Raw genomic sequence first — 71072 nt, forward strand, 5'->3', positions numbered from 1 at the left:
TCCTTTTAGTTGTCTACTAGGCTCTCTCGGAAAAAGTCTAGGATGTGTCGGTCATACCAAACTAGTGTACGAGGAAATTAGTGATATGTCCTTTGTAACTTGAGAGAAGAAAAGTCACTTGAAGAAAAAAAAAATTTAAAAAATTAAAAAAGTTTTAGCCCGACAATGATTAATAGATAATTAGAAGAGGGAGAAATCAAATCTAAAATTAATAAGATGGAAGCACTTAAAACTTAATCCTTTTACCAGCCGTTCAACACCATCACAAAAGATTTGCAATGTCTCCCTGCAATTATAGAAGTTATCATCGAAACGTGAATTCACACCCAACAATCACACCATCAATCTTTGTTTGCATATATGCCTTGCAAGTTGTACATATGATATGACGTTACTTTCAATTATTAAACTAGTGTACGGGGGAATTATTGACTTGCAGCAACTACTGCCCAATTATTGATTTGAATATGCTATAATATTACGGAGTATTTATTTTTTTATATTTTATTGTAATATATATTCGAGGTTGTAAGTGCCAAAAAAAACTGAAAGACATACTAACAAAGAGAATTATGTTATTGCTTAGGTGCAAGGCCTCTAGGGCTAAATAATCCCAATGGTGGGCTTGGTGGTCTTGACACGTGTTTGATCCCTGTTGGTTAATGGCTTGCACACGTTTTTTTTTTTTTTTTTTTTCCCTCCACAAAGGCCTTTTTAAGTCAGCGTAGATGAAAGCTTCAATGGTGGTTGTTGAAATCGTGTAGTCATGCAATGCTAGAAAATATAAAAAAAATTCATAATACCTACCGCTAAAAACTTATTATTAGCTCATATAACCTTGTCAGACCACATTAATTTCTTATATTAAAAGGAGATTTTATAAATTAAAAAAGCTTCAAGTACTTAAGTGCATTCACCTGACTCTTAGAATATGTTTGGTAAAGTGAAAAAAAAAAAAAAAAATGATAAATTTAGTTAGAAAGAAAAAGAAAAAGAAAATGAGAAGATAGTGTTCATTCTTTATTCATGTTTGGTTGACTAATAAAGAAAAAGAAAACAAATGATAATAATCATATTTGAAAAAAAAAAATACTATTTTAATGAATTTACAACCATACCCCTTCTCATGTAATTTGTCATTTACAAAAATAAGGGCAAATTTAATATTAACAAAGATTGATTAAAAATATTAAAATTTTCATTTTTTTTCCTTTCATTTCCTTCCATTTTTGGGAGAATAACAAAAACTACTATTTACGTCTTCTTCCATCCCTCTAAATCCTCTTTTTTTTCTTTCCTTTTGATCCAACATTTCCAACTAAACACACTTTTTATTGTCTTCCGTTACTTTTCTTTTATTTTTCTTTCATTTCCATTCTACCAAACTGGCCTTAAGTCTTGGAAACATTCTCCACAAAAATAAAGTTTTTTAAAGTTTAATCTTTAGAGCATGTCCAGCAGTCTGTTAAAATACTCTTTTGTGTAAAATATACACTGTCACGTGTGATATGTAATTTTTTTTTTTTTACACCGTTACATCATCATATTTCCTTTTTCCTCCTTCTTTCTTATTCTATTAACAAATCAACTATATATGAAGTAAGTTTATAAAAATTATGTGGGATCCAAACATGACACTGTTGGTTGTTATTAGGGTATATATTTTTACATAAAATGTATAAAATTACCGTTAAAACTAAAAATAAATAATCCAAATTTTTTGTGTAAATCTATTATGACATATCAGATTTATAGAAAAAAAAAATTATATATATATATATAATTAAAATTTTCATAACATAGAAAAATTAGAAAAAGTAGTTATTCAATGAAAAAATTAAAAAAAAAAACTACTTTTTTTTTAATTTTTTTCATTATGAATTATGAATGGAAAAAAAAAAAAAAAATTTAATATTCAATGAAAATTTGCTTTTTTTAAAATTAAAAAAAGTAGTTTAAAATAAATATTTAGCTATTTTTTTTTTTTTTTTTCATGTTTTGGTCCCTTTCCATGATAGCTACGTACTTCTCAACAAATTAAATTTTGAATAATATATGTCTTTCAGTTCTTCATTATGAATTATGATACTATGTAACTAAACAAAATTGTTGAAGATTTACTAAAGAAATTAATAGAGAAAAATATTCTAGTGTTGATACTCTTTCTTATTGTTGAAGATTTACTCTTATATTATTTACTCTTATATTTGTTAGTGAAGGAATTAGTAGAGGAAAATCCTCTATAATTGATGTTTCCTTTTATTGAAGATACTGAAGGATTTTTGTGTAGAAAAATCTTTCAGTATTGATGTTGTTTCCTATATATATCTTTTCCATTCTCATTATTTCGAGTCTCCACTATTGTATTGAGCATGAAAAGAGAAATTATTATAATAAAAGATATGTAACTTTTAGGACTTTGTTTGTTGTGAATGTAAACCACGTATACTCTTGCTTTGTGTTCTTCATACTTTATTTTTCAATTCAATTTTAACAAAAAAAAGAACAAAAGAAAACATGTTGGTACTTGGTACGCCACTTTCCATGACCATGAGAGTGGCTTTTGCAGTTCATCAGTGAAAAAAAAAAAAAAAAAAAAAAGTAACGGATCATACTGTCCTTATTCTTCGTTCAACAATGCTATTTACACCTGTTTTTTAAATATGGATGGGTACTTGAAATAAATTATATATTTTTTAATCTTAATTAAACAAATCGATTAAAATATAATTATTCTTTCTCATTTCATATACTTAAAAAGCTTTAAACCACTTTAAAATGACTTCACCTTTTTAAATCTCACATTTTTTTAATTCAAATATGGAGCATGATCACACTGTCTCCAACAACCATATAAAAATGATAATAATAATAGTAAAAATAAATAAATAAATATCTGAGTGGCAGGCATGGTTGGCTTGGCTCCACATCCTTGAATATATGACATCAGGAGCATGACGGTATGGTTAAATACGTAATAATCCATGAAATTAGTGCACTACTCTGTGAGTGTGTGTGTAAAATGATGAGTGTTGTGACTTATTATTAGATGACGCTCACTCTATTTTCCACTGAATCTATGAAATTGTCAAGCTGCCCTGGCAATAAAAAATGGAGCAAAAGTGCCCATGCTGCTTTGTCACATACCACTGCGTGAAAAGCATTTTGTGCTTCACGAGCATTCTTCAATAATTCTTTACCAAATAATGGAGACTTGAATATATACTCAGACTCCGACAAGACGATGTAAGAGACTCACTTTATATATATATATATATATAGCCCATGCCATGTAAAAGGAAATTAAATCCAGACCCACTCAAATACTCAAATCATTCTTCACAAATTTGTTTTTTTGTTTTTTAAATACTGCTGATATATAATCAAAGAGATACTCTTGTCGAGTATAGAAAGGCAAGTACATAGAGAAATTATATAGAATTTTTTACATATACATATATACATATATATATTTATTAATTGAATTAAGTGCATTAAACTCTCCTCAACTTTCTTGGCTTTCTCAATAAACTCTCTGAATTAAGTAAAAAAACATTTAACCCCCTAAATTATTTCAATGGTTGCAAAACGTTAGTGGGCCGTTTGAAATCTAACATCCAAAGAAGACACATGACTCACGTGACTGATAAAAATCTATAAAGACAAAAAGAACCTTATCAAATACACCCATATATACCAGTGGAATAATATATACAAATATATATATATATATATATTACATCCCCTTTCTCTTCAAACAACCTTCACCAGCTGTCCATGGCCGCCACCTCCACCGTCCGCCCATGGCCACCACCGACACCGCCACTGTTCTCTCTGCCACAGAATATTCTTCCCTCACAACCACCTCCACTGTCCACGGCCGCCACCACAACTGCTCTCTCTCCAATCCACCTCCCCCTTTTTTTTTTTTTTTTCCCTCTCTTTGGCCTCCAACTCCGGCAATAACAAGAACTTCAATACCGGTGAGAAGTGGGTCTGTTCTGCAGCGGTAGTGACAGAGGTGCTCGGCGACGGCGAGCTTACCAGAGAACACAATGACTGTTCGCGATGGCGGCGCTGAACCACGGGCAGACGGCAGTGAGTTGAACTGAAACGGCGTCGGCAAGCAAAGATGAACCCACGGGACGGCGAATATTGTTCTTAAAGATGGTCGTGGATCAGAACGGTGGCGGTAACGGCGGTAGGAGTCGTGAAGCTTCAATGAATTACGGCAATGGTGGCGATGAACTTGGAAGATGCCGGTGAGCTTACCGATGAGCAATGGAACTGAACTGGATATGGAGATTTGAGATCGAGTCACCTGAATATGGAGATTTGAAAGCAAACGAGAGGATTTGCTGACACTGAAAATTAGGGATTCGAATTTGGGGGTTCTCTGTGCAACGATATGATGAATATATATATATATATATATATATATATATCCAAACTCAAGACCAAGTCCTCGCCTGCAATTTATTGGGTTCGTTCTCAGCACATGATGCTCTCAATGGAAAGAGACCGTCAATGGAGAGAGACCCAGCACCAAATCCGATCAACCCCAGTATACAAACTGTTTAAATTGGAACCCATTTTGATGTTATAACTTCACAATTTCCTCTCATCTCCTTCAATTTCTTGTTGCCCCAATAAATGTTACTGACGAGATGGACACAGAGAGGAGGGTGGTGGTGGCTGCCGATAGAGAAGAAATACAATTATATATATATATATATATATGTATATAATTCTCCACTAATTGAGTTGTCATTCTCTTATTGGTGGAGAGTTGTTTTTGTCCACCTTAATAAAATAATTCTGAGTTAGAGATTACCATTGTTACATCAGATATATATATATATATATTCAACACCAGGGTTAAATGGTAATTTTATTTTCTGTTAACGACTCTCGGCTAAGTGCAACAAAATGATAATTTAGAAAATTTTACTTATTTTAGGAGATTTCTTACAATCGGGTTATAGTTGAGTTGAGGGTGATTTAATACACTTAACCTTTATTAATTTTATTGCTGGCCATATCTCTTTAAAGCAAATTAAAGTACCATTATTGCGTTCAATTCCACATCATTTTTGATGTGACTAATATATAAAAGGAAATTTCTATTTCATAAAAATTTTGTGGTTTAGAATCATTTCATAATGATAAATATTTGATAATTAGGATTGTGTATATTTAATAATGGTTTCGGGTTTCATTACAATACCACCAGAGAAATTAACTCTATATATATATATATATATTTATTTATTTTTATTGTTTTAAAAAGGTCTTTTAATGGAAGACTATATTATTATCATTTGCTGCAGACGTAATTAAGTTGAATGATAAAACGATCCTTTGGTGCAATCTAAAAATTTATGTGAGGTGGGGCAATAGTAGGGCTTTTATGTAATTTTAGACTGACAACATTAAAATTTTATAAAGTATATAATTAAAAAACATAAAAATAGAATGATTTTATGACAAATTTGTGATGGTTACAGAAGTGTTGTAAGTGGGTTATTTTATGGTATGCATGTCCAACAAGTTTGTTATGACATTTATGTGTAGCATGCGCTTACTTGTCAATTTTGTTTACTGGTATTAAAAAGACGCTCATGATAGATGCTTTTATGTTGTTGCATACGACGTTCTGGGGCAAGGGTTTGTCATGGCATGACTCATTAGACTCGTAAATATGTTAATGAACAAATATTTATAAATAAAATTGCTAAGACTTGTGTATATAAATATTTTTATTAAGTTTGTTTGGATTTATTAACAAATTTCACCTTAAATCTTTATCTCAAATGAGTTAAATTTAACAAGCTAAACTAATCAAATGAGTCAAGTTATAACTTAGCATGAATTAAAACACTTTCGTCTAAACTAAAGTCGCTTGACAACCTCAAATCAGTGGCGTAGTCACAAAGGGACACTAAATTTTTAATTTTTTAAAATTTTATATAAAAAAATTTTTATATTGGTATAATTGTCCCCTCTAAAATTTGACAATGCACGTATATGTACCATATATATATATATAATCAAAAACCTCTAAAAATTGACAGTGCACGTATATATACTATATACATATGTATATATAACCAAAAACTAATTCACGGTTATCTATCAATTATTACTTTTCCAAAAAATATGATATTTTTTTCACTTTTCTAAAATATTATATTCTTTTTCACTTTCCAAAAAAAAAAAAAAAAAAAAAACTCATCAAGATATTCTATTACACTTTTGACTTTATGACAAACAAATAGATTGTTTCTATTACATCATCATCATCACTCTACAAACATTTTTCACAATCCAAATAAAGCAAGCGGAGTTACCAAACAGAGACTCAAGGTAGCAGACAGGTAATATGATATATATTTTTTATCATCTAAATTTTACAATTATTATTTGATATTATAATTTTAGTTAGGAAAATTATTAGTTATTACTATCAAAATTATTTTAGGACTGGTTATTCTTTCAAAATTTAGTTTATGTAATTGTGTTATTAATTATTATTCTGCAAATAAAACTTAGAATAATTTTTTTTTTTTTTTTTTTTGCAGCCCAAATCAATGAAATCACATATTCAACTCTATCAAATTTTTTAATGGATTGAATTATCTGCTTATAACTTATAATAGATTTGGTTATCATGGTTTTTTATTTTTATTTTTTCTACATATGTGATATATTAGGACAATTAGGTAACTGTGTTATTTTCTTTTTCATATCTTATTCTTGATTCATTGAATATGATTTTTTTTTACTATATTTAATTCAATGAATTAAATTTTGAAATAACAATGAATAATGTGAAAAATCATTGTGAATGTACTGAATAGAATTATTTTAAATTTTACATATATTGTTTTAGTAAAAATTATATATATATATAATTGTTATTAAATATATATATTTTAATTTTTAATTGGTAAAAATTGTTATTATATATATATATAATTGTTATTATATATATATATTTTAATTTTTAATTGGTAAAAATTATATATATAATTGTTATTAAATATTGCCCTCGCTGAGGAAAATTTCTGACTACGCCACTGCCTCAAATTCAAATAGACCAAGTCATGGTCGAATTGCTCGCTCAACTTAGCTTGTCACAAAATTATGTACAGTATTTAATGACACATTTAAAATAAAATTTTCATTTACATAATAGTATATTGTTATTATTATTATTATTAATTTATTGTAAGGATACATTAGTTAATTCATCATTCAATTTGTTAAAAAGTCCTTATTTGCACAAATTGAAAAATGTAAGGTAGTTTATTGAACAATAGGATAACTGCGCATTTTGTATATTAAAAAAAAAAGGTTTTTGCACTTAGCCCTAAAATAAAATAAAATATCCTTAGTGGACTGGGCTGGCCTTTCTCATTTATCATTCGAGAAGTTCAACTCATCTGATAAAAAAAAAATATTTGGGCTTTGCATTCAGGGCCTCAGGTCTAATGGCCATGCTCTTTCTGATGATGCTCCAATTTTTTTTTTTTCGGAAAGTTCAATTTACTGAAATTTGAATTTTCTTGACCTTTCCCAATCCATTTTGCAACGGTCATTTTCCTTGGTTTAAGATCTTACCCAAAACACAGAGCAAAATCCCTATTAAGAAGCAGAAACCCTAGAAAGTTACAGAAAAAAAGGTCTAAGGTTTTAGAAAAAAGCAATTCTAAAAAAGTTTAATTCGAAGAGAACCAAACAATGGGGATTTCGGAGCAAGAACAAGTTTCTGATCATTGTCACGATGTGGAAGAAGATGAATCTAACACTGAGGATTGTGATTCAGATGATTCCCAAGAAGACCCCACCTTCGACGTTCTTGAGGAGACTCGATCTAGCTTTTCAAGGCTCTCAATCAAGAAGAAATCCAAATCTCGGTCAGAATCTATCAGAATTTTATATATATGTTTACCTATATATATATATATATATAATTTTGATTTATTACACTAATGGGTATCTTCGTATATGCAGTATTGTCAAGGAAATGGATGATGATGCTGAGGGAGACCTAGATGTTGTAGAAATGGTTGTGCCAGAGCTTGATGAAGCCGACCAGAAAAGTTTTGAGGTTATTCACAAAATCATACAAGGTTTGTCAAAAATATTTATTTTCTTCATTTTTAAAGGTTTCTATATATATATATATATATATATATATATATATTTATATTTTCTACATATAAATAAAAATATCGTCTTGATGTTATGTGTTCCAATGGTGGCAGTTGGGCAAGTAGATAAACTAAAAGTGGATCAGTGTAAGGTTTATTTGAGGAAATACGGGTTAAGGTTGACTGGCAACAAAGATACACTCATTGGGCGCATCAAGGAGCATTTAGAGTAATTTTAGTTTCTGTCACTCTTGACAATTTTGCAGAAATTTATGGTTTTTTTTTTTTTTTTTCAAATCTATAATGAATACTCCAAAATATATTACTAATTTCAATTTTGCTGATTTCAGTATTCTCAATGGTGGGGGAGAGAAGAAGTACCCAATATCTAGCTTTGTATTCAACTGTAAGGGTATGCATTTTACTCTTCAAAGCTGATACACTAAATGATACATTCATATAGTTTATTGATGTATACACATATTACTTGCTGATGTAAACTTAAGTTATATTCACTTAAAAAAAAAAAAACTTAAGTTATACTCCGTATATCCTTAACAGTGGTTAGACAATCCTAATATCTTTTAAGAATTATTCTCAATGGCTTGTTCCTTGTTCAAGATTTAGCACAGTAGATATAACCACATGTGTTTTAGTGCAATTTTTGAGTTTTGCGGCATTCAATGTAAAAGCACACTAGTTCTAGCAATCTGCTTCACATTACTGTGCGGCCTAGTTCTAGCAATTTGCTTCACATTGCTGTGCAAATAATCAGATTTACCATTCAATGAGATTATTTTTAGTTATTTTTCACATCCTTTTAACATCTTAGAGATTTTGGGTAGAAAAAAAAAAAAAAAAATCTTCCAATTAACTTTAATTTTCTTTTCTGACTAATATTGGATTTTGTTCAGGTGATGCATGCATGGGAGATGTTGTTATGTTTGAGCAAAATGTTTGCGAAATGTAAGCTTTTTAAAGTCTCAGATACTTGGATTACTTTAATGCAAACTAGTCACTGTTAACTTGGCAGCAAAAGATGATGAAGATAATCATCATTGGAAATTGCTGTAGAATTCTTCATTGAATGTTAATACTATTATATATGCAGAATGTTGACATGTTGCATAGGCCATTGGTATGTAGTGTTCAATCCCTAATTTCTAGCATTTCTAAATTGTCTTATCATCAGAAATTCTGTAGTGCCACTAAAGAATTTCTGATGCCACATTCATTAAATTTCTACTAGCGAGTGCCCTGTATCATGTACTAGTTTCAGTAGTTTGTACCAAAATTCTGGTAGAGATCTGAATGTAAAAAATTCTAAGTCTCTAGTTGTCCTTTGAGAGCAAGTCATTAATAGAATGAATAATGTCCCAATGAAAGGAAGATTATATCAAAATTTTCAGAAAATTCTACTAGCAAGTGCCCTGCATCATACACTAGTTTGTACCAAAATTCTGGAATGAATACTTTTATAGAGATGATTGTCGAAAATTCTGTCTCTAGTTGTCCTTTGAGACTAAGTTCCTAATGGAATGAATATTATGTATCATGCACGAGGCTGGTAGTTTTAAAATAGGGGAGACAATTAAGTGTCGATTTGTGCTCGTAAAGCAATTGTCGCAATTATGTATCTTTGCAACTTCTCACCATTTTCTAGATGAGCAAGTGTAGCTCATTCATACCTGTTGAAACTTGAATGGGGAACTTATGAGGGCTCAAGTTCAACGAGAGCACTTTTTATTCTGGGATACCCTCAAGTACTTGGTTTCCTATCACCGAAACTGTTCTGACTAACAATCTTCTAAACTTCAACAGGTAATTGTTATACTAAAAGAAATTTGTTATATATTTGGGTCCCTCCACACTCGAACTCATAGCTATATTGATTGTCCGTGTAAACAACCATGTAATAACTACTATGTGTTAGCAAATAGGACCATTGGAATACTTACAGTGGTGCTTCTCCATGTTTGGGACACATTGTTATTACAATATCCAACTTTTACTGACCTGGATTTTGACTTGGTCTCTATTATTACAGTTTTTCCCATTTTGGTTTCCCAGGTTCAACATTGCTTCTAGGAGTGCTGGTGGTCCTCCATGTGGAATGAGAACTGTAGCAGGCCGCATTGTGAAAGAAAGCTATGGTGCTGCAAAGCAACAGCATACATTTACGGTAAGAGCTATAACACATCCAACTTAGATTAAAAAAAAGTCCAAGACAAAGTGTAAACTTGCCAAAGTGTTTAATTTGCATTTAATCATATAAAGGAAATAGTTAAAAGTGTAAACTTGCCAGATTTATACTCTGCCAGATTATAATGCCAGATTTATACATTACTCTGAGCTTAGAAGTCGTCTAACCTTTTTTTTTTTGGTAAGTAAAAGCCATCTAACTTGGTTTGGGGCAGGTCAATGACAATGCATAGACACACCAAACTGTCGCTTATATTATATATCGCAATAATGCTAATAACACCTGTTGCAATAACAGAGAATATTTGGTTGTATGTAGAAGTTGCATTACTCAGTTTGGTTACCATTAATCAATTACATACATTCACGTTATTTTATTGAAATAATAAATTTTTATCAAAGAATTCTCTCCATTGACACCATTATTTAGCTCTGCTGCTATACTCTTTAACTATAAATTTTTTGGTTCAGTTGTAAGCCCTTTTTAACAGAAAATATTGCAAAAACTTTAGTGAAGTGTTAATTACTACTCCGTTCAGATTGAAGTATTATGGAGCAAAGGGGAAAAACCACTCTCTCCACTTCATCCCCTCCTAATTAAGGGCAGAAACCTTTACAAGCTAAAGACAATGAGACAGGTTCATCCCAATTCAAAATTTTCTGTTCTTTTAGTCAATAATTTATCATTTGATGTTGTGTGAGTGATCCTTATTGTCGTCAACGCAGAAATGGGAAGATGAAGGTGAAAGGCAGAAAATTTTGTTCGAAAAGCATAGTAGAGGTTCTCTTGCCCGCTTGAATAGGGAATCACGAATTGTAGAGAAGGAAAAATTGAAGGAACTCAAGGCAAATAGGTGACTTCTTTTTGTTATTTCAGATACAAGTTACTATGGATTTCCAGCAATATTAAACCCTCTATTCTTAAATATTTGCTTTAATCACACACAGAAAAACTGGCAAGCCATTCTCGAGAGTGGAAGTTCAGAAGGGTAAACGAGAAGAGAACAAAGGACAGACATTTCAATCTCCTCAAAAGAAAATTCCTATGCAAAATGAATGCTACTTAAAAACTTACAAAGAGAACAATTATGAAGGTTTCCATCAGAGGCAGCCTAGTTTGTTTTCTAATGCAAATGTGACATCCCATGGTTTCCACCAGAGGCAGCCTAGTTTAGTTCCTACTGCAAACGTGACATCCGAAGGTTTCCATCAGAGGCAGCCTTTGACAAGCATGAATTGTAACCCCCCGAGTACATTTCGAAGGCCTTTGACTCCCTCAAGGGGTCAATTCCGAAGCAGTAGTCATGAACAAAGCATGAAGTCTGGTCCTCCATGGAGTCCACTTCGAAGGCCTTCGACTCCTTCAAGGGGTCAATTCCAAATGCAGCAGGGCTGCGAGCAAAGCACAAATTTTAATGCTTCAAGGATTCCATTTCAAAGGGAGAATCAAGAGCACAACTTGAACTCCAAACGTTCAATGGGTCCATTCCAAGGACATGGTGGTCCTGAAAGGAAGCAATTGTGCCGGCACTATGCTCAAGGAAGGTGCTGGTATGGAGATCAATGCAAGTACCTACACTAGCGGAGAGAGAATCAAAATTATTGTCAAAGGAAAGAAAGAAGGCAACCACATTTTCCTTGACAATGATTAGATCAATCATCGAACAACATCTTGCTGATATTTTTTGTTTGAGCTATGTGGTTCAGCTTCTAGTCTGAACTTCTAATTTTTTGTGCAAGGTTTAGTGGCTCCTTATCAGCTTTTGTGGTATGAAGTTTGAATATTTCAGCATCATTGAGCATTTGAGCTATGTGGTTCAGCTTTCTAGTCTGAACTCACTAATTATTTGAGGAGCACAATGAGACAAGTGAAATAATACTATACTCCCATCCAAATGGAGAGGCCACCAGCTAAAGCAAGTGGGACCCACTCTAGCTGGATAATAGACTATATAACCTTCGTCTCAAACTTGATCAGCCTAAAAATTCATAACCCACTCTAGCTGGATAATATACATATATGACAAAGTTCGCATAATGGTTTTCACTTTAAATAATTGAGCCCGACACGTATTTTTTTTACCTTCTCTAAAAAGAAACAATATATATATATATATATATATATATATATATACTTTTTACTTTTTTTTAAGGATTAGTGGGACCAGGCTCTAATGCGACAATCAAAATGATGATTATAGCCGTTACCAAAAAACAATGATTATAGCCCTCACCAAAGAGTCCATCACGGGCTGGTAAAAGAAAAAAGAAAAAAATATTCATTAAAAGGTGGGAAAATGATCTGTGAAAAAAGAAAAAAATAATCATAAAAAGGTGGAAAAATGATCGTGAAAAAAGAATATTGGAAAGCTCAATAGTTTCCAGAATTAGAGAAAACTTATCTTTATTATTATTATTTTTTTTTTGAGAAATTGACTTATCTTTATCTTGTTATGTAGTATCTTTTAAAATTTATTTCATAATTGATATATTTTTAAAATTTACACTGACTAGATATATCAAATTAAATCACTATACCCTTCAGTAGTCTCCAGAATTAGAGAAAATTTATCTTTATTATTATTATTTTTTTTTGAGAAATCGACTTATCTTTATCTTGTTATATAGTATCTTTTAAAATTTATTTCATAATTGATATATTTTTAAAATTTACACTGATTAGATATATCAAATTAAATTATTGTAACGATTAAATTGTTACTGGAGAAGAAAATTTATTCAAAACTCTATAGAAAGAGCCAATCTCGAATCAAATAGTGATGTTGTGAATACTCTTGAATTTTTGTGTGTGATTCGAATACAAGATGATCATATAATTCTTAAAATTAGATTATTGAGTAACACTTAAATCTATTGAGAAATTTGTAGAAAAAAATCTTTGAATATTTATGATCTATTACTAACATATATGTAATTGTATGTGTGTATATATTTCTATTTGTATATACTCAACTCCTTCCGGTCACAGCACATTACCTTCTGAAACAATTTTTTTTTTCCTTTTCAATTTATTTTAGGAGTGAGCTAAGCATGTGATGGCTATTTTACTTTTCACGTGTAGAAAAAATTTTAAAGAAATTTTAGAGGATCTGATGTGCATGCCAAGCCACGTCAGATTCGATCGTTTTTTCGGGTTAGCCTTCCGCTCCTTTATCATTTTCCAAATACAATTGTCCCCTTCTAATGATGACCGACAAATAAAAAAAAAAAGCTGTACTAAGTCCAAAACCATGAAACTTTCTGTGAACAAAGCATGAAGAACAAAGTTAGATCAATTCTTATCATCTCTTACAGGGCCTTGTATTTGCAGTGTTGATCACCACAGTTCGATTTAATTCGGTTTTACAAGCTTATTCAGGTTCAATCTTATACACTTCTCTCTCTATATATACATGGTTGGAATCTAGTCAAACTATTGCAGAAATTCTATGATGTTCACATTATCTAGTTCTTTTCTAGGGTTTTTCTCTTTTTCATCCTTTATACTTATCGTCAACCAAGATCAATTAACTAGATAGTCACTCTGATCATTAGAAAATATTGTGTTTTGCATGACCAATTAATTGTTTTATCTGTATTTTGTTACTGGTGGATAACCATTTCTTTACTGCTCTGATGCTTTTAAGTTCAAGTCATTCACTACTTTGTAAGAGATGTGTGTGTGTGTGTATATATATATATATATATATGTTTGTGTGTGTCTTATTTGATTCATTAAGTATCAATTGGAAGCTTTTAATTAGTTATGCACTAATTCGTAAGTGAGTGAATAATATATTAAAAGGACTTATGGCTCATTTCTTATAGTTTTCTGCAGATAGCAGCAGATTATAGTTAGTTTTCTATTCTTAATATGAAATTTGTTGAATTATCAGCTACTTTTATAATAAAAATAGAAAAATGATTTTTTCTTATTCCTTTATTTTATCAGAGAATAATAAACAAACTGACTTAGCAAGGACCTTTTGAAATTAATGGGGATCATAGTGGTCATTTTGAATAAAAATAGATTAATGGAAGGGAGAAAAGATAGCCAATGCCAAGTCATTGCAGATAAAAGTCTGGTTGTTTGTTTATGTGCATTGTTATTTCATTAAATTGTTTAGATGCTGAATTTGAGCAGTACTTGACAATCTAATGCAGCTATAGTTTGTTTGAAGACTTCCAGTAATTATCTAATTCTATCTAAAATTACAGTTGGATGGATATTTTAAAATTGGATTTCAAGACAGATAAAAAAATAAAAAATAAAAAATTGGTGGCTATGACATGGACTCTATTAAGTCTCTCTACTTAATTATTGAAGCTAATGCTAATGCTATTTGTTCAGAAGTATTGAATTGCAACATGGACTAAATTACTTTCAACTAATCTCTCTGATAATTAACTAACTCTCAACTAAACACATAGATTAATATTAAAAAGATGAAAGCTTTTGTTGTCTTCATTACTGGTGCTTATGCTCGTGCTAGTTATTTGAATTTTTTTGTAAATTACACTCAAAATTGATTAACTTGCCAATGTTGCAGGATAAATGGCAACAGAAGTGGTCAATGTGAATGAGTTCCAAGAACTGGCGAGGCAAGCCCTCCCAAAAATGTACTATGACTTCTACTCTGGGGGAGCTGAAGATCAGCACACACTAAGGGAGAATGTGGAAGCATTTCGTAGAATCACGTTATGTGTTAAGCTTACACTTATTATTCTTGTTATTGAACAGGGTCACCGTTTTAACATCATCTTTGTATTACATTTCAGTATTCGGCCAAGAATCCTCGTAGATGTGAGCAGAATTGATACATCAACCACTATATTAGGTTACAATACTGCGGCACCCATTATGATTGCTCCAACTTCTATGCATAAGTTGGCACACCCTGAAGGTCTAAATCCTCTTAGCAAGAATTATTGACTGAAGTTTATGTGTAGTTCTGATTCCAGCATTGAATTGTGTTTATATTCCAGGAGAGGTTGCGACAGCCAAAGCAGCAGCTTCCTGTAACACCATAATGGTACTATTATTCTAATGGGGAGCGCGTAATGATGCAATTATTCTAATATGGATGGTTGTTTGTTGAGTTAATGTACTTGAATATAGAGTTGGTCTTAATTGCAGGCATTGTCCTTTTCGTCTACCTGCACTGTGGAGGAGGTTGCAGCCAGCTGCAATGCTGTTCGCTTCTTTCAGTTATATGTAACATTCTCATAAGCTCTTCTAATTTCAAATTTTCTTCATAGAAATTCCATGTTTCTTTAGCATAATGGTCAGAATTTTCATTCTTGTGATCCCAGTTGTAGGAGCTGAATAAATAATTCGGTCTTCCTCTGTTTATAGGTGTGCAAAAGACGCGACATGTCAGCTCTGTTAGTGCAGAAAGCCGAACAAAATGGTTTTAAGGCCATTATTCTTACCGTTGATAATCCTAGACTTGGTCGAAGGGAGGCAGACGTAAAAAACAAGTGAATTTTATTTCCTCTATCTTTTATAGTTTCCACTGCTAGAGCAATGGCCTTCACATATTGGAGTAGTTACTGTACCTAACTTGGAAAACAGTACTGAAATTTAGTATTTAACATTGCATGGACTCTTTCTCATGTTTACTCTGTTATGTTGACACTGTAACTCATGCATCACATTTGTGACATAAATATGATCATTTGTGCAGAATGGTTCGACCACAGTTGAGGAATTTTGAAGGTCTCCTCTCAACCGAAGTAGTCTCTGTGAGTGTAATAATTTTGTTTAGCAATATTTGCTTTTCAACTTACTAAGAAACAATGTGCGAGTTTTATTCTGTGTATGGATCTGATAGGGACTATAGATTTCTCCACCGCTTCTTGTAAAGAAGGATTTATGTATCTCACAACATATTCTATGTTTAGAAGTTGTAATCTTTCGTTCGTCCCATCACCAGTCACTTGATATTTGAAAATTAAAATTTACACTTAGATTTTATCTGTGTGAGTCTTATAGCTAGTTTGATGTAAATATTCTCAACAACAATAAAAAAATAAAATAAAAATAAAATAAAAAGTAAGAAAGAAAAAAAAGAACCACATACATGTATGAAACATGGTCTCAAATGCAGTCCAAGTGAGCACACCACCAGGAGTAAACAGATGAAAATGAAGTTGAGGTTCTCATTCAATGAAAATCCCCTAGGTTTCACCTTTCTAATGTCATTTACATCACTTTTTGATTGTTTGTATCAATTCCTGCTTTAGATAGTAGAATATGCTTGTGATAATTTTGCTACCAGTTTCTGTTTTTACGTGCAGGCGTTTCCTCATTTACACAAGAAATTTGGATGCTTTTATTTTTTTTCTTATGAAATTTATAAGAAGATGTTTCTATATTTCAATTTACTGTTATGAATTCCAAGAAAGTTATTCTCAGTTATGTCATAATTCATATGGCATGAGCTAGCACAAAAGCGCGCGCACCTTCAATGATGGACGTAATCTTGCACATTTGCACTGATATAGGTTTCCTTAGTCAAGCAGATAATCTGTGTAGTGACATGTTTGTGTGCAAAAACATATTTATTTATGTGTATATGTAGGTTTACGCGTGTATGCAATGCTTTTGCATTCGGTTGGATTCATTATTCACTGCTTTTGCAGGATAAAGGTTCCAATTTCGCAGCTTATACAGCACAAAACTTTGATGATTCTTTGTGTTGGAAGGTACAAACCAAGAATCTACTTAGTATTACCTGATATATATGACTTTAAGGAATTGAAAGGTGTTACTTTCGTTTAGGCACTTCCTTTGCTTCAAAATATCACTTAAAATTGTGTGTGGACTGTGTATTGCTACTCGAAGAAGAACCATTCTGTATGTGAATCAGTTAGTGGAGGTGTCTCACAACTTCACACATTTAATGAGGCAGAAAAACATGACCAGAACCACCCACTTTTCATATTCTACTTGCTATTTTCATTGTCTAATTCACGGCCGAACAAAATTTTCCCTTTAGTACACACACAATCATCAAGATTTGGAGTCATTTTACTTTATGCTTCTCTTACCTCAGTAATCACATCTTGTTAGGAAATAGGATGGTTAAGGTCTATTACAAGCTTGCCGATTCTGATCAAGGGAGTGCTCACTCGTGAGGATGGTAAGGCCATGACCCCATGTTAGATATTTGCACCTTTTCAGTTTTTTCATTGTACTATATAGATAAGAGAAGCTTCACTCAGAAATTGAAATTCAACCAAAACCTTTATTTTTTTCATGTATGATATCAATATAACAAAAGCATTTGAATTTCTTAGACTTAGCCTAAAAATCATTGTTTGTGGATCACTTTTTAGAAGGAAAAGCCATATAAGGGCCTTCTACTACGGAAAATCTCTTTTTTTATATGCTTGTGTTTCGCGTTATCTAATAAGCTTGTTGATGATTTGGCATGCTACCCTTGGCAGCAATAAAAGCTTTAGAAGTAGGAGTTGCTGGAATTATTGTCTCTAATCATGGAGGTCGGCAGCTGGATTTTGCTCCAGCAAGTATAACTGCTCTGGAAGAGGTGACCCTCTTTCTAAGCATGCTTGTCATTTCAATGGTTTAAGATGCTTATGTCCAATATGTTGAGATCTGTAGTCAAAATAATTAAAATGTGCACTACTTTTTTCTTTTTCTTTTTAAAACTTTGTAGTATAGCATGTAGGAATAGGTAAATTTTTTATCTGATTTTCTCTGGTCAAACAAAAAATGTGAAATGTGAAATACTTTCAAAAGGAGTATATCAGTATATACACTGGATCTTGTATGAGGCTAGGTAAGATAATATGGAACTTTTGAGCTGCAAATGCATTTACAAGTTTTGTGGTGGACTCAGATGTGGTTTTCCAACATTCTAATGGGGGAAGTGTGTTTCAATTTCATGCCATAGCTTTGAATTAAAAGATATCTGATTGTGGACTATAGGCATTTGAAAACAAGCAATTTATTGGCGCATGTAAAAGCTGTCTTGCCAAAAAATATTTTCCATTAGGCATGGTTGCTTCATACTTGAAGAAAACAAATATATCAGTATATCAATCATTGGTTGCAGGTGATTCATGCTGTTGGAGGGAAAGTTCCTGTTCTGTTTGACGGAGGAGTGAGGCGAGGAACAGATATTTTCAAGGCTTTAGCTCTCGGGGCACAAGCTGTTTTGGTAACTGATATTTTTTGTGCAATTTGCGAAGCATTAGTTTTCAGTGGCAGGACACTTGCATGGACTCATTAACAACCAATTTCTTTCTTTTATAGCGCACCATGAAAAAACTCCAGACTACTGATAATGTCTCAAAGTATCAGTATATGGGGATTGACCGCTACCCTCTCAATCCATCGTCTCATTATCTGTATATATTCTCTGCCTTGCATAATTGTTGTGTATTATTGCAGGTCGGGAGGCCAGTTCTCTATGGGCTGGCCGCGATGGGAGAACATGGGGTGAGACGAGTGATTGAGATGCTGAAGGATGAGCTGGAGCTCACCATGGCCCTTTCTGGCTGCCCTACCTTGAAGGACATTACCAGGAACCACGTGAGGACACAGCGCGATTTAATGCAGTGCAAGCTGTAGTTCATTTCAAAGCTTAAAAATAGTATGATTGAAATGTTAGACAAATCTGTGGAAAGTAGAAGATTGAAGATTGAACTCCCTCACCTTCTTTATCCATTTCTGAAGTATAAATAATATATTGATGCTTGTGCCTACTACCAATTATTGTTCTTAAAAGATCACCCTTATCCAAAAAGTATTTTGCACTCCTCCTTAGAGATATAATTGTACTTTCATTTATAAAATTAAAAAATTAACTAGAGTTTAAGAATAAAGAATAAAGTGTAAATATCAGGTCTCTATCTTGAAAGCTATTCCTCTCAAGAGAGGAAAGGGAAGCTGTTGAGAGAAAGTCCAAGTGAGTGGCCTTCGAGGTTTGGTTTGCCCCCTTCTCCTTTCATGGATGCAATAATGGATGTGTAAGGGTGGTAGATTTGTATTTCAATACTATACAAAAATATAATTTTTAAAAATAAATTACAGCGATCTTTTTTAAAATTTGTTGTTATTTTCTCTTTTTTTAAAATTAGACTGGCCTCTCATGTAAATCATAATTTTATAAGGGATTCCTCCATTAAAAAAAATCAATTAACATTTTACGGGGGAGTCCTCCATTAAAAAAAATCAATTAACATTTTACGGGGGGAGTAATTTGAAAATTCAAATAACAATGAAAAAAGTAGATCAGATTTTATGGGCAAAAAAATTTAAATTGTATACTCCATGGTCTTGACAAATGACTGGGAAGTTGGTTGTTGTTTATGATGGATTCTGCGCAACCTGGATCTGATCTGACTTCCTGAATAAAGAGAAGAAAAAGTGATCCTACGAACACCGGTGTGTTACCGGTGGAGTAGGCTCCGACGAACAAGTCAGTGTGAATGATAATCTCCCTAGAGAAATCGAGAAATTGAGTTAGGGTTTATTGCGTACCTCAAAACGTTGATTCCCTAGCCTTTTTTATAGGGCTTTAGTTAAGATGTCACGTAGAATTACTTTATTGTAATCTGTAGACTTAATCCTCATCGTAATCTTTAATCCTTATCACAATCTTTAATCCTTATCGTAATTTGTAAAGCCTATCTCAATCTGTAATCCTTATCGTAATCTGCAGAGCCTATCTCAATAGTGCGTTAATTTAGTAATCTTCCCTTAATTATGGATATTTAAATTATAAATCCATCAGTTGCCCCCCGTTTCGGAGGATTGCTTGTCAAACCACCGGAACGTTAATTCCAAAATATCACACAATAATATATAGTTAGAATTGCAGAGCCTTGTCCATTAGCCTGACTTATATTGTCATTTCGCGAATACAGTCGGGGGTCATAGTATCACATTGGCAGCTCGTATATGTGGCAAGCTCGTATATTTGTCGTATATTGGCAAGCTTGTATATTTGTCGTAGTGCCACATTGGCAGCTCGTATATGTGGCAAGCTGCCATGCTAGTAGTCTACCGTTATGTGGCAAGCTGCCATGCCATGCTGCCGTGGCAAGCTGTCCTGCTGGCATGCTGCCGTTATTTGTCAAGTTGCCCTGGCAGGCATGCTACTTTTATTTGGCAAGCTGCCCTGCTGGCATGCTGCCTTTATTTGGCAAGCTGTTATGCTAGCATGCTGCCTTTATTTGGCAAGCTGCCTTGCTGGCATGCTGCCTTTATTTAGCAAGCTGCCCTGCTGGCATACTGCCTTTATTTGGTAAGCTGTCCTACTGGCATGCTCCCATTATTTGGCAAGCTGCCCTGCTGGCATGCTACCGTTATTTTATACTTGATTTTATTGACATCTTTAGTCGGCTTGTCCCTTTAATAAGGAAAGTAGATTAAGACGAGTTTCACGTAACTCGTAATAAGGTAAGTAGATGAATACGAGCTTCACTCATCTCACCCTTTAACAGGGGAAGTAGATTACTATGAGCTTCACCCAGCTCACCTTTTAACAAGGGAAGTAGATTACTATGAGCTTCACTCATCTCACCATTTAACAAGGGAAGTAGATTAATACGAGTTTCACCCAGGTCACCCTTTAACAGGGGAAGTAGATTAATACGAGTTTCACCCAGGTCACCTTTTAACAGGGGAAGTAGATTAATATGAGCTTCACTCAGCTCACCCTTTAACAAGGGAAGTAGTTAACCCCTCATCTTTTTATCGAGGGAAGAAGATGAAGCTGACCCTTCATTCTTTTAAGGGGGAAAGAGGTATGGTCTTGACATGGGAGTCATCTCCTCTGACGGTTGTCTCGGGATGTTGGCAAATCGTTGACACTTGTCGCACTTTTGAACGAAGTCAAGTGCATCTTTCTGCATGGTGGGCCAATAGTATTTTAGTCGGATGGCCTTGTTAGCAAATGACCTACCCCCAGCATGGTTTCTACAAACTCCTAGGTGGATCTCCCTTAAAATGTAGTCAGCTTCCTCGCTAGAAATGCATCGTAAATACGGCATGGAGAAGCTTCTCTTGTTGAGCACCCCTTTGATAAGCGTATACCTAGCTGCCCGCATCTTGACCTTTCGAGCTTCTGCTCGGTCTGTTGGTAGCACCCCATCCTTGATATATCTGATGATAGGATCTGCCTATTCCACACTCAATATCGTTTGTTGCACTTCAATTTGTCTCTCCTGAGATATAGATGGTTCGTCCAAATATTCTAGTGGTATATTCTTATTGATCTCAGGTTCAATGCAGTAGCTAGCCGGGCTAAAGCGTCTGCTTTCCCATTCTCTTCTCGTGGTATTTGATGAATTGAGAATCTTTGGAAGTGATTCTTTAATTCCTTCACCTTTTGTAGGTAACTCTTCATCTTCTCGTCTCGTGCCTCATATTCCGCTTGAACTTGTCCAGCGACCAGCTCGGAGTTGGTGTAATTGCTCAACCCTTAGGGCATTTGCCACTTTTAATCCTGCTATCAAGGCTTTGTACTCTGCTTTGTTGTTGGTTGCGTTGAAACCAAACCGAAGTGCGTACTGTATACTTTCTCCCTCTGGGGAGACAAGAACAAGCCCTGCTCCACTAACTTGAACATTAGATGACCCATCCACGAACAAGTCCCAGACTACTTCTGGGCCCATCTGCTCACTTAAACCTGGTTCTGTCGAAAATTGGGGTTGTTTCTCCTCTTCTGGAGGGGTAAACTCAGCTAAGAAATCAGCCAACACCTGAGCCTTTACTGCTGTTCTTAGCTTATACTGAATGTCGAACTCTTCTAACTCTACTGACTACTTCATCAGTCGACCAGAGCTTTCTGGCTTGTGTAGGACCTGTCGAAGGGGTTGATCTGTTAGGACCACTATCGTATGCGCTTGAAAGTATGGTCTCAGTTTCCTGGCGGACACAATTAAAGCAAAGGCCAACTGTTCCATCCTTGGATATCTTTCCTCCGCACCCCTAAGTGTTCTGCTCACGAAGTATACTGGCCTTTGGACCCCTTCTTCTTCTCGTATCAGAGCTGAACTGACAGCTGTCGTGGAGACTGCAAGGTATATGTATAGTTCCTTTCCCGGTATGGTTCGAAACAGTAGTGGGGGAAAACTAAGGTATTGCTTTAGTTCTTTGAACGCCTGCTCACACTCTGGGGTCCATTCAAACGCATTCCTTAGCACACGAAAAAAAGGTAAACACCTGTCAGTTGACCGAGAGATTAGCCTACTCAAGGCAGCAATCTTCCCTGTTAGTCATTCTAGATCCTTGGTTGATCTTGTCGATCTCATGTCAATGACTGCTCGGATCTTCTCTAGATTGGCCTCAATTCCTCTTCTGCTTACCATATATCCCAAGAACTTTCCTGAGGAAACCCCAAAGGCACACTTGCTCGGGTTGAGTTTCATCTTATGCCTCCTAAGTACCTCGAAGGTCTCCTGCAGGTCAGTCAAATGGTCTTCAGCTTTTAAGCTTTTCACCAACATGTCATCAACATATACCTCCATGTTTCTACCATTTTGATGCTTAAACATTGCATTCACTAGCCTTTGGTATGTTGCACAAGCGTTCTTGAGCCCAAACGGCATTACTTTGTAACAGTACAAACCTCTATCAGTGATGAAGGCCATTTTTTCTCTATCTGAGGTGTACATAGATATCTGGTTGTATCCAGAATATGCATCCATGAAACTTAATAGTTTGTGTCCAGCCGTTCCCTCAACGAGCATATCGATTCTTGGGAGAGGAAAGCTGTCATTCGGGCAAGCTTTGTTAAGGTCGGTGAAATCCACACATAGCCTCCACTTTCCATTTGCCTTCTTCACTAAGACCACATTTTCCAGCCAATCGGGGTAGTACACCTCTTGAATAAAGTCGACTTTTAAGAGCTTTTCCACCTCTTCTGATATAGCCTGATTCCTTTCTGGAACGAAAGTCCTCCTCTTTTGTCTGACAGGTTTAAAGTCAGGATTTACATTTAAGCGGTGCTCCATGATAGTGGGGTCTATACCCGGCATGTCTTCATAGACCCATGTAAATACGTCTCGATTCTTCCTGAGGAATTGAGTAAGTTTATCTTTGATACCTGGGGGGAGTAAAGACCCTATACTCACTTTTTTCTCGGGCTCACCGTCACCAAGGATGACCTCTTCTAGCTCCTCTGTAGGTTCTGCTCTATGAAAGTCTGGTCTATCTTTCCCTTCCAGCCCTTCAATTGTAAATGCCTCTTACGATTTTGTTTTTCTAAGAGAGGCGACATAACATTCTCCCATACCATATTCAGTTGGGAAGCGCATCAAGAGATGGTAAGTGGACGTGATTGCTTTTATAGCATTCAATGTTGTCCTCCCCAGGATAATATTGTATGATGATGGGCAGTCCACCACTACAAAGTCCACCATTACAGTGACCTGCTTTGGATTGGCTCCTGCAGTAACTGGAAAGTGGATGTACTTTATCGCCTGAAAATCCCACCAGTGGTGATTTCATGGGTCGGAGCTTCTCTCGGCCAATTTTCAATTTCTCGTATGCCCAGGGGGTCATCATGGGGCTGGTGAATTCTCTTGTCATCTTCTTCAGAAAAGGTTATGACCGGCTCCTCAACTCGAGGTAATTTTGTTGGAGGACTTGTCATTCTAACTTCATTCATCTCTGAAAAACTCCGAATACTCCTAGCATGAGCCCTCCGAGCCGAACTCGTCTCACCACCACCAGCGAAGCCACCCGATATAACTTTGATCTCACCCATTGGTTGGTGTTGAGGAGGGCGATCATCTCGGCCCTCCCGGGCTAGGTTGGAGCCTCCTTTTCCATTTTCAATTGTGAATTTGCGTAAATGACCTTTACGAACAAGGTTCTCGATCTGGTTTTTGAGGTCGAAACAATCTTCTGTGTTATGTCCATGGTCCCGGTGAAACCTACAGTATTTACCTAGAGACCTCTTTGTTGGATCAGCTTTTAGCTTTGGCGGCCATTTCAATAACGCGTCATCTTGAATCTGCAGAAAGACTTGATCTACAGATGTATTTAGGGGGTATAGTTATTATACCTGCCTGGGCTCACTGGGCGGCGAGACGATCTGTCAGCCTGGTTGTTTGAGAATTTCTTGTACTTCGATTCCTTTTCCTCCCTAGTGTTAGGTGCTGGCCTCTTCTTCTCCGACCTCTTATCTTCACCATCTTTGTTTTTTCGTGCATTCATAGCATCCTCAGCATTCATGTGCTTCCATGCTCTAACCATCAACTCTGTCATGCTTGTAGGGGCTTCTTTTGATAAGGAAAATAGGAACTTAGAAGTCTGTAGTCCTCCCATAAAGGCTGTGAGGGCAACCTTGTCGTCCACCTCTTCTACCTGCAGCATATCAGCGTTAAAACGACTTATGTAACCACGGAGAGGCTTTCCCTTCTGCTGTTTCATATTCAATAAGTGTGTTGCTGTCTCCTATGCCTCTGCCCAGCGATGAAATATCCAATGAATTGTTTGCTCAACTCATTAAAGATTTCAATGGAGCCTGGCTTTAATTTATTGAACCAAGGACGAGCCCAACCCTTTAGTGTGGTAGGGAAAGCCCTGCACATAATCTCATCCGGTACGACTTGCAAATACATAAGAGCTTTGTAGGTCTCCAAATGATCGAGAGGGTCCCGCGTCCCATCGAAGCTCTCAAGAGTTGGCTGTAGGTCTCCAAATGATCGAGAGGGTCCCGCGTCCCATCAAAGCTCTCAAGAGTTGGCATATTAAATTTGCTAGGTAGAGGACAACTCATAACATAACAGCGAGGCTAAATGCTAGGTTGGTCTTCTGTACCAGATCGTTCACTGTGGCCTGGCCCTTCCCTTTCATTGCTTGCATGACGTCTTTGACCCTAGTTCTCAGATCTTGCATCTACAGATTGAAATAAGTGACGTCTTCAGTCTTGTCACCAACACAACCAGAGGTACCTGCACGGAGCCTGGTATTATTCCGTTCAAGAGACCGATGGTGATGGCTTATCTGTTGACCCCCTATTTGACTAAGCTCAGCGTCGTTGTCAATCTTACGGGAGTCATTCTTGGGTACTTCATTATTCTCCACTTCATTAAGGGCGGCTAAGCGTTGTAGAATCATTGAATTTTTCTGGACTAATTGGTTCATTCCCTTATTTAGGGTTTAAACCTGTTGTTCCAACGCTGTGACGCATTCCTGATCGTTTGGGACGGCGGGGGGTTGCCTCGTCGAGTCCCCTTGATCAGAAGTTTGCAACGCTTCGTATTCACCAGCAACCAGACCAGATCGCAATTGAACCATACTTTATTTAGAGAACTAAAATCGTTCCCACAGACGGCGCCAACTGTTGATGATGGATTCTGCGCAACCTGGATCTGATCTGACTTCCTGAATAAAGAGAAGAAAAAGTGATCCTACGAACACCGGTGTGTTACCGGTGGAGTAGGCTCCGACGAACAAGTCAGTGTGAATGATAATCTCCCTAGAAAAATCGAGAAATTGAGTTAGGGTTTATTGCGTACCTTAAAACGTTGATTCCCCCGCCTTTTTTATAGGGCTTAGGTTAAGATGTCACGTAGAATTACCTTATTGTAATCTGTAGACTTAATCCTCATCGTAATCTTTAATCCTTATCACAATCTTTAATCCTTATCGTAATCTGTAAAGCCTATCTCAATCTGTAATCCTTATCGTAATCTGCAGAGCCTATCTCAATAGTGCGTTAATTTAGTAATCTTCCCTTAATTATGGATATTTAAATTATACATCCATCAGTTGTAAGCTATGAAATAGTACCCTGTTATTTATGCTTTCCTGCCTTATATTCGAAGTCGTGGAAACAAGCAATTTGTTGCTGCATGTCAAACAAAGGAAAAGACCAAGACTTGAATACTCACAGGTTATTTGATTTAATCATAAATGCACAAATAGTCCGTACAAATCTTGAAAGTGATAAATAAGAATAACTTTTTTTTTTAAGAATAAATTCAGTTACCTTCCTTGATTTCCTTATTTATCATTTTCCTGATGAAGGTGAGAGGCAGAGCAGAGGTTCTCGTGCTCGCTTGAATAGGGAATCACGAATTGTAGAGAAGGAAAAACTGAAGGAACTCAAGGCAAATAGGTAACTTCTTTTTGTTATTTCAGATGCAAGTTACTATGGATTCCCAACAATATTAAACCAACCCTCTCTATTCTTAAATATTTGCTTTAATCACACTCAGAAAAACTGGCAAGCCACTCTCGAGAGTGGAAGTTCAGAAGGGTAAACAAGAAGAGAACAAAGGACAGACATTCAAGGGGTCCATTCCAAGGACATGGTGGGGGTCCTGAAAGGAAGCAATTGTGCCGGCACTATGCTCAAGGAAGGTGTTGGTATGGAGATCAATACCACACGTATTTTTTTTACCTTCTCTAAAAAGAAACAATATATATATATATATATATATATATATATATATATATACTTTTTCTAATTCACTTTTTTTAGGATTAGTGGGACCTGGCTCTAATGCGACAATCAAAATGATGATTATAGCCCTTACAAAAAACAATTGTGTCCTTCTAATGTTGACCAAAATAAATAAATAAATTAATAAAACTATACCCAAGTCCTAACCATGAAAGTTAGTTCAATTCTTGACATCTCTTACAGGGCCTTGTATTTGCAGTGTTGATCACCACAGTTCGATTTAATTCGGTTTTACAAGCTTATTCAGGTTCGATCTCATACACTTCTCTCTATATATATACATGGTTGGAATTTAGTCAAACTATTGCAGAAATTCTTTGATGTTCACATTATATAGTTTTTTTAAGGGTTTTTCTCTTTTTCATCCTTTAAACTTATCTTCAACCAAGATCAATTAATTGTTTTATCTGTATTTTGTTACTGGTGCATGACCATTTCTTTACTGCTCTGATGCATTGATAACCATAAACATTCATTAGTTCAATGTTTGTGTGTGTCTTATTTGATTCATTAAGTATCAATTGGAAGCTTTCAATTAGTTATGCACTAATTCGTAAGTGAGTGAATAATATATTAAAGGACTCATGGCTCATTTCTTATAGTTTTCTGCAGATAGCAGCAGATTATAGTTAGTTTTCTATTCTTAATATGAAATTTGTTGAATTATCAGTTACTTTTATAATAAAAATAGAAAAATGATTTTTTCTTATTCCTTTATTTTATCAGAGAATAATAAACAAACTGACTTAGCAAGGACCTTTTGAAATTAATGGGGATCATAGTGGTCATTTTGAATAAAAATAGATTAATGGAAGGGAGAAAAGATAGCCAATGCCAAGTCATTGCAGATAAAAGTCTGGTTGTTTGTTTATTTGCATTGTTATTTCATTAAATTGTTTACATGCTGAATTTGAGCAGTACTTGACAATCTAATGCAGCTATAGTTTGTTTGAAGACTTCCAGTAATTATCTAATTCTATCTAAAATTACAGTTGGATGGATATTTTAAAATTGGATTTCAAGACAGATAAAAAAATAAAAAATAAAAAATTGGTGGCTATGGCATGGACTCTATTAAGTCTCTCTACTTAATTATTGAAGTTAATGCTAATGCTATTTGTTCAGAAGTATTGAATTGCAACATGGACTAAATTACTTTCAACTAATCTCTCTGATAATTAACTAACTCTCAACTAAACTCATAGATTAATATTAAAAAGATGAAAGCTTTTGTTGGTGCTTATGCTCGTGCTAGTTATTTGAATTTTTTTGTAAATTACACTCAAAATTGATTAACTTGCCAATGTTGCAGGACAAATGGCAACAGAAGTGGTCAATGTGAATGAGTTCCAAGAACTGGCGAGGCAAGCCCTCCCAAAAATGTACTATGACTTCTACTCTGGGGGAGCTGAAGATCAGCACACACTAAGGGAGAATGTGGAAGCATTTCGTAGAATCACGTTATGTGTTAAGCTTACACTTATTATTCCTGTTATTGAACAGGGTCACCGTTTTAACATCATCTTTGTATTACATTTCAGTATTCGGCCAAGAATCCTCGTAGATGTGAGCAGAATTGATACATCAACCACTATATTAGGTTACAATGCTGCGGCACCCATTATGATTGCTCCAACTTCTATGCATAAGTTGGCACACCCTGAAGGTCTAAATCCTCTTAGCAAGAATTATTGACTGAAGTTTATGTGTAGTTCTGACTCCAGCATTGAATTGTGTTTATTCCAGGAGAGGTTGCGACAGCCAAAGCAGCAGCTTCTTGTAACACCATAATGGTACTATTATTCTAATGGGGAGCGCGTAATGATGCAATTATTCTAATATGGATGGTTGTTTGTTGACTTAATGTACTTGAATATAGAGTTGGTCTTAATCGCAGGCATTGTCCTTTTCGTCTACCTGCACTGTGGAGGAGGTTGCTGCCAGCTGCAATGCTATTCGCTTCTTTCAGTTATATGTAACATTCTCAAAAGCTCTTCTAATTTCAAATTTTTCTTCACAAAAATTTCCATGTTTCTTTAGCATAATGGTTAGATTTTTCATTCTTGTGATCCCAGTCGTAGGAGCTGAATAAATAATTCGGTCTTCCTCTATTTATAGGTGTACAAAAGACGCGACGTGTCAGCTCTGTTAGTGCAGAGAGCCGAACAAAATGGTTTTAAGGCCATTATTGTTACTGTTGATACTCCTAGACTTGGTCGAAGGGAGGCAGACACAAAAAACAAGTGAATTTTTATTTCCTTTTTCTTTTATAGTTTCCACTACTAGAACAATGGCCTTCACATATTGGAGTAGATACTGTACTTAACTTGGAAAAACAGTACTTAAATTTAGTATTTAACATTACAGGACTCTTTCTCATGTTTACTCTGTTATGTTGACACTGTAACTCATCACTTGTGCAGAATGGTTCAACCACAGTTGAGGAATTTTGAAGGTCTCTTGTCAACCGAAGTAGTCTCTGTGAGTGGAATAATTTTGTTTAGCAATATTTGCTTTTCAACATACTAAGAAACAATGTGCGAGTTTTATTCTGTGTATGGATCTGATAGGGACTATAGATTTCTCCACCGCTAGTTGTAAAGAAGGGGGTTATGTTTCTCACAACATATTCTATGTTTAGATGATGTAATTTTTCGTTCGTCCCATCACCAGTCACTTGATATTTAAAAATTAAAATTTACACTCAGATTTTACCTGTGTGTGTCTTATAGCTAGTTGGATGTAAATATTCTCCAAAAAAAAAAAAGAAAAAGAAAAAGAAAAAGAAAAAATAACCACATAAATGTATGACAAATGGTCTCAAATGCAGTCCAAGTGAGCCACACCGCCAGGAGTAAACAGATGAAAATGAAGTTGAGGTTCTCATTCAATGAAAATCCCCTAGGTCTCACCTTTCTAATGTCATTTACATCACTTTTTGATTGTTTGTTTCAATACCTGCTTTAGAGAGTAGAATATGCTTGTGATAATTTTGCTACCAGTTTCTGTTTTTACATGCAGGCGTTTCCTCATTTACACAAGAAATTTGGATGCTTTTATTTTTTTTCTTATGAAATTTATTTGAAGATGTTTCTATATTTCAATTTACTGTTTCGAATTCCAAGAAAGTCATTCTCTGTTTTGTCATAATTCTTATGGCATGAGCTCGCACAAAAGCGCACACACCTTCAATGATGGACGTAATCTTGCACATTTGCACTGATATAGGTTTCCTTAGTCAAGCAGATAATCTGTGCAGTGACATGTTTGTGTGCAAAAACATATTTATTTATGTGTATGTGTAGGTTTACGCGTGTATGCAATGCTTTTGCATTCCGTTGGATTCATTATTCAATGCTTTTGCAGGATAAAGGTTCCAATTTCGTAGCTTATACATCACAAAACCTTGATGATTCTTTGTGTTGGAAGGTACAAACCAAGACTCTACTTTGTATTACCTGATATCTTTGACTTTAAGGAATTGAAAGGTGTTACTTTCGTTTAGGCACTTCCTTTGCTTCAAAATATCACTTAAAATTGTGTGTGGACTGTGTATTGCTACTCGAAGAAGAACCATTCTGTATGTGAATCAGTTAGTGGAGGTGTCTCACAACTTCACACATTTAGTGAGGCAGAAAAACATGACCAGAACCACCCACTTTTCATATTCTACTTACTATTTTCATTGTCTAGGATTCATGGTCGAACAAAATTTTCCCTTTAGTACACACAGAATCATCAAGATTTGGAGTCATTTTACTTTATGCTTCTCTTAACTCAGTGATCACATCTTGCTAGGAAATAGGATGGTTAAGATCTATTACAAGCTTGCCGATTCTGATCAAGGGGGTGCTCACTCGTGAGGATGGTAAGGCCATGACATCATCTTAGATATTTACACCTTTTCAGCTTTTTCATTGTACTATATAGATAAGAGAACCTTTCCCCAGAAATTGAAATTCAACCAAAACTGTTTTTTTTGTCATGTATGTATATCAATATAACCAAAGCATTTGAATTTCTTAGACTTACCCTAAAAACCACCGTTGTTCGTGGATCACTTTTTAGAAGGAAAAGCTATATATATAAGACCCTTGTACTACGGAAAATCTCTTGTTTTGAACTCTTGTGGTTCGCATTATCTAATAAGCTTGTTGATGATTTGGCATGCTACCCTTTGGCAGCAATAAAAGCGTTAGAAGTAGGAGTTGCTGGAATTATTGTCTCTAATCATGGAGGTCGGCAGCTGGATGATGCTCCAGCAACTATAACTGTTCTGGAAGAGGTGACCGTGCTTGTCATTACAATGGTTTAAGATGCTGATGTCCAATATCTTGAGATCTATAATTAAAAAATTAAATTTTTTACTTATAAAAAAATTAATTAAAATGTGCTCTTCTTTTTTCTTTTTCTTTCTAAAATTTTGTAGTATAGCATGTAGGAATAGGTAAATTTTTATCTGATTTTCTCTGGTCAAACAAAAAATATGAAATGTGAAATACTTTCAAAAGGAGTATATCAGTATATAGATGTTGAATCTTTTATGAGGCTAGGTAAGATAATATGGAACTTTTGAGCTGCAAATGCATTTACAAGTTTTGTGGTGGACTAGTATGTGGTTTTCCAACATTCCACTGGGGGAAGTGTGTTTCAATGTATTGCCATAGCTTTGAATTAAAAGATAGCTGATTGTGGTGCTCCTTATAAAAGCCTCTTTCTGGGACTATAGGCATTTGAAAACAAGCAATTTATTGGTGCATGTCAAAGGTATCTTGCAAAAAAAAAAAAATTCCCGCTAGGTATGGTTGCTTCACACTTGGAGAAAACAAATATATCATTATATCATTGGTTGCAGGTGGTTCATGCTGTTGGAGGGAAAGTTCCTGTTCTGCTTGACGGAGGAGTGAGGCGAGGAACAGATATTTTCAAGGCTTTAGCTCTCGGGGCACAAGCTGTTTTGGTAAACTCAGTGACAGTAAACTATTGATATATATATATATATATATATATATATATATATATATATATATATATTTTTGTGCAATTTGTGAAGCATTAGTTTTCAGTGGCAGGACAGTACTTCCAATATATATATATATATATATATATATATTTTTGTGCAATTTGTGAAGCATTAGTTTTCAGTGGCAGGACAGTACTTCCATAACACTGGGAATTCATCCTCCTTTATCATGCTGCTTAATAAGAGGACACTTGCATGGACTCATTAACAACCAATTTATTTCTTTTATAGTGCACCATGAAACAACTCGAGACTACTGATAATGTCTCAAACGATCAGTATGTGGGGATTGACCACTACCCTCTCAATCGTGCACTCTCTCATCATCTATCTACCTTGCATAATTGTTGTTTATTATTGCAGGTCGGGAGGCCAGTTCTCTATGGGCTGGCCGCGATGGGAGAACAAGGGGTGAGACGAGTCCTTGACATGCTGAAGGATGAGCTGGAGCTCACCATGGCCCTTTCTGGCTGCCCTAGCTTGAAGGACATTACCAGGAACCACGTGAGGACACAGCGCGATTTAATGCAGTGCAAGCTCTAGTTCATTTCAGAACTTTAAAATAGTATGATGGAAATGTTGGACAATTCTGTGGAAAGTAGAAGATTGAAGATTGAACTCCCTCACCTTCTTTATCCATTTCTGAAGTATAAATAATATATTGATGCTTGTGCCTACTACCAATTATTGTTCTTAAAACATCACCCTTATCCAAAAAGTATTTTGCACTCCTCCTTAGAGATATAATTATTATACTTTCATTTATAAAATAAATAAATTAACTAGAGTTTAAGAATAAAGAATAAAGTGCAAATATCATGTCTCTTATCTTGAAAGCTATTCCTCTCAAGAGAGGAAAGGGAAGCTGTTGAGAGAAAGTCCGAGTGAGTGGCCTTCAAGGATTTAACTCTTTGGTATGCCCCCTTCTCCTTTCAGGGATGCAATAATGGATGTGTAACAGTGTAAGGGTGTTGGATTTGTATTTCTATACTATACAAGAATAAAATTTTAAAAAATAAATTACAGCTATCTTTTTTAAAATTTCTTCGTTATTTTCTCTTTTTTTAATTAGACTGGCCTCTCATGTAAATCATAATTTTATAAGGGATTCCTCCATTAAAAAAAAAAATCAATTAACATTTTACTGGAGGATTAATTTGAAAATTCAAATAACAATCAAAAGTAGATCAAATTTTATGGGCAAAAAAATTTAAATTGTATACTCCGTGGTCTTAACAAATGACTGGTAAGTTAGTTGTGTTGGGAAACGTGTAAGTTTTAAAAACTTTTCGAGGGATTTTAATTCATAGATCTTGATTCATCACATAGAGACAAGTTTTATGCAAAAATAAAAATATGATGTATCATTCAATTAATGGATTGAATACTTACATCAAAGGTCTGAGTAAACCTTTAAAACTTTCCTCTAAAGTGAATGTTCTCACTTATTATAGATCCCTTAGCAAGATGCCTTTTCCTTGGATCTCCATCTTCTTGGTAATTATTTTGCCTTTAGAAATCACTCATAAGCCTCCATGAATTACCTTGGAAAACTAGGCTTGTGAGAGCCTCCATTAGATGAGAACATAAACCCTAATTTTCTAGAGAGAGAAAATTTATTCCTTTTTTCCTTCTCATAAAAATTACCCCCTAAAATATACATAGACCATGTATATTTATAGGCAACATAAAAATAAAGAAAAGGAAACAACAAATCCTTCTCCATCTCTAATTCATATGTCTCAAATCTAATATGATTCCAATATCAAGTTGGGCTATGAGTGAGAATCCATTGGGCCTATTATTTTATTGGCTACAATGAATTAATAATTGGCCCGGTCCATGGACCCAATTCAATTAATTCATAAATTAATTTCTACTCCACTAAAAGAAATTAATTGAACTCCAATTAAATAATAAATAACCTCTAAGTCAATATTGCACTTTGACCCCTCTATGTATAATTAGTTATCGGATAAATAAAGCCATCAATCCGACTACTTAATTAATATATCTATTTTGGTACCTCTGATTATTTCTGGCTCGATCACAATAAAACATTTGTTTGACAAAAATAATAATTTAAATAAATAAATATATAATAAATCATTTTGTCTAAAACCACACGAAGGCCTTCGAATTTACTTTGTGATCAACCATAATCAATACAAAATAAATACAAGTAGCAATGATGCAAATATTGAAAATATAACCCTCTAACTATTAATTACATAACTACCCAAAGTATCGGTCTAAGGATCCCGAAGAATCCGTCGAACAAATCAAAGTAATTATTAATTAATAAAAGAGTCTATAATTTTCTCATGCTTAAGAGTCAAATGCCATGACGGTGATAGGGAGTAATTGCATACGACAGCTCTCGCAATATATCTCAACCTAACGCGGATCCAGTTCAAGTCTTAATTAATTATGAGTCCATCCATAATTACCGACTATGAACAATTTATAATTACTATTTATATATCATGCATTGATTGCCATCACATACATATATATAAATATTTCTTGTAATTACATGGACACTATCAATTTCATAGTGAATCGAAACATAATACATTGAATTCACCAATTATATAAATCATAAATATTTCATATATGTCAGGAACATATGTCACTATAATCCAGATAGGAATTTGCTATACCAGGGCATATAAATCCCAACAGCTCCCACTTGCCCTCATAGCCAATTCAAATTGCACCTAACTCCAATGTTATCCAGATGATGATCAAAATTATTCATCAATGACACCTTTGATAATGGATCAACAAAGTTGTGTTCCAATGCAATGTTCGAACTACAAGTGCATTTTCTTGCCGGACAATATCATGTAGAACATGATACTTCCTCTCAGTGTATCTTGTTCCTCTATGGAACCTTGGGTCATTGGTTTGGACTACTTCTGCACTATTGTCATAACATAGCTCAATAGGCAGGCTAGTATACTCCACAACCTCTAAATCAGTGAGATCAAACTAATAGGCTTCCTTTGCCGCCTTTAAGGCTGCAATATATTCCACCTACAGGTTTGAGTCAGCAGTTGAAATCTACTTAACAATCTACCAACTGATTTCCCTTCCACTAAGTGAACATACACTGAGTCATGAACCTCATATTATCTACTTCTGATTGAAAATCAGAACTAACATACCTGACTAGGACCATATCATCACATCCATAAATGAGTATGATATCATTGATTCTCCTTAGGTACTTAATGATATTTTTCACAACAGACCAGTTGTCAAGTCCAGTATTGGATTGATCTTTACTGACTATCCCTACTATGTAGCGGACGTCCTGTTTGGTATAGCCCATAGCATATATGAGACTCTCATATGCCAAAGCATATAGTTACAGTCTCATTTGCTCAATCTTCTCTGCTAGTCTTGGAAACCTACTTAATAAAGAGAGCAATCCATATCAATTAAGCAAGAACTCATTCTTTAAGTTATGCATACCAAACCTGGTCAAAACTTTATCAATGTAGGATTATTAAGATAAGCATATTTTCCTTTTAACCCGATCTTGCAAAAGCTTGATCCTAGGAATATAGCTTACATCTTGAAAATCCTTCATTTAAAAGTAATTGAACAACTACCTTTTTATTGATGACAAAACTTCCACGTCATTATAAATGAGTAGGATGTCATCAATATATAGAATTAAGAAAAATAATGACATTCCCTTGTACACTCATGATTTATTCACTAAAAAATCTTCTGGTATCTTTTTGTAGATTAACTTACCTTCCATAGGTATCACCCTACTAGAAAGTTCTACAAGATCCCAGAATTTATTAGAATACATAGATTCCAACTCTGATTTCATAGTAACTCGCCAAAACGATCTGTATCCATATCGGGTCACGCTTCCGTGTAGCTTACTGGGTCCAACTCATGTTTAACAGGGATGTCCATAATGGTCTCACCTAAAAACATGATTCTATCGGATTGGATGATAATCCTCCCACTACATCAATGTACCGCTGCAGAATTTGATGATGCTAACGCATTAATAGGGAATTCATATATTATTCTCAATCTCTATTATAATAAGTGTGTTCATATGTGGTACATCCGGTACTCATACCATATTCTCTAATACTATGCTACTTGGTATATGATTCATAATATGATTCTCCTATAGATAAACAGTGAGTGTAAACAATCAACTTTTATCATTGAGATCATAAAATAATCCGTCCTAGTGACCTTTAGAGTAGCTATCAAATCTATCATGCGTATGATCTGTTTCCAACTTACTTGTCCATATCAAGCGCACATGTGCAAGACTACCCCATATGTGCATGTGATTCAAACTAAGATTTAGTTAAAAACACAGCTCAACGATATCCTTGAGACAGACTAAGATGGAATGCAGTTCATAATGCGCATCGATGTCATTAACGCTAAACTCTTAAATGAAAGAGATAATATAGCATAACTAATCATAGATCTAACCATGTTAAGTGGAATTCTGTTATTCCTATTTGACACCTAAATGCATTTAGCGTCAATTGCGGAAAATTGGTACACAACACCCTCATTGACCATATAGTCTTTGCAGTATCCCAAGAAATACTCATATCCTCGATCAGATAGAAGTGTCTTGATAAGTTTACCTAATCTGTGCACCACATCAGTCTTGACCCTCTCGGAATATACCAAAAGTATAAGACTTGTGTCGCAACAGGTAAATTTATCCAAAACGTGAGTAATCTTGCTTGGATGTTCACAAGACCACACGTGTCCGTGTGTACCGACTCCCATTGTCCTTTATGTCTATTTCATCTGGCTGATTAAGCCCTTAGAGTTATCTATCCTTCAAAACAGGGTTCACAAGTTTGGTGTAGGCTCCTCTGCCTCACTAGGTAATAAACCTTCTTTGACCAATCTTTGAATCTCATTTTGATTGATAACAACCCAAAAATAGACATTAAAAATACAATGAGTCAGGAATAACAAATTTTCTCTTAACATTCAATCTAGAAGATGCAACATTAGTTTCTACATCCTGCAAATCTTAATAGTTTGTGATTATAGTATATTAACCATCTTTCAATGCACCAGAAGCAATCGCATATCTATTCAATTTTATAAAACCAATTTTAAAAAATAACAACACAGTTTTTATAAACCACAAGTGAAACAAAAATTAGATAGCGTCTAACCTCTGTGCATAAAGATAATTCTCTAATACTAATATCCTTATACTCTCTAATTTCAGATGTAATACTCCCACTGACTTAGCTACAACCTTGACATCAGGTCAAGTTCAAATATATTCCATATCATCGAGGCTTCTGGATTCTTGAAATCCTTGCAATGAATTGCAAACATGTTTAGTGGCTCCAGAATCTATTCATCAGGAATTAATAGATACAACCATATAACATGGCTCAATGATTAAATATATATTTTCCTATGCCACGTCATTGCTTAGACAGTTTGTCCTTTAGTGTCTTAGTTAGCGACAAAGAAACAGTTTTCTTTGCCCTCAACATACACTGCCTTATTCCCTTTAACTTTTTGGATACCCATGTTTTGTGCTAGCCTAGTCCTATTATCATCCTTCTTCTTTGCTTTGCCCTTCCACTTGGGCCTAGAAGAAGATGGTATAGACTAGGTTAGATTGATAGGAACGCCCATACTTTTGATTATCCCTTCATCTGTTACCAATTCTATAAGAATATCAGCGAGTGTGAACTTAAACTGATTCCTTATTTAGTTCACTCTAACAGAGTCGAACGAGTTTGGTAACAAGGCAATAATCATGTCAACTTGAAACTGACCACCCAAGTCAACCCTATTGATCTCCAGCTAATTTTAAACAATAAACAATCATTTTCCAAAATTTGATTTCATACTAGAGTTCCTTAGGCTATCTTAATGTTATTCAAGTCTGTCATCGTACTTTGGCATACTCTCTATCTAATCTCACCAAAACATCTTATTAACATTTAACATGATGCTTGAAGAAAATAAAATAATGTAAATGTTAGCTTTGGAGCGTATTCGAGGTAAACTCTAGAATATTGCACCAATTCATCTCATTTGCCTTATTTCACTTATTCAAAGCATTAATGTTCTCTTGGGTATCTTAAAGTAAAAGGATTAGGTTTTAGGAGTAGTAAATACATTTGTACCACCACGTTGTGAATAAAATATCTAAATTCCTTTTCTAGTCATTATAAATGAAATCCACATACATTGAAATTAGCAAGCAGATAAAATGGATTAGACATAATCAGTCTGAATATAAATGCATTCATACAATATGCAAGGTGAATTATTAATACTGTCATGCATATTTAAAATTAAAATGAATTTGTTTACCACATAATATAATAAATCTCAATCGAACAAGAGATCATTATCATTATTGGTGAACAATCCCTTTTAATTAATGTGGGTCCCTCAACTCTGTAGCATAATAAATCAACCAATCAATATGTCAATAACTTATCCTGTTGGAGGAGTTCATTATTACTATTGTAGAGATTCATTTGCTATTAGGTGAGAACTTCCATTAAAATAATATGTGGGTCCCTTAACCACTGCATGAAAAATCGGATAACCAATACACCAATAACTTATTCGGTTGGCAAAGTTCATTATTGTTATTGGCGGGCAAATCCCATCATCTCCATATTTCTTAAGACAATGTCTTGTCTATCTATATGAAATAATTCCCGATTATGTTTAGCCTTTCTAAAATCACCTAGTGTAGACCACTCCGTTGGGGAGCTAACACTATTGATTTTAGATTGAGTGTATAACGTTATTAAAACTCTAATGAAAAATAAAACATTAAATATCTTGTCATTATAATCTAGACTCTTTAAATCATGCGTAGGGCCTTATTTTTAAAGATCTAATTACAATGAACATTTAATATTATTATTTTTATGAGATAACCATTCTTGTAATATTAAGACTCTTCAAATCATGCGTGGGACCTTATTTTTGAAGACCTAATTACAATGGTGTTAATAACGAAGGCCATGGGGCAATGTATAAAAATCCCCGCTCCCACTCAATTTTTAATCATCCATAATTAGGGTTTTCATTTTATTCATTTACATGATATAATGCATGCAAAACGTCTTGATTTTAATCCAATTAAATTTAGAAAATATTTGGACTTTAAACGATTCACTAATATTTAATTTGAAGCACACTTTAAAAATAATTTACAAAAAATAATTTTGCGTTTCCCAATAAGTGCCCTCAAATTAATTAATAATCAGATCCAATTAATTTTCATAACTTAATTAATATAAATCAAGCCATTTAAATAAATATCATGGATCCAATGCATGAATAATAATTAATAATCAATTATCTATTCCATGCATCACATACATCAATAAATAATTAAACTACAGACAGAAACAATTTAAATGGCCAATGGATTTAGCTTTTAACATTTAATTGCTCTAAGTATTGCCCGAGGGTCCTCCATCCACTTGCAAACACCCATAGGAGACAAGAACGTGCCTGAAGAAGCATAACAGTGCCTGGAACAAGCCCGAAGGACCCCAGACGCGCTCCCACGTGCCTAGGGGAGCTGCCAGGTCAAGACACGCTCCCCCACGCGCTTGCACGCGCCTGGGGCGCGTGGGAGCACCTCCACGCGCGTGGAAGAGGTTGACTTGTGCTGGCGCATGCTTCTCACGCGCCAGCAAACTGATGACCCTGGCGCGTGCTCCTCACGCGCCAGGTGTATTATGTTGGTGCTGCACTTAATTGCAGCCCTTGATCAACGGTTGTGGTTCCGGTTGCATGATCCTGCGTTGCACCGGATCCTATCTCTTCCTCCGGTCCTGCCTCTTGCCGCCGGCGAGCCTCCGATCACCGGAAAACCGCCGTTAATTCCAGAAAAATTAATAAAAATTTCCAGAAATTAAATTTAGGCCCTAAAAATTTCAGAAAAATTCCAGAAAATTTCTAAAAAATCCCAGAAAATTCCTGAAGCTTAATTTAACCCTCTTGGACCTTCTTGAAGCTTCATAGCATCCTTTGATGAAGATTACATGGCTTTAAATAAATTTACAATTTGAAATACAATGGAAAAATTAAATTACATCATTGAACTTTCAAAGGGCTAAATCAAAGCCTTAATTACAGTCATCCAAAGATAAAATTACATTCAATTAACCTATAAGCTTCATCCATGGCCCAAACACACATCATCATTCATTCACAATTATTCATACATCATCATGTATCAATATATATCAACATATTAAATCGTCCATCAACATACATCAATAAAAATATATATGAATATAATTTTGGATCCATGAATGATGATTTTCATAAAATTATGATCTCTAGTAATGAATCAAACCATGCTCTGATACCACTGTTGGGAAACGTGCAAGTTTTAAAAACTTTTCGAGGGATTTTGATTCATAGATCTTGATTCATCACATAGAGACAAGTTTTATGCAAAAATAAAAATATGATGTATCATTCAATTAATGGATTGAATACTTACATCAAAGGTCTGAGTAAACCTTTAAAACTTTCCTCTAAAGTGAATGTTCTCACTTATTGTAGATCCCTTAGCAAGATGCCTTTTCCTTGGATCTCCATCTTCTTGGTAATTATTTTGCCTTTAGAAATCACTCATAAGCCTCCATGAATTACCTTGGAAAACTAGGCTTGTGGGAGCCTCCATTAGATGAGAACATAAACCCTAATTTTCTAGAGAGAGAAAATTTATTCCCTTTTTCCTTCTCATAAAAATTACCCCCTAAAATATACATAGACCATGTATATTTATAGGCAACATAAAAATAAAGAAAAGGAAACAACAAATCCTTCTCCATCTCTAATTCATATGTCTCAAATCTAATATGATTCCAATATCAAGTTGGGCTATGAGTGAGAATCCATTGGGCCTATTATTTTATTGGCTACAATGAATTAATAATTGGCCCGGTCCATGGACCCAATTCAATTAATTCATAAATTAATTTCTACTCCACTAAAAGAAATTAATTGAACTCCAATTAAATAATAAATAACCTCTAAGCCAATATTGCACTTTGACCCCTCTATGTATAATTAGTTATCGGATAAATAAAGCCATCAATCCAACTACTTAATTAATATATCTATTTTGGTACCTCTGATTATTTCTGGCTCGATCACAATAAAACATTTGTTTGACAAAAATAATAATTTAAATAAATAAATATATAATAAATCATTTTGTCTAAAACCACACGAAGGCCTTCGAATTTACTTTGTGATCAACCATAATCAATACAAAATAAATACAAGTAGCAATGATGCAAATATTGAAAATATAACCCTCTAACTATTAATTACATAACTACCCAAAGTGTCGGTCTAAGGATCCCGAAGAATCCGTCGAACAAATCAAAGTAATTATTAATTAATAAAAGAGTTTATAATTTTCTCATGCTTAAGAGTCAAATGCCATGACGGTGATAGGGAGTAATTGCATACGACGGCTCTCGCAATATATCTCAACCTAACGCGGATCCAGTTCAAGTCTTAATTAATTATGAGTCCATCCATAATTACCGACTATGAACAATTTATAATTACTATTTATATATCATGCATTGATTGCCATCACATACATATATATAAATATTTCTTGTAATTACATGGACACTATCAATTTCATAGTGAATCGAAACATAATACATTGAATTCACCAATTATATAAATCATAAATATTTCAGATATGTCAGGAACATATGTCACTATAATCCAGATAGGAATTTGCTATGCCAGGGCATATAAATCCCAACAAGTTGTAATCTATGAAATAGTACCTTGTTATTTACGGTTTCCTACCTTATATTCGTAGATGTAGAAACAAGCAATTTGTTGCTGCATGTCAAACAACGGTTAAGACTAAGACTTGAATACTCACCGGTGATGTGATCCAACCATAAATGCACAAATAGTCCGTACAAATACTCACCGGTGATGTGATCCAATCAATTCTGAAGCAGTAGTCATGAACAAAGCATGAAGTCTGGTCCTCCATGGAGTCCACTTCGAAGGCCTTTGACTCCCTCAAGGGGTCAATTCCAAATGCAGCATGGCTGCGAGCAAAGCACAAATTTTAATGCTTCAAGGATTCCATTTCAAAGGGAGAATCAAGAACACAACTTGAACTGCAAACGTTCAAGGGGTCCGTTCCAAAGACATGGTGGTGGTCCTAAAAGGAAGCAATTGTGCCGGCACTATGCTCAAGGAAGGTGTTGGTATGGAGATCAATACCACACGTATTTTTTTTAACCTTCTCTAAAAAGAAACAATATATATATAGTGCGTTTCCCATTTTTCCTATTTTCTAATTTCAGAGATCTTTCGATTTTTTTTATTATTTATTTTCTTCGCCTCTTTTGCGTGCCGGACAACGTGGGGTGTGCCGGATGAGTTCCGAGAGTCGGTTGAGCTTTTCTTTAGGTTCAAAACTCTTTAGAGATGCATCGTTTGACATTTCGGTATTTTTTTCCCTTTTTCGGACAGGAAAGTCCCAGACGGGACCCGCAACCGGCATTGTTGTGCATAGGGGTTGTGTTTAGGGGCCATTGTATTTTGTCCATTATTAATTGATGCATATTTGTGTGGCTCTGTGTGTGTTGTAGTATGTTTAGTGTATGTACATTTATATATTAAAGTTACAGTAAATATTTTCTTAAAGCTATGGGACCCGCATAGCATTAGCTATTTTGATGCTCAAAAGGTCATCGCCAGATCATTCATCAGCTCTCTCTCTCTCTTCACGCCAGTTCTCTCTCTGCTTTCCTTGTTCTTTTCTTTTTCTACCAATTCAAGCCTTGATCTCTCTTTACCCATTTGGAATTTAATGAGGCCATAGAAGGCAAAGTCAGACAGCTCAACGAGATTTACAAATTGATCGGAGCAAAGTTGGAATTGGGTGACTTTGGTGGAATTTGAAATTGGGGCTTTTGCTTCAAATTGAAGTAAAGTTGTTTAATTATCATATTTCTTGGATTTAGTAGTTAATTGGATGTTTTTCCCCTCCTCTAGCATGTCAATTTGTGGTTTAATTGGATGGTTTAGTTATAGGGTTTGGTTCGTGCATAAGCTTTGTATAATTGATGTGCTAAAGTGGCTATGTGCTTGTTTTAAGTATAAATTGTAGATGACATGCTATGAAGTGGTTATGTGACGAATTATACATTTTTCTTATATGGTCGTTTGTGGCATTTTGATTATACACAGCTAGATGGTATTAAAAGGTTAAAATACGCTAAGGTTGTTAATTTACCTTGTTGGGCCATGAAATTGTTCCTGTATAATAAAGGCATGATGAAAAATTGAATGATTGAAATTACAATAATCCATATGTATTGCATAATGTAATACCCCTAATTTTAAAAGGATAATCTCGGTATTTTTATTTATCTATTTTATTGCTTTTAATTGTTTTATTGTTAGTTTTGTTTGTTTAATTGTTTATTTGCATTTATTATTGGTTTTTATTATTTGATAATTAACTTATTTGAATTACATGGAATTAATTATATTCTTTATTTTATTTTCGCTAAATGAATTAAATGTGTTTAAGTTTTAATTTGAAATTGGTTTAATTGGATTCTGTGTGCTATTTTTCTTTACGTGAATTTAATGTTTTAATTAGGTAACTTGGTTTTATTAATTGGTAGCCGACATGGATTAACTTAGGCTGCTCTATGGGCCGACTAAGATTGACGTTAGGGCTCTGGCTCCAATTATACAAGGATTAGGGTTTTAGTGTTAAGCCAATAAATATAAGATCACGTTGGTTTAGGGTTTTGGAAAAACATAGTGTTATTCATAAAACAGAGGGTTGAGAACGGAGGCACCGTTAGGGCTCTCAAGGAGAAGAACAGAGAGGACCAAGGGAGTGTGGTGGTGGACTATACTGGAACCATATGAGGCTTGAAGGGATTCAGTGGTTGCCGAAAATTTAGAAACGACGTCGAGATTTCATAACTGAAATCACAGGCAAGTTCTTTTCTTCCTCTTTCCCGTTGGCCTGTGTTCAGTGTACCTAGATATGCTCTAGGGTTTTAATGGATCAATAACTGAATCGTGCATGCTTGTTATATGTCAAATTAATCATATGTATGCTTTGAATTAGTTCTGTGATGGTTTCTGCAAGTTTGGTTACAATATTTGTTTTCTTTAGCATGTTTAAATCGGTAAGTGTTAAAGAAGTTTAATGATTCAAATTGGTCTGAATAATGAAGTAGGATGCTATTGGACATACTTAGGATTTCTAGGGTCATTGTTAAAACAATCAGACAGGTTGGAAGCGACCGGAGATGAAGCAGAAGGTCGCAAAAGTTGTAGAGGTTGAAAACGGCTCTCAGAGAGGGAGAGAGCCGGCTCCATGGAGGAGGGAGTCGGCTCCCTCATCTTCAAAGCCGGCTCTGGGGAGTCCAAAGTTGGCTCTAGGTTCCTCTGAGCTGGCTCCATGAAGCATGGAGCCTGCTCCATGCTCTGAAAGAGCATGCTCTCAAGTTTTGAGAGCAGACTCTCTTATTTTGATGCGTACTAGGTTTTTGGGTGCACTGTTTGGACGAGTTCTGAGTCTGGAACTGTGTAAGAAGTAAACTGAGGTGTTTAACATGTAACATAGGTGTTTTATAAGCTCTCAATGCATAAGTGATACAATTATGCAAGTAGAATAAACAGGAGGAACTTAAACAATTTCGCATGCTAGTTATGGATGGAAAGGATTTAAGTGCCTAAGTTTAAACTAGCAATTTAATGGATTATAACATTGGTTTAACACTTGTTTTAGAGGTACAGTAGGGTCTTCATTTAACTGACTGGACCTATGCATGGTTTAGATTTTGGTTGCTAAACTACTCTTTATAATTCTGTTGTTTACATGGTTTTGAACTGGAATATACTCTGGTTGTAATTGTTGTAGTATCACACCCTATTCTGCAATTAACTGGATTTCGGATTTGAATTGGATTATGGTTTTGGAATTTAATTGTTGGAATATTAAATCCTTTTCTGCAATTACATAGATTGTTGTTTGGATTTCAATTGTTAGAATATTATACATCTTTCTACAATTATTTGGATAATGGTTTATATTGTAAATTACTTAACTATTATTTATGTGTTGTAATTTATATGGATATGGAGGATTGTATGCACCGGTATGGGACGGTGGCAAATTAGGGAGGGTTTAACTCAAAACGTTAACCTAACCTACCAGACTAAAGGAATGGATTGAAAAATATTGAATCCTATTTGTATTTAAGTCAGATCAACTGACTAAGTTGAGTGACTTTATGGATTAGTTGGTTGTAGTTAAGTCATATCAACTGAATAAGTTGAGTGACTAACTGGACTGTGTTTTGTATGTCACCTCAATGAATAATTGAATGACATACTCTGGTTTTGGGATGGACTTTAGATATATGGTTATGGTACCACGAGATGAGCTTGAGTCTCAGGCTCGTTGGTTAGGGTGCGTATATGCAGAGGATGCGTAGCTGGCTATGGTTGTGACATTTTCGATTTTTACCATTTTTAATTTTTTTGGAATTTTGTCTCCATAAGGGCATTCTTGTCTTTTCTCTTAGTTGGGTCCATTTGTATTTTGTGCACACTAATTCATGTGAGTAATATAGTATTTATGTGGTAATGTATTTAAACGTGTTTGTGGTACAAATAAAAGCAAAAGAAAAAGGTATAAGAAAATAAAATGCATGGGACCCACCACTACCAACTTAAAGGTCTTGAGACCACATTTTGGTCTTTATCTTTCCTCTCCCGCTGGTTCTCCTTCTTCCCTCTCTTACTTGCGTTTTTCTTTTTCTTTGGTAAGCTAACTTTAATCTTTGATGACTCTCTCAATCCTTGGAAACTTTGAGTGCCGTTTGAGGCAAAACGGAGAGCACGACGAGCTCTACTCATTGATACCAACAATTTCAGATTTGGTGCTTCCTTTGGCCTTCGAATTTCTTGACCATTTTAAGGGTTTTACTCCAATTTGAGGTAAGGGCTCTTAATCCACAATTTTCTTGCTCCTATGTGAATTACATCTTCTAAATTGTTGCAAGACATGCTTATTTGTGCTAGTTATAGTTTAAAAATAGTTAAAACATGTATATATGGTTATGTGAGAGCTTGTATTAAATATTTTATGTGGAAAACGTGCCTACGTGATGATTTGTATATGTTTGTTATGCTAGATGTATTGTTGTATGAGAGCATGTTTAAATTTCTTGGGAAATTCTTGCGAAATTATGCATTGCTTACTTAAATTGAGTTGGTTGTGGAATGATGAGTATTAACATGACATAAATGCATCTATGCATTTACATTGGGCAAGAAATGGAAAAAATTGACTTTGAAATGAAAAAGGGGAGTTTTGGGAAAGAATGTATTGATGAAAGTGTTTTGATAAAACCCGGTCGCTGCGGAGTCACCAACGGGCCGGTAGGTTAATGTAACCTAGAAGGAACTAGGGAGATTGCCCTAGCGTGGTTGAGCTATTTGGGCCCCATAATGACGCTGCAGAGTCACCAAAGGTCAGGGACAGTAACCAATCATTCTCTCGGCGCTGCGGAGTCACCAAAGGGGGTTACATTAACGGTTTGAAAGTGATGGTTTCGAAAATGGGGAGCGACATTGGCATGCATTGCATCCCATAGCATTCTATTGTTTATAATGAGACTTGTTGTTATGTTATGTTATTCCGACAATGTATGATCCCCATTCCTATTGTCCTATTCTTTGGTTGGATTCACAGGGACACAAGAAAAGTGTCTTAAGTGTTACCTACTGAGCAATTTGCTCACCCCACATAATTAATATTTTTCAGGTCATGGCAAGGAATTGGCGGATGATAATCCACCACAGAACTAAGGGAACTTAAGGCATTTTTGAATGTATTTTGTGGGACTTAAACTATTCTTGTAAAGTGCATAACACAAAATGTATTATTTTTGTAATATGTAAAACATTTGGATTTATCATGTATATGGCCATTTGGGTAATGTAATTAAATTCGTATCATGTTAATTCCCGTATATCATATAACGTGTTGTAAATTACGTTATCAACGTGGTGGTTATTATTGCAATTAAATGTTGAAATGTATCTTAGTTTATGTACGTGAGTGTAGTGGCACAGTGTTTGGACAATGGGTGAGGATAACCCAAACCAGTTGACGTGTAGCTTCCTATGCGTCGACCGGTATCCTGACAGTAAGCATTTTGAACGTGAATGACCTAAACCAGTTGACGTATGGCTCCCCATACGTTCGACCTGTATCATGTCCCGGTATCTTGGAAGTGGGTTTCCCCACTGTTCATATCCAAACTAGTTGACGTATGGTGTGGATACGTCAACCGGTTTCTATCACTTATGTAATATGTGTTTAGTTTCCCAAAATTACACCTTGAAGTTGCACGTAATTATTTTATGATCCAATAAAATGCCATAATTATATTTTAACCCCCGAAAGGTCTATATTACCCCGAACCTTATTTTATTTGCTATGTGATACAAGTTAATGACTATTGTACCCTTGAGTCTCAATTTATTGAATTGTAACAAATTACCATTTTGTCCTTTTGGACCTTGTTATTTAAATTTAATGTGAAAAGACCGTTTTACCCTCGGATGATTTTGGGTCGGGTAAGGACCCGTTTAATGATCCGGATCCATGAGGATTTGGGTCGTTACAATGGTAGGTTGAGGTGTACCCTGTTAGGTCTAGGCACTCATGCCCACCTTTGGGTGTGTTTTCGCATGTTGCCTTCTATTCAGGTTGAGACCCCTATTGTAGTCCAATGAACTAAGGGATATATATATATATGTATGGACGAAATAGATATTGTGAGGTATCTAGGGTGTATCTGCGTATCGAGTCACTGTATGGATTGCAGTTAGATTAGAACTTGTTCGTGGGCCTGACCCACTCTTTTATTCTTTTCGGGTACAAGACGGTTCCAGCCTTAGAGCTTGATCGTGCTTGTCGAGGACAGTCTCTTTTCATCTGCTTATGTAGGACTTCTCTCAATGTTTTAGTTTCATTTACTTTCAGTTATTTCAATTTAGTTGGGATTTTATTTAGGGGTCCACTAGATGGATTCCCGAGTTGTACTCATGGAGAGTTTGGAGATTTGGTTTCACTTTAATCATTATTGTTTGGAGGATTTGTTACTGGATTTTTTTTTTAGCTTTATTCTATTTCTTATCTTCATTTAATACTCTGTGTTCGCTTTAAAATACTTTAATTGTTTGATATTTCCCTCGGGTTTGGGCCTGGGCCTGATCAACCCCGTGTCTCGGATCTGAGGGGTATCACACATAAGGGTATTGATGGGCTTCAGAGTTGTGAAAGTATAGAAGAAATGTGTGGATGTGTGAGAGTGTAGAGGTGATGTGTAGATACACGAAGGTATGGGCGGGATGCGTGAATATACGAGGGTATAGTGTGACGTGTGTTTACATTGACATTTTATGCATTGCATTGTATGTGATGGTGGTGAGGATTACTTGTAAAGTTGAGTGTCGTAAGTGAATCCCTCGTATGACCCCTTACTCTTTTTTCAATTCATTGTGTGTAAAGTATTGGATTACTTACTTTATTTGTGTAACGACCCGAAACCGTTGGTCCGAACCTTAGCCGGGTCCTTAACCGAACTCGAGGTCAACTAGGGACAACACCATTTTTTCCTACGTCAATACATATTATACGTGTCATTCCGAATTTATAAAAAAGATAAGTAATAATAATAAAATAAGATTATAGCTACAAAGTATGTCAAAACGGTCTACTAACCCATCGAATCCTGTGGAAGAGCGTCATCCGCCACTTGCCATCCATGTCTTGAAAAATATTAAATATAAAGGATGAACAAATTGCTCAGTATGTAGTGCCTAAGACACACCTCTTGTAACCCCGTGAATCCAAATAATGAATAGAACAATAGGAAGTGGGGTCATGCTATGCCGGGAAATAATACAACATTACTTTTCAAATTCAATACAAATAATACCGTCCATAAATGCAATGCTATATATGTCGCTCCCTATTTCAAAAATCCGAATCCATCACTTTTCAAACTGTTAATATAACCCGTTTGTTGGTGACCTCGCAGTGACACGAGAGAAGGATTGGCTACTGTCTCTGACCTTTGGTACCCCCGCAGTGTCATTTGGGGCCCAGATAGCTCAACCACGCTAAGGTGTTTCCCTAGTTCCCTCTAGATTATATTAACACCACGGCCCTTTGGTGACTCCGTGGCGACCGGGTTTTCATAAATCACTTAAATCAAAACTTTGACCCAAAAATCCCCTTTTTCATTCACTTCAAATCATTTTGCCCTTTTATCATGCCCAATGCTATGAATGCATGTCACATGCTTGTCATTACTATGAAAATAAATAAATTTCCAGTACACAATTTAACATGCTTCTACATAGCAATTTCTAACAAGATATTAAACATCATGGCATGGAAATTTACACTAGGCATGTTTTTCATACAATTTAATTAATACATAAAATCATAGATTTCATCTACAACAATAAAGTTATTTCCAAGGCAATCAATTCAAATTAAGCACGTTAATTTGCACAATATTAATTACACACTAAATCATATATTTCATATACACAATTAAATTTCTTTAGAGTAAAATCAACACAAATTAGCATGCTAGGACACTAATTAGGTAAAATTAACTCACAAAAGTGCAAGATTGAGTGGATTAAAGATCCCTACCTCTAAATGGATGAAAAGCCCCAAATTCTCCTCAAACACCTAAGATTTTAAGATCCCTCAAATGATAGCCAAATGGAGATTGGCTCCGATCAACGCGTAGATCTCGTCGTGGGCTTCAATTTGCCGCAAACGGCACTTAAAATTACCAAGTATTGAGAGACAGATCTAACTTTGAAGTTTTAATAAAAAAAGAAAAAGAAAATGGAACAAGAAGAGTGAGGTGAGGGAGGCCAGCGGGAGAGAAGAAAGAACAGAGACCAAACATGGTCTCTTTGGCCTTAAATGGCCTAAGGGTAGGTCCCACCATTTCCATTTATTTTTCCTTTTTCTTTTTGTCTTTATTTTGCACCACACATAACATATATATATATATATATATATATATATATATATATATACACACACACACACATTAAATCATAACCATATACAACACATTAAATAAAATAAACATGATGCAAATGGACCCAACAAAAATACCTGTATGCAACAATTCCGGTAGCGGGTTCCACACAAACCGTCCGGCCTGAAAAACAAAAAAATGCAAAAATGATAAATCTTGCATTTCAAAGAGTCATGAACTCAATGAAATGTCCCAACCAACTCCCAGACATAACCGGTACGCCCCACGGTGTCCGACAGGCAAAACGACAAAAGACAAAAATGTCCTTGCAACGACAAAAATTTCGAAAAAAATAAAAAATAGCGAAAATCGGAAACATCACAGTTTGAGGAGATGCCACTTAAGCAATCTCTACTGAACCATTGTGCTCACTCCTCTACATTTTTTTCAGGTGACGGGGTTGAGTTAGTGGATATTGATCTTCCACGGGCATGGACGGAACTAGAAAATATTTATTATTAGTCATTCTGTATTATGATATCTCTTTTGTAAAGTTTTCAGAAAATCTATGTAATTGTTTTATCGTTGTAACCTGACAATGTACCTGTATTTTAAACAGCAATTTTATGTTTTTTGTGTGTGGCCATGGAAACATGTAATAATTATGTTGGTATATTGGGATGAATGGGATGACTATGAGTTATTTTGGTTAATTTCATTGATGAAGATGATACGGGATGTATATTATTAATGTTGTCAGGTGATTATTTCTTTTCCACCGGGTATTTTTTGTGGGTTAGTTGACTACCATACAGGTGTAGTCTACTGGAGGTTAATTGACTACCACACAAGGGTAGTCTACTAAGTATTTTCCCTTTCTTCCTTTCATTTCTTGGCAATCTTTTAAGAGTTTCCTAGTATTCATGCATTGGACCTTTATGATTTAGATCATTCCACCACGGCGTACTAGAAGGATCTGTGGGGTGTACTAATTACATTTTAACTTTGGAAGTGACAGTACTGCCCCTACATGATCTCGGGTTCAGATAAGGACTCAGTTAACGATTCGAACCCTCGGGTTCGGATCGTTACACACACACACACCCACACATATATATATATATACTTTTTCTAATTCACTTTTTTAGGATTAGTGGGACCAGGCTCTAATGCGACAATCAAAATGATGATTATAATAACCCTAACAAAAAACAATTGTGTCCTTCTAACGTCGACCAAAAAAAAAAAAAAATTGTACCCAAGTCCTAACCATGAAACTTTCTGTGAACAAAGCATGAAGAACAAAGCTAGTTCAATTCTTGGAATCTCTTACAGGGCCTTGTATTTGCAGTGTAGATCACCACAGTTCGATTTAATTCGGTTTTACAAGCTTATTCAGGTTCAATCTTATACACTTCTCTCTCTATATATATACATGGTTGGAATATAGTCAAACTATTGCAGAAATTCTATGATGTTCACATTATCTAGTTTTTTTTAAGGGTTTTTCTCTTTTTCATCCTTTAAACTCATCTTCAACCAATTAATTGTTTTATCTGTGTTTTGTCACTGGTGCATAACCATTTCTTTACTGCTCTGATGCTCTGATAAACATAACTATTTTGTAAGAGATGTATATATATATGTGTGTGTGTGTGTGTGTTCGTGTGTGTCTTATTTGATTCATTAAGTATCAATTGGAAGCTTTAAATTAGTTATGCACCAATTGTAAGTGAGTGACTAATATATTAAAAGGACTTATGGGCGGCTATGGCTCATTTCTTATACGTAGTAGTTTTCTGCAGATAGCAGCAGATTATAGTTAGTTTTCTATTCTTAATATGAAATTTGTTGAATTATCAGCTACTTTTATAATAAAAATAGAAAAATGATTTTTTCTTATTCCTTTATGTACTTTCAACTAATCTCTGTGATAGTTAACTAACTCTCAACTAAACACATAGATTAATATTAAAAAGATGAAAACTTTTGTTGTCTTCATTACTGGTGCTTATGCTCGTGCTAGTTATTTGATTTTTTTGTAAATTACACTCAAAATTGGTTAACTTGCCAATGTTGCAGTATAAATGGCAACAGAAGTGGTCAATGTAAATGAGTTCCAAGAACTGGCAAGGCAAGCCCTCCCAAAAATGTATTATGACTTCTACACTGGGGGAGCTGAAGATCAGCACACACTAAGGGAGAATGTGGAAGCATTTCGTAGAATCACGTTATGTGTTAAGCTTACACTTATTATTCTTGTTATTGAACAGGGTCACCGTTTTAACATCATCTTTGTATTACATTTCAGTATTCGGCCAAGAATCCTCGTAGATGTGAGCAGAATTGATATATCAACCACTATATTAGGTTACAATACTGCGGCACCCATTATGATTGCTCCAACTGCTATGCATAAGTTGGCACACCCTGAAGGTCTGTCTAAACACTCTTAGCAAGAATTATTCACCGAAGTTTATGTGTAGTTATGATTCCAGCAACGAATTGTGTTTATTCCAGGAGAGGTTGCGACAGCCAAGGCAGCAGCTTCTTGTAACACCATAATGGTACTATTATTCTAATGGGGAGCCCATAATGATGCAATTATTCTAATATGGATGTTGTTAGTTGACTTGATGATGTACTTGAATATAGAGTTGGTCTTAATCGTAGGCATTGTCCTTTTCATCTACCTGCACTGTGGAGGAGGTTGCTGCCAGCTGCAATGCTGTTCGCTTCTTTCAGTTATATGTAACATTCTCATAAGCTCTTCTAATTTCAAAATTTTCTTCATAGAAATTCCATGTTTCTTTAGCATAATCGTCAGAATTTTCATTCTTGTGATCCCAGTTGTAGGAGCTGAATAAATAATTCGGTCTTCCTCTGTTTATAGGTGTACAAAAGACGCGATGTGTCAGCTCTGTTAGTGCAGAGAGCCGAACAAAATGGTTTTAAGGCCATTATTCTTACTGTTGATACTCCTAGACTTGGTCGAAGGGAGGCAGACATAAAAAACAAGTGAATTTCTATTTCCTTTTTCTTTTATAGTTTCCACTGCTAGAGCAATGGCCTTCACAGATTGGAGTAGATACTCTACCTAACTTGGAAAACAGTACTTAAATTTAGTATTCAACATTACAAGGACTTTTTCTCATGTTTACTCTGTTATATTGACTTGTGCAGAATGGTTCAGCCACAGTTGAGGAATTTTGAAAGTCTCTTCTCAACTGAAGTAGTCTCTGTGAGTGGAATAACTTTGTTTAGCAATATTTGCTTTTAAACATACCAGAAAACAATGTGCGATTTTGATTATTCAATGCTTTTGCAGGATAAAGGTTCCAATTTCATAGCTTATGCAGCACAAACACTTGATGATTCTTTGTGTTGGAAGGTACAAACCAAGAATCTACTTTGTTTTACCTGATATATATATATATACACACATGACTTTAGGCACTTCCTTTGCTTCAAAATATCACTTAAAATTGTGCGTATTGCTACTGAAAGAAGAGCCATTCTGTATGTGAATCGGTTAGTGGAGGTGTCTCACAACTTCACACATTTAGTGAGGCAGAAAAACATGACCAGAACCACCCACTTTTCATATTCTACTTACTATTTTCATTGTCTTGGATTCACGGTCGAACAAACTTTTCCCTTTAGTACACACAGAATCATAAAGATTTGGAGTCATTTTACTTTATGCTTCTCTTAACTCACTGATCACATCTTGTTAGGAAATAGAATGGTTAAGATCTATTACAAGATTGCCAATTCTAATCAAGGGGGTGCTCACTCGTGAGGATGGTAAGGCCATGACACCATCTTAGATATTTGCTCCTTTTCAGCTTTTTCATTGTACCATATAGATAAGAGAACCTTCCCTCAGAAATTGAAATTCAATCAAAACTTTTTTTTTTTTTTTTTTTTCCTTTTTTCATATATGTATATCAATATAACAAAAGCATTTGAATTTCTCAGACTTACCCTAAAAACCGTTGTTTGTGGATCACTTTTTAGAAGGAAAAGCTATATAAAAGCCTTATACTACGAAAAATCTCTTGTTTTATACTCTTGTGATTCGCGTTATCTAATAAGCTTGTTGATGATTTGGCAGCAATAAAAGGTTTAGAAGTAGGAGTTGCTGGAATTATTGTCTCTAATCATGGAGCTCGGCAACTGGATTATGCTCCAGCAACTATAACTGTTCTGGAAGAGGTGACCATGCTTGTCATTTCAATGGTTTAAGATGCTGATCGATGTCCAGTATGTTGAGATCTATAGTCAAAATAATTAAAATGTGCCCTTCTTTTTTCTTTTTCTTTTTAAAATTTTGTAGTATAGCATCTAGGAATAGGTAAATTTTTTATCTGGTCAAACAAAAAATCTGAAATGTGAAATACTTTCAAAAGGAGTATATCAGTATATAGATGTTGAATCTTTTGTGAGGCTAGGTAAAAGATAATATGGAACTTTTGAGCTGCAAATGCATTTACAAGTTTTGTTGTGGACTCATATGTGGTTTTCCAACATTCTAATGGGGGAAGTGTGTTTCAATTTCATGTCATAGCTTTGTATTAAAAGATAGCTGATTGTGGACTATAGGCATTTGAAAACAAGCAATTTTTTGGTGATGTAAAAGGTATCTTGCAAAAAAAAAAAATCCGTTAGGCATGGTTGCTTCATACTTGATGAAAACAAATATATCAGTGTATCGATCATTGGTTGCAGGTGGTTCATGCTGTTGGAGGGAAAGTTCCTGTTCTGTTTGACGGAGGAGTGAGGCGAGGAACAGATATTTTCAAGGCTTTAGCTCTCGGGGCACAAGCTGTTTTGGTAATTGGTATTTTTTGTGCAATCTGCGAAACATTAGTTTTCAGTGGCAGGACACTTGCATGGACTCATTAACAACCAATTTCTTTCTTTTATAGTGCACCATGAAAAAACTGGAGACTACTGATAATGTCTCAAAGGATCAGTATGTGGGAATTGACCACTACCCTCTCAATCGTGCACTCTCTCATCATCTGTCTGCCTTGCATAATTGTTGTGTATTATTGCAGGTCGGGAGGCCAGTTCTCTATGGGCTGGCCGCGATGGGAGAACATGGGGTGAGACGAGTCATTGAGATGCTGAAGGATGAGCTAGAGCTCACCATGGCCCTTTCTGGCTGCCCTACCTTGAAGGCCATTACCAGGAAGCACGTGAGGACACAGCGCGAGTTAATGCAGTGCAAGCTCTAGTTTCATTTCGAAGCTTTAAAATAGTATGATGGATACCATAGTTCAGATCAGTTTTCATGATGAAAACAAGGAAATGTTAGACAAATCTGTGGAAAGTAGAAGATGAAAGATTGAACTTCCTCACCTTCTTTATCCATTTCTGAAGTATAATAATATTGATGCTTGTGCCTACCAATTATTGTTCTTAAAATATCACCCCCATAACTCAATCATTATCCAAAAACTATTTTGAATTCCTCGTTAGAGAAATAATTATACTTTCATTTATAAAATATAAAAAAAAATAACTAGAGTTTAAGAATAAATAATAAACTTTATCTCGAAAGCTATTTGTAACGACCCAAACCGGGGGTCCAGATCGCTAACCGGGTTCTTAACCAAACTCGAGAACACACTATGGGCAAAATGGTCATTTTACATTATGAGAGGGTACTACATCTTTAAACTAATCAAATGAGGTTTAAAATAATCATTCTTAATCATTCCATGACACTTGAAGAGGTTCTACGGTCATTGGATGTGATTTCCCAAAAGTACTCTTACCCGGTTCACGGGAAATTTCGACACTGTCCCACTAAAATGATCATAACTCTTAACATGAATGGAATTTGAGAATGAGATTGGTCCCATTAGAAAGCTAACTCAAAATCCTTGAAAATGGACTCAAGAATGACCCTATTTGGGTTCCAAACAAAGAAGTTATGACCGTCCAAAGTTATGAGGTCAAAGCCGATAAAACTGTAAAGGGCAAAAAACCCACTGGAGGGCTGGAACCGGTTCCCAAATTTTGGTACCGGTTCTGTAATGTTTAGCTTTTTATTTTTATTTTAAAGAAAGTAAAAACTAATAACTTTAACATATATATATATACATATAATAAAAAGCTAGTGGGCCCCACCAACATTTTAAACATCACCTAAGGCCTAATAGCCATTAACCAGATCAATTTTCTATCTCTCTGCGTATCTCTCTCGTCTAGAAGCTTCCCTTTGCTTCTCTTTTTTTTCTTTTACAATTTCAAGCTTTGATTCCTCCTTTCATTCTTGAAATTTTTGGGTGCCGTTTGCGGCAAATCGAAGAGCACGGCGAGATCTTCGTGTGAGTACCAACAATTTTAGTTTTGGTGCACTTTAGGGATTTCGAAATTCTAGGGTTCTTGGGCTCAAATTAGGGGTTTTCATCAAATTGAGGTATGGGTGTTCTAATCTACAACTTCTTGGCCTTTTGTAAATTTTTTTCCCTTAAATTTTGATCCTAAGCATACTAAATTTTGATTACCTAGCTTGTTGTTGTTGTAATTATGTGTAATTAAAATGATAAAGGTGTTCCATGTGTTATTTGAGTTCATATACATGACTATTTTCATTACGGTAAACGAGCATGCTTAGTGTTGATATGTTGTATGTTCTATGATTTTTTTTATTGCCTTGAAAAATTGATGCTATGGTTAAAAAATAAAAAATAAAAAAAATAAAATGAAAATGAATGTTTAGAAATTCCTATTAAATTGTGATGATGATGTAAATGGAATGTGTGAAAACCTATAGTTGAATTGATAAATTGAAACACACGCATTCATACATTCATTGGGAAAGAGAAAGGGGGAAAAATATTTTTAGAACAAACGAAATTATTTTAGGGAAAATATTTTCTAAAAATGTTGCGAAAACCGGACGTCTAGGAGACGCCTAGTGGTCCATGATGTTGGTGTAATCTAGAAGGGAATGTAGTTGAGTTAACTAGGCTAGATGCGACGCCTTGGATATACCTTGTGGTCGTGGATAATTAACCAACCTTCCTTTCGTGATGCCTTGGAGGTGCCTTAGGTTGGATTGCACTAACGGTTTGGTTGTTGAAACGAAATTATTTCGGAAACGAGGACTGGCATAGGCATGACATTGCACTTCATGGTACATGTGGGAAATTTGTGGTTGGATGTTATTTATACCATGCTTGTTATTGTCATTGAAATTATGTTTTTCCCATAGTATGACCCCGTCCCTTTTTATCCATTCTTTGTGTGGGATTCACGGGAATATAAAAAGTGTGTCTTAAACACTTCCTACTAAGCTTATGTTCACCCCATTATTTTTCAACATTTTTCAAGATATGGAAAAGAGGTGGTGGACGACGATCCACCACCGGTGTAGACGAGCTTGAAAACCCATTTTATTTTGCTATCTTTTGTATTAGAACCTTAATATTTTGTAATATACTCTTAACTATTTTGTGAAACTCTAGTTTAATGGGTACAATGTTGTAAGTTATGAACTTTTAAATTCTAGCTACATTTTATGGACTGTAACTTGATGTAACTAAGATGTGTTTCTGTTTAGATGAAATGGTGGAAGGGAATTTTTGATATGTATGTAATTATTTTGGGAATGTGATGTAATATACTTGTATTGTGCGTTGGGACAGGACAGGTTATTTTAAGGCCCAGCGAGGCCATTGTATTTTTTTTTTTTTGGTATTTCAATAGGTTGTAGAGGGACTTTTTCTGCGGAGGTCATGCCGAAATTTTAGCTATTTTATTACTATTCTTTTTGTATCTAGTTGGGTCGTTACAGGTTCCACATGGGCAGAATGCCCAGAACATGAACCAAGTACTGTAAAGTTTTTGACTTTATCTATATATATATTTAGGTTGAAAGAAATTTTTTTATTTAGCTGTGGGACCCACTTATTTTATGTTATCATGTGCCAAATGGGATTACAGACCTATTTTTTTCTGTTCCTTTTCTCTCTCCCCGCTGCCTTTCTTCCTCTCTGTATTTCTTTTTTCTTTTTCTTTTGCAACTTCCACTCTTGATTTCTTCCTTCATCCTTGGTAGATTTGAGAGCCGTTTAAGGCAAAACGAAGCCCACAACGAACTCTACGCGCTAGTGTAAGCAATTTCAGATTTGGTCTTCCTAGGGACTTCGAATTTAGAGACCCATTTTAAGGGTTTTGGCTCACTTTTGAGGTAGGGACACCTTAATCCACTACTTTCTTGTTCCATTGTGAGTTATACTCCTTTGTTGTGCCAAGCATGCTTAATTAGAAGTTAATTGTATCAATGATTATTTTAAATGAATGTTGTCTAGAGAAATTCATGTGTATGAATGTGAGTTGTTTTATGTGTAAAGCATGCTTAAATGTATTTTGTTGTATCTTAATGTGTTAATAATTACTTGGGAGATGTTCAACATGTTGAATGTTTAATTTTATGGTGTAGAATTTTAAATGCCATGGCATTAAATGTATGGAACATATATACATGCACATACCATTGGGTTTGCATGAAATGGAGAAATTGTTCTTGAAATAAATATGGGGAATTTCAGGGAAGTGTTTTTGATGAAATGGTTTTATGTGAAACCCGGTCGCTGCGCGGTTACCAACGGGCCGGAGGTTAATATAGCCTAGAGGGGACTAGGGAGTCGCCCTAGCGTGGTTGAGCTAGCTGGGCCCCATAATGACACCGCGGGGTTACCAAGGGTCAGGAACACTAGCCAATCCTCCTCTCGTGTCGCGGCGGGGCTACTAAAGGGCGGGCTGTATTAATAGTTTGGAAACGATATTTTGGATTATGAAAATGGGGAGCGACACTAGCATGCATTGCATCTCATACCATTGTATTGGATATACTTGAGATTGAATCGTTACGCTGTATTATTTCCCGACATTGTATGATCCCCATTTCCCATTGGCCTATGCTTTGTTTGGATTCACAAAGACACAAGATGTGTGTCTTAAGTGTCACCTGCTGAGCTTTATGCTCATCCTACTATTTATATTATTTTTTTCAGGTTTTGGAAATGAACTGGTGGACGACAATCCACCTCAAGCTTGAAAGTTGTTAGAAGGTTGTTTGCTATTTTGTATTTTGACCGTTCTATGTATATTCATAGTTGTAGAAATGTAGCTAAGTTAGTATTCATGGCCTTGTAACTTAAGAACGAACTTATCTTTTGTTTGATGAAAATGAAACTAATGGAATTATGGTATATGTTTCCATGCAATTGTATCATGTAACGTTGTAAGACAGAGACTTTAAATCTTAACCATGTATTTTGGGACTGTAATTATGATAATTTAGATTAATTGGTGTGTGGATGTTCCACCATGAGAGGAACTATGTTGAGGAATAATGAACGGATGAATGGGATGCTGGATGATATTATGTGTTTTGTGTATTGGGACAAGTTGTTGAAGGCCAATTTTTAAGGGAGGTTATGCCGAATTTTTTTTAAATTTTGGCATCAGCTAGGGTCGTTACAAGTACCCCTTGAATCGGTTCTCGGATGTGGTACTGGTTCCCCAAGTCCAGAAACTAAAAAAAAATGCTCTGAAAGCCTAAAATCATGAACTTGTGCACTTAGGCACTCCTATGGTCTATTGGTGACCTTAATCCCAATCCAAAATCTGTCCCAACACAATGCAAAAACAACTTATATAACATCCCATCGATTACAATTCATCCAAAACTTAGAGTTACAAATCCTTACATTATTCCAAAATCATTTGCAAAGATTAAGCTTTTGATACATCAAGTTAAAATCCATGGATATGGTAATAGTTACAAGTTCCTTAGTTACAAAACTATCCAAAATATACCAAGGCTATACAAAATAACATGATTCTATACAAAAAAGTATGGCCCCACATACAAAGGTCTACAAAACAAAGGCCTCAAATCCGATCTAAACGTGTGGTGGATTGTCGTCCACTACTTCCTTCCCGTGACCTGAAAAATGTTAAATATAAGGGGTGAGCAAATTGCTCAGTAGGTGGTGCCTAAGACATACCTCTTGTGACCCCGTGAATTCAAACAATGAATAGGAAAAAAAACCGAGATCATGCCATTTCCAGAAAATATATATATATATAACCACAACATCAACAACAATAATCCAAGTCATAAATGAATTATGTCATACTATGGAATGCAATGTCATGCAATGTCGCTCCCCATTTCCAAAAAAAACATTTTCTGTCATCATTTCCAAACCGTTAATGTAACCCGTCCCATAGCAACTCCATGGTGGCAAGAAAGAAGGATTGGCTAATTGTCCCTAACCACAAGGCAACTTCCGGGCGTCATTTGGGGCCCAGTTAACTCAACCACGCTAGGACAGTCTCCCTAGTTCCCTCTAAGTCACATTAACGCCACGGACCCATAGGCAACTTCTAGGCGACCAGATTTTTTCGCAAACCTTTCATCAAAAACCTTTTTCCCAAAATCATTTTTTTCTCTCTTTCCATTTCAAATCAAATTTTCCCCTTTTCATGCCCAATGCCTTTCCATGCCATAATTCTTCACATACTCACATTTAAACCACATATCATACTTAAGAGAAATTTGTGTAATACATGTACTATGCTTTCACATTTTAATTACGGTAATTTAAATACACAAGGCATGGAACAAAATCACTTAAAACATGTTTTTTCACACCACAATAATCAACAACATGTCACATACATTTAATAACACATAGGGTCATGTCATACACATAAAATTCAAGCATATAAATTCAACTTTAGCATGTTATCTCATACAATTCAAATAGACAATACACATATGGTCAATTATTACATGATATATAATTATCATATTAAATACATAAGACTCATATAAGTATGAACAATTTTCATGAAATTAAAACATGCTATAGCCAAATTTTTAAGGAGGAAAATCACAAAAATCAAAGAATGTGGATATTAGAAACCCCTGCCACAAGAATTGCAAAAACCCCCAATTTGCCCAATCCAAGCCCTAGAATTCGAAATTCCTAGGGTGCACCAAAACCACTTTTGCTCTAATCAAATTGGAGATCTCGACGCGCTTTTTAATTTGTCGCAAATGGCACCTAAAAACTCCAAAAGATGAAAGAGAAATCAAAGTTTGAAAATTTGAAAAAAAAAATAAATAAATAAAAATAAAAATAAAAATCTAGAAAGAGAAGGAGAGAGAGAGAAAGAGACACTCTTACGGGAGTGAGAGGGTTTGAGACTTCGAGGCCTCAAATATTAAAAGTGGTGGTGGGTCCCACCACCAAAAACAATTTTCTTTTTCTTTTATTTATTTATTTTTTTTTTACACCACACAATTATATATACACATTTAATAATTCACAATCTCATATAACACATTAAATAAAATGATTATAATGCAAATGAACCCAAACCAAAACCCCGTACGCAACAATTCCGGTAGCGGATCCCACACGGAACCGTCTGACCCGAAAAACGAAAAAATGCAAAAATAATCATCCTTACATGGTCTTGACAAATGAGAGGGAAGTTAGTTGCAATCTATGAAATACCTTTTCAGGAATATACAACACAATGCATTAACAAAATTTGGGGTGATGGAGAAGTTTATAATGCTACATAAAATTATAAATTATAAATCAGCTGTTCATTTTGCAATAAAGTGAGCAAGCAATGTACAATCATGACTTGTTAAATGACCGGCAGAGGTTGGTGTTCTGTGTGAACCGGTTTGTAGCAAGTTGCCCTTCCAAGAAGGCCAATCTCCGGTCGCCCTTATCAGTAGTCACTTCTTGTTTTCTTGGCTCTTTAGCATCTATCATTATCAATCAGCTTCTCAACAAACATATTTATATATATGGTTTCTACACTTCCTTCCCACCCAAAATGCACTCAGAAAGTATACAACTATTTCAAAAATACAGCAGGACGGTACACTTCACATCCATCTACCAAACTCTACGAAGCTTAATTTTAACTTAATATGAAGTCGGACAGAGTTCCTCCTGCAGCTCCATTTTGTAGATAGAGTATTCTCTCTCAAATAGCAAAAATTCCTGGAAGAGCAAATCTCCCACAATGTCAGCAGCATCCAATGGTATGTTACAAATTGAATAACCATGGGCAAAAAGAGTTCTTCAAACAGATGTAAATATACTGACACAATACATACATACATACATGCATATATGTACATATTAGCTTCACAAAGCAATGTCATATACAACCTAACCAAACAATACACAACATTTTGATGAAATTATGAGATGGCAATAATCTTAAATATATATGTACTCCACTCCCTACAATTTGTAATATACTCCTTGATGAGTTATAATGATAAATGATGATGGTGATATTGTGGGCAAAGAATGGTTCCCTTGAGGCAAATAGCTTTTAATAAGAAAACTTTGTCCTTCGACCATAGAAAATTAAATGTCTGCCACACTTTTAGAATATGTCCACTCCACATGCACACAGATACAACAAAATGAAAAGCACGTGTAACCAGAATAGATATGACCTATGTAGGTTGCTGATGAGGGGGGATAAACCAAGTGTTAGATAAAGACTTGACACTGTAGACAGAAACCTCATGCAGATAAAAACTTGGTATTTGTTTCCCAGTGAACAGATAAACAAACATAATAATTTAGCCCACCTGCAATTGTTGCTGACTAAACAAATGGAAAAAACCATTTTCAGGGGATGCGACAAGCTCAATCAATTCATCATGGCACTCAGTTGGATCGCCAGACTCCATGAGTGAAACAGAAACCTACAAATATGAAAGGAAATAATACTATAACCTTTTGTTCATAGCTCCTTCTCTATTGAATTTCTCATCTTAAAGAGAATATATATATATGTATGTATATATATATATATATATATTAAATTTACATAGCAAAAGAATAACTTGAAGAAACAACAGAACTTGCTTCCAGATTATAAGTCACCTGCATGCATCGAAGAATGACTTCTGGAATACAACATCGGCGACAAAGGCCCCGCACAATGTATGTTGCTGGGTCTTGCAAAGAACCATCATTGCTTGAATACCAAGCATCTAATCGGGTGATCTCCATTGTTACGCCATCTTGAAATCTGGCAAGCTCCCCTGAATTGATATATTTTATAACCAAGAATACAATTAATGGTGCTTAAACAATACCAGTACATATATCCACTAATATTCAAATTGTTTGAAGTATTACTATTTTTTCTGTTTTGGAACACCCATTTAGATTCTTACAGTTATATTAGAGGCATGGTCAATTACAAGGAGTAAAAATACCCATTCTTACACCCTATGTAACTTTTGTTGGGATCCATCCTATCAAGCTAACCATTGGACTAAAAGCCCTTCCATGCTCGCAGTGCATGCCAAAAATCAACTTCTTTAGAGCTGTTCATCCACCACTTTAATTGAAGATTTTTTTTTTTTAATGAACCGGTCATCCACACATAATATTGAGTGCGGAACCACCACATTAAAGACACCTAATTAACAGCTAACTTCAAATTTTTGAGTAGCACAATAAGTTACGAGGGATTAGTACTCAGGAATCTATTCTTATGCATTCTTCGTTGATCCGAACTCAACTCAGCTAAGCCTTATTTTAGGTGAACTATTGAATCTTTTCTGTCAGCTTAAATACAGGCCGGTGTATGCCATTTTCACTTCACTATGATGTTAGTTAAACAAATGATTGCAATCCAAGCACACTCATCCCAAAAAAATGTACTTTTGAGAGAAAAAAATGGAACAATACTGCTCGTTACCTTTAAAGCCAGCTGCAATCACAGAAGCAAGAACACCACCATCATTGAGTTCATGTGACCCAAGTCCATCACCCTCTGTTGCTTGGCAACGAAGTATAACCTCAATGCAGTAATTATTCCTTGTTGAGACAGATACATTCACCTGCCCATTAAGAAGGTGTATATCAGATATATGCAAAGGCAAACGATTTTTTTTTTTCATTTATCTTTTATGTGTGTGTGTGTGTGTGTGTGTGAGAGAGAGAGAGAGAGAGAAATAAAAGGTTAGGCATATCACATATGTGATGCTTTTTCATTTTCTGAGATTCCTATTGTGTGTGTGTGTGTGTGTGTGTGAGAGAGAGAGAGAGAGAGAAGGGGAGGGGAGGGGGGGGGGGGTTAACAACCCTCACCCTAACCAGACATAATGTTGTCCACTTTTGGCTCTCCTGGACCAGAGAGAGAGAGGGTAACAACCCTCACCCTAACCAGACATAATATTGTCCACTTTTGGCTCTCTCGGACCAGAGACTTCCTAGGGGGTCACTCATCCTGGTACTACTCCAGGTTAAGTACGCTTAACTTCGGAGTTCTGGTGGGTTCATATCCATTACAGCTTTAAAACGCATTGTTTCATAAAAGGGTGTTGAATCTACAAATAGAACTTGCCCCATCCACACCCAGGCGACGTGGGATTGTACATCTGTAGCTCGCACAGTGTGGTAGCCTACTAGTGCCGCATACCCACGTTCACACACACTCTCGCCCACAAGGTCGCCACAATCACCCCCCCCCCCCCCCCCCCCCTTTGGGCCCAACGACCTCGTTGGCCACACTTCCAGCTAGGTCAGGCTCTAATACCATGGGTAACGACACTCACCTTAGCTAGACACAATATTGTCCGTTTTTGGCTCTCCCAGACCAAAGACTTCCCAAGGGGTCATCCATCCTGATACTACTCCAAGTTAAGTACGCTTAACTCCGGAGTTCTGGTGGGTGCACGGCTTTAAAACGCATTGTGTAATAGAAGGGTGTTGAATCTACATATAGCACTTGCCCCATCCACATCCAGACGATGTGGGATTGTGCACCTGTAGCTCGCCCAATGTGATAACCTACTGGTGTCACATGCACACGCTCACACACACCCGCCCACAAGGTCGCCACAGGTGAGTCAACAAGAAAAGTTGTATAGATGAAAAATGGTTTGCCAAAAGCAAAATTTTCAATACCACATAATTCTGTTATGTATCACCTCAATGTTATGACATAGAACAAATAACGTTTTCTATACCACATAATTTTGTCATGTATCACCTCAATTTTTTGACAAATAGCAAATCTTAAGGCCATTGCAAGGTTTAAGCTATCAAGAATCATATGGATTGATCAATAAACGGACATATTCTTGGACGAAATAGTAACAAATTCCAGATAACAGTTAACTTCAAAAGATTACAAGACCAACAATTAGGGATTTCAATCAAGTGCACCACATAAATGCACAAAGATGACATAATGCATATATCTAGTTGTCCTCGATCACCAGATGCTAGACATTTTCATTTACTTTCTATCTCCCCTCTGAGTTAGTAAACAGGACAAAGGAAATAAACATACCATTAGTTGGCGATCTAAGACAACTTCCTCGCTCACTGAAGAATAAAGAGCACTCATTAATGTTGCACACAAGGTAGCATCTGGACATATACATTCGCCATTAGGCAGACAGAGCATTGCATTGACATGCAATTGAAGGAATACAGGTTCTACTGATTCATAAACAGTGTCTTCAGTGAGAACCAACCAAGGGTTTTCTTTTCCTGTAAAAAGAATTCGATTGATTATTGGTGGAGCATAATAATACAGTCCTGAGAGCTCATAAATGGAAAAGAATTTATAATGATGAGCCCAAGTTCAATATTCCCAATGAAAACAATATCAATCTAGAAATATCTATACATGAAGTGTTTTTCCCTAAAGCTAAATCAACTTACTTTGTAGCAGAGAGAGTGATGAATTTAGTGTTTCTTTGGCTGCCCCAATGGCCCTTTGTTTTTCTTCAGCTGACAGCTTAAGGGGAGAAACCTTTGCATTCTCTAGCTCAAATTTTAGCCAGTTGCGATACGTTGCGTCACAAGAGTAGTACTCTCTCTGATAACAACATGATATTAAATGGGATGTAGTCTGAGAAACAGTTGTTTATCATGGCCAGAAGAAATGCAGAAATAGCTTAGCACAATGAACAATATAGAAAAATAGTTGATCATACCCAGTCCTGGAACTCTCTTAAATTCTCGGAAACATAATGTTCTTCAGTGGAAAGAAGATTCTCTGTTGGCTGTTTCAGAGGTTCAGCAAGCAAACTAAGTAATGTGTGAGCACCTATAGGCATGGAAGGCACCCTCCACATAGAAATAAGAGCAAACTCCCTGAAGAGGACATTGCTATAGAAATAACGAAGGTATCGATAAGTCAGTCAATAAGATGAGCAACAAAGAGGGCAAAATATGTATATATATATATATATATTATAGGAAAATGACAAAATAATTAGTATTATATGAAAAATAAAACCAACAAGTACAATAACATTGCAGGAAGAAACATCATGAAAATAAAGAACTGTAAGAAAACTAAATAACACCAAAGCATACACCAATGGTAGAACATCATTAAAGCAACTAAAAAAGATACTATCTTAGAACCTATGAGCATCTGAAGAGTAACAGTATTAAAAATGTAGAGCTGCCTTGGTACAGAAGCCAGTCCAAATGTAAAAATAGTTACCATATGAAACCCCATTATTCATCAAAAAACATGTTCTTTGTCAAAAATAATAACACTGAATAACATGGAAGTCCCAACTGTTTATGTAATGACAATCAATAGCTACTAAACGAATTACCCATGTATCAATGCTCGGAGAAGAAGTTTGGCACTAACAGCCTCGGCATCATCAATTGTGGAGGGAGGTGTAAAGCAGAGCCATTGAATAACCATAGCTTTTTGAAGACTCTGCAACCGGTGTTGCTCCGCAACATCAGATGACTTGTCATATTTTTCAGGTTTGATTTCTCGGGATCTTGAAAGAACCCTATTCAAGTAGATCAGAAATGACCACACCAAGTATATTATAAAACTAAGATTTTTCAATTTATTCTGTCCCAAAATTACAAAAAAAGAGGCTTAAAGAAACAAATAAGAACCTTTCAACGATTTCTTCAAAACCGCCTTTTGAATCATCTTCAGAAGAAAATGGTAAGTACTCAATAGCAGAAAGGAAGATTTTGTATCTGACATGCACGCTGTTGATGGTGAAAAGCATGAAAATAACAAGCATTAGAAACAAAATAAAGAAGCACTAAAAGGGAAAAGAACAACAAAATAAGAGGACAATTTCTCACAATTTTTTAGTTTGAAATCTTATAGTCAGGCTGTGATATAGTAGGAAAACTGGTAGCGCAAACTCAGCCTCTAATTTTTTTTTTTTTTTTTAATGTGTTGGGTTCATCGAAAGGAAATTTCTTCAAGCATTTTATAACAAACATAGATGACCAAATCAAACCCCCTACCATGCCGCTATTGTGAACATTATACAAAAAATGAACAAACAAATGGAACAGTTAGGAATGTGTTTTCAGAACCCATAGGGCACTGCATCACCAACAGTGTGTGTGCAAGTGTTTAGTATTCTTGCACACATGTAAATGCTTTTGGCAACAAAATTTTCTACAGCTCATATAAATAATGTTTTGAAGTATGTAAAGAATAGCATTCCAGTTAGTGAATATAGAATCAAAACAGTCAACCATGTCAGGCTAGAAACAGATTCTCCAAAGACACGTTTACTTCATTTCACCATCTTGTAATTGCACGGTCAAGAACATATGGAGCAACATGGACTAGAATTATATCTAGAAAATTTTCTTGGTTCATTAACATATTGGAAGCAACTCTAGACAGTAATCACCGAATCAGTCTCACCGCATAACCCTTAGCTTCTTCCAGAGTATGTATTATTAGCAATGCCATATGAAAGTGAAAAATGAAACATGCCCATCCACATCGCTCTGGCACTCCCCCGTCCCCAACCCTACATAACCACCCAAAAAAAAAAAAAAAAAAAAACATTTCTCCACCTCCAGCAAAGAAAGGGAAGATACATAGACACTACAAACCCTTTACAGTCAAATATATCCAACCATAGAAGCATGTGTAAATGATAAACAACAATACTACATAATGACAAAAATAAAGAGAAAGAAGAAGCTGAAGACTCAAGAGATTTAAGATAAAAATAAAAATAAAAATAAAAAATAAAGGTTCCAATTGAAAAAAGACCTGCTGTTCAGCCTTAATTCCATCATGTGCACAAAGAGATCAATGCAACGATGACGTGCAAGTTGAGAAGCATAAATTCCCACCAACTCTTCGTGTTGCTTTGAAAATAGAAACATTGCATACCTGAAATTGTATTTCCCAATTAAAGATGAATGTTATGTCTCCTCGCACATGAAAATATAAAGACTTGCACCGAAAACCATCAAAATCTAGATTTCACCGAAAAGCTCATTAAATCATATAATGAAAAATTGCAGTCTTAGTCATACTCAAAAATACTTCAAAAGGTGGGGAAGTCATTTTATCTACACATAGCACATTTCAGAGTTGAAAGTTAAAATTCAACTAAGATCCCTGTATCAATATAACTTGCTCAGCTACCACTAAAGACTCAAGCAGACCGTCAGAAAATCACTGTAGGAATTAGAAGACTGAAAGGTCTTACTACCTCGAGCTGATTGGAGATCCGTGAATCTTCAACCTAAATCCATTGTGACATCATGTTTTAGTTCTGCATATGGTTGGGCGTGTAACTAATCTTCTATAAACTAATATACCTTATAATACCTTAACTTCTTTCCGAGAACACAACTTGGTTTCATTACAAATTTCATGACATTCCTTTATACTCTTTAATACAAGTGAATTTTATCTATAAAAAAAATAATAATATATTGGAAGTGAACACATATTCATCAAAATATTGGTTTAAAAGCTAATACGCACTAGTAGGGAAACTGAAATGCCCACTTCCAAAAATTGAATATAAAGAACAATCGATTGTAGACTTAAATCACAATTATTTGTTTTAAGGTTTCAATTAAAAAAAAAAAAATCTACAATTTATTCTGATGTGGCTATTTTAGGCTTCAAATTTTGGTTTTTTTCTAATCATACATGCTTCCAAATGCTTTTCAGAATGCGGCATGATATAAATGCACCAGAATGGATCAATACTTTTGAGAAACAAAATTTATAATAATAATAACGAAAATAATAACGATGCTGACAAAAGGCCATTATCCATTGCTGCTCCGGCCTACCGGGTTGCTAGGAGTGGAAGATCAGCGACAAGACTTAATTTTGGCATTAGTGTGCACAAAGTGACTGGCAGACTGCTCTCATACTCAAACTCTTGTCCTCACACTTATCATCCTGGGCTTTTATTATTGCACCAAGCAATGGCTCCAATAATAATAGGAACGAAAAAATAATAATAGGCATAAATTAAATAGTATATCTGATACTTACTACAAGAATGTCCACTGTGATATCATACTAGATGGCCTATAAAACATTGTTTTGTGACGATGAGTTGGGAACATGGCTCGAAACCACTTACATGTGAAGAATGAGATCACCAACAGTCATGATCTTCTCTCTGAAAGCATCCTTCATTTGATCCCCAAGCAAATACCTTAGCACAAGCACTAAATGTGCACCAAAGCGGATCATCTGAGGATCACCATGAGGCCTGACAAAAAGCACAATGATATTTAGCTCAAAGATATGGCCAGTTGCATACTTAACAAAGTGGTCCTTTGTAACTACAAAAAATGAGTGTGTATTTACATGTGACATAGTCATTGCATTTGTAGAAAACCAGTTTTTAAACATGGCCCATAAGAAAAAGCGTGCCAAGAGAGTTAATTTGGCAAGATCTTTTAAATATATATATATATATATATCATCAAGAAGTTTCCTTAAAAGGCTTTAAAACTTAAGCATTTGGCATATCTTTGACAAACTAGCTCTGAATATCTCGCTTCCAAATGGAAATACAGAACACTCCCCTTTATGACAACAAGGTACTAGGATATAGGCATACAAAAAGTGACCAAGATTTGGAAGTTACATATCAAATTTCAGGCACCAGATTATCTAAACAGCAATTTCTGGTTTTTCCCTAGACAGAATTCTAGCCCCCAAATTGAGACAAGTGGCATAAATTTACCTGAAGATATTTTGGTCATCTTCTGAAGGTGATATCCATGACCATATAAGGTCCAGCAGATTCGGTATGTCTCCTAGCATAAGATTCATCTTTCCACCAATGTTGCATTAGAGAAAACCCATTAAAGATCAATTTTAAAATGTTGAAACTGGAAAACTAAAATATGTTTCATAGTTGCTCATAAATACAGAAAACAGAAAATTCAGCAGTGGAAAAGTGCTTTGCCCAACATCTGCAACTCACTACAATGAAATACCCAACTTAACAACACAATATGCAGATCCCATTATAAAAGATATAATAAGCACATAACTAGCACCAACATGGAGTAAGGAGTGAGGTATCACAAAGTATATGCCATGCATGGGCCACAAGAAAATATTTATATCCAATGAAAGCACAGTGCATCTGATGCATAAACGCATCACCAGAAAAAATATTATAAAGACAAGATACCGATGAGCTGCTAACAACTTAACAAACAATCAGGTCGCAGAAGGAGCAAGACCACAAAATGAAATTTCTTTTTTTCTAGGAATCACCGTTCAGATTTCTTTCACCACTCAAAATAGTATGATTCTATTCAGTTACAACTTCACCGTATAACACCGTAGCAGGATCACATTTGGTGCAAGAATTGTTATCCATTCTGCAAACCAATAATTTTAAGTCCACTGTCCATTCAATTTTTGTTAAGTCTATCCTTTTTTCTCTAATAAAAGTGCTCTTGAAGTGCATATCCCGCCTACGCAAGGTGCCAGGAAGAGAAGATTAGAGACGGACCTGACCTTTGGCATAATTTTGCACAAAGTGGCTGCTTTTATACTCTAATTCGTGTCCTCATGCTTGTGAGATCAAGCTCTTACCATTGGACAAAAAAATGACCCTTTATTTGTTTATTTATTCGGTTTAGGACTTCATGTCATGCATGCTAAAAAATCAAAGTTTTAACATAGGTGGTTGTGCAATTAATGTTCCTGTAATTCCTCTTACAAAATTCACATATACAAAATATGAACTTGGAGTGCTATATCAACATGC

The 71072-nt window shown here is 35.3% G+C and overlaps 6 protein-coding genes across 9 annotated transcripts in view; 4 read left to right on the forward strand and 2 right to left on the reverse strand.

The window, feature by feature from the left end:
• Positions 1-7580: 7580 nt before the first annotated feature.
• Positions 7581-12245, forward strand: LOC132285707 (zinc finger CCCH domain-containing protein 62-like). The gene is made up of 9 exons (XM_059787899.1): positions 7581-7919; positions 8017-8135; positions 8271-8385; positions 8507-8568; positions 9071-9122; positions 10227-10338; positions 10898-10996; positions 11085-11212; positions 11307-12245. The coding sequence occupies exons 1-9, from the start codon at positions 7744-7746 to the stop codon at positions 11938-11940; spliced, it is 1497 nt and encodes a 498-aa protein (XP_059643882.1). The 5' UTR covers positions 7581-7743; the 3' UTR covers positions 11941-12245.
• Positions 12246-13538: 1293 nt separating this feature from the next.
• LOC132283537 (peroxisomal (S)-2-hydroxyacid oxidase GLO4-like) lies at positions 13539-19098 on the forward strand. Of its 2 annotated transcripts, XM_059785499.1 has the most exons (12): positions 13539-13737; positions 14909-15056; positions 15138-15262; positions 15345-15391; positions 15496-15573; positions 15715-15839; positions 16046-16103; positions 17004-17066; positions 17434-17503; positions 17811-17911; positions 18440-18544; positions 18778-19098. In XM_059785499.1, the coding sequence occupies exons 2-12, from the start codon at positions 14914-14916 to the stop codon at positions 18955-18957; spliced, it is 1095 nt and encodes a 364-aa protein (XP_059641482.1). In that variant the 5' UTR covers positions 13539-13737; positions 14909-14913; the 3' UTR covers positions 18958-19098. The 2 variants fall into 2 exon arrangements, with proteins under 2 accessions (XP_059641482.1, XP_059641483.1); XM_059785500.1 differs by lacking the exons at positions 17434-17503; positions 17811-17911.
• A 4711-nt stretch (positions 19099-23809) lies between these two features.
• On the reverse strand, positions 23810-25641 carry LOC132281767 (uncharacterized). Its single transcript, XM_059783436.1, has 3 exons — positions 25510-25641; positions 24418-24705; positions 23810-24352 (listed from the first exon to the last, which is right to left on the reverse strand). The coding sequence occupies exons 1-3, from the start codon at positions 25639-25641 to the stop codon at positions 23810-23812; spliced, it is 963 nt and encodes a 320-aa protein (XP_059639419.1).
• A 1284-nt stretch (positions 25642-26925) lies between these two features.
• LOC132282129 (peroxisomal (S)-2-hydroxyacid oxidase GLO4-like) lies at positions 26926-32553 on the forward strand. The gene is made up of 12 exons (XM_059783750.1): positions 26926-27059; positions 28125-28272; positions 28354-28478; positions 28559-28605; positions 28710-28787; positions 28931-29055; positions 29236-29293; positions 30179-30241; positions 30611-30680; positions 30997-31097; positions 31668-31772; positions 32199-32553. The coding sequence occupies exons 2-12, from the start codon at positions 28130-28132 to the stop codon at positions 32376-32378; spliced, it is 1095 nt and encodes a 364-aa protein (XP_059639733.1). The 5' UTR covers positions 26926-27059; positions 28125-28129; the 3' UTR covers positions 32379-32553.
• Positions 26985-55380, forward strand: LOC132282130 (peroxisomal (S)-2-hydroxyacid oxidase GLO4-like). 3 transcript variants are annotated; one of them, XM_059783752.1, is made up of 12 exons: positions 26985-27059; positions 52049-52196; positions 52278-52402; positions 52487-52533; positions 52640-52717; positions 52860-52984; positions 53150-53207; positions 53295-53357; positions 53704-53773; positions 54084-54184; positions 54698-54802; positions 55030-55380. In XM_059783752.1, the coding sequence occupies exons 2-12, from the start codon at positions 52054-52056 to the stop codon at positions 55207-55209; spliced, it is 1095 nt and encodes a 364-aa protein (XP_059639735.1). In that variant the 5' UTR covers positions 26985-27059; positions 52049-52053; the 3' UTR covers positions 55210-55380. The 3 variants fall into 3 exon arrangements, with proteins under 3 accessions (XP_059639735.1, XP_059639736.1, XP_059639734.1); XM_059783751.1 differs by lacking the exon at positions 26985-27059 and adding an exon at positions 51155-51365; XM_059783753.1 differs by lacking the exons at positions 26985-27059; positions 53704-53773; positions 54084-54184 and adding an exon at positions 51145-51365.
• A 6119-nt stretch (positions 55381-61499) lies between these two features.
• LOC132282546 (nuclear pore complex protein NUP107) overlaps positions 61500-71072 on the reverse strand; it is a 22368-nt gene continuing 12795 nt past the window's right edge. The window contains exons 13-24 of the mRNA XM_059784266.1: positions 70032-70120; positions 69420-69551; positions 68078-68200; positions 66943-67041; positions 66642-66830; positions 66006-66180; positions 65731-65887; positions 65354-65556; positions 63755-63896; positions 62929-63089; positions 62631-62747; positions 61500-62025 (exon numbers count right to left, since the gene is read on the reverse strand). Of these exons, the coding sequence (XP_059640249.1) occupies positions 61948-62025; positions 62631-62747; positions 62929-63089; positions 63755-63896; positions 65354-65556; positions 65731-65887; positions 66006-66180; positions 66642-66830; positions 66943-67041; positions 68078-68200; positions 69420-69551; positions 70032-70120 (1665 nt within the window). The 3' untranslated portion in view covers positions 61500-61947. The remainder of the gene's footprint in view (positions 62026-62630; positions 62748-62928; positions 63090-63754; positions 63897-65353; positions 65557-65730; positions 65888-66005; positions 66181-66641; positions 66831-66942; positions 67042-68077; positions 68201-69419; positions 69552-70031; positions 70121-71072) is intronic.

The sequence above is a fragment of the Cornus florida genome, unplaced genomic scaffold (genome assembly GCF_030987335.1).
Source record: "Cornus florida cultivar Cherokee Brave unplaced genomic scaffold, ASM3098733v1 CherokeeBrave_3.0.0_Hap2_Chr11, whole genome shotgun sequence".
Classification (NCBI taxonomy): Eukaryota; Viridiplantae; Streptophyta; class Magnoliopsida; order Cornales; family Cornaceae; genus Cornus; species Cornus florida.

Bases quoted from the DNA above. Each gene is read 5' to 3' on its own strand.
- LOC132281767 (XM_059783436.1), bottom strand. From the start codon at position 25,641: ATGGTTCAATTGCGATCTGGTCTGGTTGCTGGTGAATACGAAGCGTTG. The intron at 24,706-25,509 runs GTTTAAACCCTA...GATATGCTGCAG, and splicing joins TCACAGCGTTGGAACAACAG to GTAGAAGAGGTGGACGACAA. The intron at 24,353-24,417 runs GTGAGCCCAGGC...GTCTTTCTGCAG, and splicing joins ACAGATCGTCTCGCCGCCCA to ATTCAAGATGACGCGTTATT.
- LOC132283537 (XM_059785499.1), top strand. From the start codon at position 14,914: ATGGCAACAGAAGTGGTCAATGTGAATGAGTTCCAAGAACTGGCGAGG. The intron at 15,263-15,344 runs GTCTAAATCCTC...TTTATATTCCAG, and splicing joins TAAGTTGGCACACCCTGAAG to GAGAGGTTGCGACAGCCAAA. The intron at 15,840-16,045 runs GTGAATTTTATT...TCATTTGTGCAG, and splicing joins GAGGCAGACGTAAAAAACAA to AATGGTTCGACCACAGTTGA.
- LOC132282129 (XM_059783750.1), top strand. From the start codon at position 28,130: ATGGCAACAGAAGTGGTCAATGTGAATGAGTTCCAAGAACTGGCGAGG. The intron at 28,479-28,558 runs GTCTAAATCCTC...TGTTTATTCCAG, and splicing joins TAAGTTGGCACACCCTGAAG to GAGAGGTTGCGACAGCCAAA. The intron at 29,294-30,178 runs GTGAGTGGAATA...ATGCTTTTGCAG, and splicing joins TGTCAACCGAAGTAGTCTCT to GATAAAGGTTCCAATTTCGT.
- LOC132285707 (XM_059787899.1), top strand. From the start codon at position 7,744: ATGGGGATTTCGGAGCAAGAACAAGTTTCTGATCATTGTCACGATGTG. The intron at 8,136-8,270 runs GTTTGTCAAAAA...CAATGGTGGCAG, and splicing joins TATTCACAAAATCATACAAG to TTGGGCAAGTAGATAAACTA. The intron at 9,123-10,226 runs GTAAGCTTTTTA...TTGGTTTCCCAG, and splicing joins GAGCAAAATGTTTGCGAAAT to GTTCAACATTGCTTCTAGGA.
- LOC132282130 (XM_059783752.1), top strand. From the start codon at position 52,054: ATGGCAACAGAAGTGGTCAATGTAAATGAGTTCCAAGAACTGGCAAGG. The intron at 52,534-52,639 runs GTACTATTATTC...TCTTAATCGTAG, and splicing joins CTTCTTGTAACACCATAATG to GCATTGTCCTTTTCATCTAC. The intron at 54,803-55,029 runs GTAATTGGTATT...GTATTATTGCAG, and splicing joins TCGGGGCACAAGCTGTTTTG to GTCGGGAGGCCAGTTCTCTA.